Source organism: Crinia signifera, chromosome 9 (genome assembly GCF_055691185.1).
Source record: "Crinia signifera chromosome 9, ASM5569118v1, whole genome shotgun sequence".
Classification (NCBI taxonomy): Eukaryota; Metazoa; Chordata; class Amphibia; order Anura; family Myobatrachidae; genus Crinia; species Crinia signifera.
Genome location: NC_139225.1, coordinates 151,136,543 through 151,208,631, shown reverse-complemented (window position 1 = coordinate 151,208,631; position 72,089 = coordinate 151,136,543). Strand labels below are relative to the sequence as shown.

The 72,089-nt window shown below is 46.6% G+C and overlaps 2 protein-coding genes and 4 non-coding genes across 6 annotated transcripts; 3 read left to right on the top strand and 3 right to left on the bottom strand.

The window, feature by feature from the left end:
- Positions 1–1,559: 1,559 nt before the first annotated feature.
- TRNAA-AGC (transfer RNA alanine (anticodon AGC)) lies at positions 1,560–1,632 on the bottom strand. The gene has a single exon. It is a non-coding gene; the product is annotated as a tRNA-Ala (tRNA).
- Positions 1,633–5,725: 4,093 nt separating this feature from the next.
- TRNAH-GUG (transfer RNA histidin (anticodon GUG)) lies at positions 5,726–5,797 on the top strand. Its single transcript has one exon. It is a non-coding gene; the product is annotated as a tRNA-His (tRNA).
- Positions 5,798–8,265: 2,468 nt separating this feature from the next.
- Positions 8,266–8,339, top strand: TRNAN-GUU (transfer RNA asparagine (anticodon GUU)). Its single transcript has one exon. It is a non-coding gene; the product is annotated as a tRNA-Asn (tRNA).
- A 531-nt stretch (positions 8,340–8,870) lies between these two features.
- On the bottom strand, positions 8,871–8,943 carry TRNAA-AGC (transfer RNA alanine (anticodon AGC)). Its single transcript has one exon. It is a non-coding gene; the product is annotated as a tRNA-Ala (tRNA).
- A 21,706-nt stretch (positions 8,944–30,649) lies between these two features.
- LOC146036769 (peptidoglycan recognition protein 1-like) lies at positions 30,650–33,984 on the top strand. Its single transcript, XM_083160663.1, has 3 exons — positions 30,650–30,891; positions 33,315–33,433; positions 33,626–33,984. Exons 1-3 carry the CDS (start codon positions 30,650–30,652, stop codon positions 33,802–33,804), a joined length of 540 nt encoding a protein of 179 aa, XP_083016789.1. The 3' UTR covers positions 33,805–33,984.
- An 18,108-nt stretch (positions 33,985–52,092) lies between these two features.
- Positions 52,093–71,636, bottom strand: LOC146036337 (uncharacterized). The gene is made up of 5 exons (XM_083160290.1): positions 71,368–71,636; positions 67,644–67,767; positions 66,528–66,641; positions 63,551–65,794; positions 52,093–53,108 (listed from the first exon to the last, which is right to left on the bottom strand). Exons 1-5 carry the CDS (start codon positions 71,476–71,478, stop codon positions 52,399–52,401), a joined length of 3,303 nt encoding a protein of 1,100 aa, XP_083016416.1. The 5' UTR covers positions 71,479–71,636; the 3' UTR covers positions 52,093–52,398.
- Between the last annotated feature and the right edge of the window lie 453 nt (positions 71,637–72,089).

Genomic DNA, 72,089 nt, shown 5'->3' with positions numbered 1-72,089 from the left:
GTGTGGGGTTGGGAGGTGGTCAGGGGTGCCATGGATGGGGGGATGTGAGGAGAAAGTGAGCAGGAGAGGGGTATATGTGTGGGGTGGGGAGGTGGTCAGGGGTGCCATGGATGGGGGGATGTGAGGAGAGTGAGCAGAAGAGGGATACGTGTGAGGAGGGGGGTCAGGGATGCTGTGGATGGGGGAGGGGGATGTGAGCAAGAGAGGGCTGTCTGTAAGCATGGTGATCAACACACTACTTGGGGCGGGGTGACACACTGCTTGGGGTGGGGTGACACACTGCTTGGAGTGGGGTGACACACTGCTTGGGGTGGGGTGACACACTGCTTGGGGTGGGGTGACACACTGCTTGGGGCGAGGCCACGTGCTGTGTTCTTCCCACAGGACTACCAGCCATCCTTTCAAGCCTCATCCCTGTTTGTTCTAAACTTGAGCGTGCGCAATCACATTGTAAGAGGGGGCATCTTTGGGGAATACTGGTGCTGTGCTTTAAGTTGCAAGGCAGCGGGGGGGGACTTTGGCTAAAAGCAGGAGGGAAGGCAAGTCTGCCCCACATATTACACAACACCATAGTACATTATTATACACAGCACACACACAGCACACAACAGTAAATTATACAACCCTCCCATATTGCACTGAGTACATTCACACACACACACACACACACACACACACACCATAGTAGTTATACACAGCACCCCCCCCCCCATATTACACTCAATACACACAGCACAATAGTAAATTATACATAGACCCCCCCCCCCACATTATTACAAACAGTAAGTATACACACATTATACACAGATCCCATTCCCTCAGTACCCACAGCAGCACTCACCTGGCTGTGTTCTTCATTTCAGGCCAGGACTTGCAGGAAGTCAGCACACTGCACAGCACAGGCAGAGGAGCGAGCAGGGCTGAATCTGACACACGGAGCCTCAGTCCGGTGGGCAGGGCCAGCCTCAGTGAAGCCCCGGCAGCTGGCTCTCCTTCTCAGCTTCTCCCAATGCACAAAGTGCCGGTCTGCGCACACAGCAGCTCGGCCACCGCAGGTTTGTGCGCAGACCACTGTACTGTGACTTCCCGTACAGGCCCCGCCCACCGCCAATTCAGTATGCGCGCATGCGCAGTCCAAAATATAATGGAGTATTATAAAAAAACGGGAGGAAGGATGGGGATTGCGGGGCAGCGGGAGGCAGATGCAAAAGTCGGGAGCCTCCCGCAAAATGCGGGAGGGTAGGCAAGTATGCACTTGACTCTGTACATGGGGTCTGCAGCTAGTGTCAGCCAGAACTGAGGACCAGTAACCAGCACTGAGGGTGCAGGTAATGCTGCTGCTGATCACTGCAATGCTTTACCAGAAGGAGGAATATATAACAGGCCGGGGCTCATGGCTTCCAGCACAACAAGCACCTCAGCATTTATCTGGGGCATGTTAGGAAACATAGAACCAATACAGTAACACAGTCAGGGTTATCAGCCCCAGTGATATATTGCAGCAGGTTCCACATAAATATTTCAGTGGGTTTAAAAAATAAATGAAAAAAAAAAGTACCTGGAGAATGCGGGCATCGATCCCGCTACCTCTCGCATGCTAAGCGAGCGCTCTACCATCTGAGCTAATTCCCCTCTGCAGTGCTCTCATATGACACGATGAGGCAGGAATGAGTCCATATGGGTGAGATGGGGTGTTAAGAAGACATCAGCGTGTGATAATCAGGGGCTCACATCTGTGGACACCCACAGATGCTGGAAGATGGATCCCCAGCACTCTCTGTATGTCATGTTCTCCAGTAAATACTTCACGTCCAATTCCGACAATTTACTGCCCATTTCTGACAAAACGTGGTCGTTCTGACTCTCAACAGTCGGAACATTGAATACCGACTGTCGAGTTACAGTCTGAACAGTTCAAAAACGGCCATGACTCCAACTGGCGGGAAGGTTCCTACAGCAGGGTTGCCGACTTTATAATTCTCCTCTCCGGGAGAAGCCCGGAGAGGAGAGTTCCAGCAGCCGCTCAGGGGCGGGGCTTAAGTGTGACATCACTAAGCCCCGCCCCCATGATGACAAACTGCCAAATTCATGGATCTTCGTGGAGGGGGCGGGGCTAAAATGACGCAATTGTGTTGTTTTAGCTCCTCCCCCTCCTCTGAGACCCGAGGATTGCCGCGATCCAGGGTGCAGGGGGGTCCCCCCTGAATCTGGTAGGGTTGCCTACCTTTCCGGGGGTCCGGGAGCGGGTCCTGATTTTCGGGAGACTCACGGCCATTCCGGGAGAGTCGGCAACCCTGCCCTACAGCCGGATTCAAGATTGAATACCCCCCAAAGTGTCTATGGGTGTGTCAGTCCTTGCACATTCATACACAAGGGGGGAGGACTTTGTAGTGAAATTTGCAAAATATATATATATATATATATATATATATATATATATATATATAGATCTGTCTTTGGATTCCTGGATATAGAATCATGAGGCGGCACTCTCCGGATTTTTTGAAAAAATGTGTATTAAATCACAGCATACAAAACAATTGTGAAAAAAACTCAGGTCATGGCTGTCAACAGTTTCGGGGAACAATCCCCTTCATCAGGGTGACCAACAAGGTGAGGGGTGATAAACAACAAAATAAAACAGAAGGACAGAACTTCCGCTGGCGTTCCGGAAACAGCTGAGCCGCTGCATTGTCTGGTTGCCATGGGGGTGCCTGACAGCGTCTCCCTTAGTTGTCGGAAGCGCGGCCCGGCGTCTCCTGTCACCATGACAGCAGCTGCTGTCAGCCGCTCCGTGATGCGCCTGTGGGGTCCATCTAAACAGAGCAAGCGGGGTATGTAATACATAGTGTATAAAGCCTAGTGTAAAGTGAAAGTGCATGAAATTACATAAATATGGATGCATAAAAGATAGTAATAGAGGTACATATGTACTCAACTAGATTAAAACGCTAATGCAAATAACAATCTTAGTGTTATTAGGATATGTGGGCTGCTGCTACTTATATGTATGGGCATATTTTAAATTTATCTAAGGAGCTGGCTTTTGGCTACGACTTAAGGCCCCCATACACTATGCGATATGGGAACGATTTCACCCGATTCGGATGAATCGGGCAGTGAAATCGGCCCAAATCGCACTTGTAGACATCCCCTCCGATCCGATGCGCGGTCCCTTGCGCATCGGATCGGGGTCGGGAGGTCGGACGGGCTGCACATAAGATTTGCCCAATCTTATGTGCAGCCCAGCCAGGGAGCGTGCAGGGGGACAGCAGCGGGCGGGGGATGCCGGCTATAGAGAGCCAAGCAGGGGGAGGCTGCATATGGCGCCGGGCTGGAGGAAGCTGTGTTGCGGTGGGTTGACTGCGGGAGGCGAGCAGGGAGAACTTGATGACATGACGCTGGCTGCCGGGCAGCGCCGGGAGCCGGGAGAAACAGATAACTTAAAAAAAACGCCCATAGAGATGACTAGCAAGCCATTGATTGGCTGAGAGCTCTCAGCCAATCAATGGCTTGCTAGTCATCTCTATGGGCGTTTTTTTTCCCAAGTTATCTGTTCCTCTCGGCTCCCGCCGCTGCGGCGCTGCCCGGCAGCCAGCGTCATGTCATCAAGTTCTCAACTTCTCCCTGCTCGCCTCCCGCTGTCACCCCACCGCAACACAGCTTCCTCCTGCCCGGGTCCCTATGTAGCCTCTCCCTGCTCGGCTCTCAATTAGCCGGCATCCCGCTGCCGTCCCTTGCACGGCTCCCTCCTCCTGCAGCTCCCCGGGGACTGCATATGATAAATCCATGCGATTTATCATATGCAAACCTTGGCACATCAAGTGCCTAATCGTGCTTCCCCCTCCCGGGGAGCTGCAGGGGAAATCAGGTCCGACTTGTCCTTAGGACAAGTCGGACTAATGTATGGGGGGCCTTTATAGTACTCCACTGTGAGACCCTGCTTGTCGGGTTTAATTTATGTTATTTAAAGAGCCAATGACTCACAATTTATCTATTTCGCTATAGGGCCAATTTAGCACGATTGTAATCAGATGTCTGCTATAGCATTATTTAGCTATGTGTGGAGGGTTGGTGTAAATATCGCCGGTGGACAAAAATGAGGAACATACAAATGGGGTTGAACAAACTAATAAATAACTAAAGAAATACCTGAGAAAATAAAAACAATAAAAATAAAATATGAAGCGAATGAAAAATAAAAGATAAAAAATAAATAAATAATAATCAATAATAAATAAAAAATGAAAAATAATGAAAGAAAAAATTAAGATATGAAAAAAAAAAAATGTAAAAAACTTTTTTCATAAAAAATGCTGAATTTGGAGATGGAATCCTTGGTGATTCATAGGCAAATGTTCCATAATGTTTTTTTCATTTAGTCCTCGCGGTGATGTGGTATCAAGGGTATGAATCCAGAACAATTCTAGTTGGGCCAGAATTTTCTGACGATTTCCTCCTCTTGGTAGGGGCGGTATGTGGTCTATAATTTGAATGAAGAGAGATAATGATTGGATCTCTTGAAATGTTGTGCCACTGGCTGGCCAATATCTTTTCCTTCCAAGCAGGCTTTTATGGCAGACCTGTGTAAGGCCATCCTTTCCCGAAATTGTCTTGTTGTTTGCCCCACGTAATATTTGCCACATGGGCATATAATAATGTACACCACAAAAGTGCTGGTGCATGTGATAACATGTCTGATGCGATATCTACGGTCTGAGTGCGGATGTTTAAAATCTGAACCTGTAATTAGAAATCCACATGTGGTGCATGCAGGACATTTATAGCACCCTGGAGCCTTGATTTGGGTTCCCAAAGGAGGGTTTGGCATGATGTTTGTTTTCACCACCAAGTCTCTTATATTTCGGCCTCTGCGGTAGCTGGGCATAATTGAGGTATTCTGAAAGCATGGTAACGCTTTCTATGTCGAGACTATAGGCCATAAAGCTTTTAGGGCTCTCGGTAGTGCCACGCTGGTGGTATCAAAGGTGGTGACAAATGGTACTTCATTTGTCTGTTTGCGGATGCTGGAAGCTAGCAGTCGGAAAGTCAGCGGAAGTTCTGTCCTCCCACGCAGCGACTTAACACTCTACACAGGAATTTAACTGCTGCAATGGCTGCACACTTAATGTTTTATTTTGTTGTTTATCACCCCTCACCTTGTTAGTCGTCCTGATGAAGGGGATTGTTCCCCGAAACTGTTGATAGCCATGACCTGAGTTTTTTTCACAATTGTTTTGTATGTTGTGATTTAATACACATTTTTTAAAAAAAAATCCAGAGAGTGCCGCCTCGTGATTCTATATCCAGGAATCCAAAGCCAGATCTATTAACCCTTCAGGAAGGCACCCCAGTGGCTGTTCTCATCATCCAGAGTGCCAGACCACTCCACCTTTTTATATATATATATATATATATATATATATATATATATATATATATATATATATATATATATATATATATAATATTTAATTATGTAATATGTGACCCCTGGCAATATATTAATAACTGACAGTGTGATCAGATAGATATTACATTGTGAATAGACTGTAATATAACATTAATGAGCCCGTGTATCATTACATATTTGCTGTGTCTATGCATCCAGCCCACATGTCAGTGATGGTTTATATGCTGCCTACACCCTGTCCTAGCTCTGGTGCTTGTGACACATCAGAGGACTCATCCCATATAGACAAGTGACAATCCGGCTGTAGCATCTGCCGTGATCGTATAGTGGTTAGTACTCTGCGTTGTGGCCGCAGCAACCCCGGTTCGAATCCGGGTCACGGCAATTTTTAAAAACATTTTATTTCCTAATCAATTATTTTTATTCTTGGACAAATTTGGTTGTGTATAAAAATAATAATAATATATAAATACGTAGTACATCTAGTAATGAGAAAAGTACAATTATATGTAGATTCCATGGCGCTCCTCCGAAGGCAGCAGATACCTATAAAGACCACTTCTGGACTCAAAAAACACTGGAAAACATACATAATATTATATAATATAATAGAAGAATTGTCCCACGTTGACATGAGGTGTGTATGTTCCAATCCACACTTTTCATGGGGTTATTTTTATGGATATAAATATCTCACATGCAGATAGGTTCATGCAAAAACACCTACTGTATAATGATGTCAGATAAATACAGTAGTAGGGATATTTTATCTGTTCAGGTTACTATGTAGCTTCTATGATAATCTACATATAATAAGGGTGGGATGTATTAAAATACATCGCCGCCCTTCGCGCCCCCCCCCCCCCACCGCGATGCCGCCGCATATGTACTAACATATGCGGCTGGCATCGCGATGCGGTGACGGAGGCCCCCCGTGATACCTGGAATGTGGTGTGCGTGGGGTCTCCGTCACCTCCCAGCCGGCTCCTGCATCCCTCACGCCGGGGACAGCTAAGCAAGCTGTGCCCGGCGCCTCCTCCTACCCCCTGCAGCCGGAAGGACGTCCGGCTGCGTCACTAGGGGGAGGAGGGGTTTACCTTCCAGGGTCCAGGAGGACCCTTCAGGAAGGTAAGCGAGAGGGGGGGGTCGGCGAGGCGGCGTGTTTGCGTCGGCGGTCGGCGAAAAGAAGCCCATAGGCTTCTATAGGGTATCGCCACCCTACACTGCGGTATCATTTTTGATACATCGGAAAATGCGGTAAAGCCAGGGTTTTACCACATTTTCCATTTGATACATCTCGCCCTAAGTGCGTACATGTGCTTACATAAACACTGTGAAGTGAAGACACATAAAGGTATCTTTGTGTAATTTTAAACCACTTCCCTTACAAGAAAGGCGCTTACATGGATACTGAGGTGCAATCATCCATAAAGGTATCTTTGAAACGTGATGCTCACACTTTGTTCTTACTTGAAATAAGAAGTAAGCAGACACATAGCCGTTTCTTTGTAATTTTCATTAGCATATCATGGAGGTATATGTAACAAAACAGAAACCTCTCATGGAGTGGTCTAACTGATAGAAATGTATTTTCTAAAATAAAATTCTATCAGCTGCGTTATACTAATAGTTTCATAATTAATCAGAAAAAAGTGGTAGACTGCGCTCATTGATGACAGACTGAGGAATTAAAATTGTAATTTTTTAATTATACAAAATAGCATGCTGTAATAAACATATAAAAATACGAGGTACAAAGTACACAATATATAAAAGGGGAGGGGAAAGGGTAGAAATAATTGAAAATAGCTGCGTCCACTGTTAGAGTGATATCACCTTAGTTTGAGTCCACAGTCCAGTGGGTAACCGTTGAAATAAGGAGTAATTGGATATATCCAGAAAGCTGGCTGCGGCGGTACTCAAATACGGTTTTTCTTCCGATTGTAGTAGGGGGTAGCGATCCTCCCAACTTGGATAAGAAATAACGGTTGAGTGTCCGCTGGAAGACCCTGGGTGGGTATTAGACAGGCGGCTTGCCTTCAAGAGGTGAGTGCCTCACTCCAGGTCGAGGCCAGTGATGGTCAACAGGTGAAAATCTCCAAACGGTTTTTTAAAAAGCTGCTCTGTGCAGCGAAACGCGTTGGCCCAGGCTCCTAACTGCCCACCACAAAACGCTGCCTGCCACTGCCATCCATTTCCACTGAAAACCGTTTGGAGATTTTCACCTGTTTACCATCACTGGCCTCGACCTGGAGTGAGGCACTCACCTCTTGAAGGCAAGCCGCCTGTCTAATACCCACCCAGGGTCTTCCAGCGGACACTCAACCGTTATTTCTTATCCAAGTTGGGAGGATCGCTACCCCTACTACAATCGGAAGAAAAACCTTATTTGAGTACCGCCGCAGCCAGCTTTCTGGATATATCCAATTACTCCTTATTTCAACGGTTACCCACTGGACTGTGGACTCAAACTAAGGTGATATCACTCTAACAGTGGACGCAGCTATTTTCAATTATTTCTACCCTTTCCCCTCCCCTTTTATATATTGTGTACTTTGTACCTCGTATTTTTATATGTTTATTACAGCATGCTATTTTGTATAATTAAAAAATTACAATTTTAATTCCTCAGTCTGTCATCAATGAGCGCAGTCTACCACTTTTTTCTGTATATTTTCCATAGGGATTGACACCCCCTTTTTTTTGACAGCCGCTAGCAGAAGCCACTCATACAGGCGCCCCTACAGTTACCTAGGTAACTGACCCCCCATTTTTTCCAGTTTCATAATTAAGGCTGATTTTCCAGCCACTTTTACCCTGCTAAAGATATAAAACTAAGACCTGCCTCATGTGTCTCTGTGGCGCAATCGGTTAGCGCGTTCGGCTGTTAACCGAAAGGTTGGTGGTTCAAGCCCACCCAGGGACGGCAATATTTTCCTCATTCCTCCTTCCTCACTACATTATTGTCTTGTAATGTGTAATATTATACAGATGTACAGTATATGTGACTACATTTACCAGACAGCTGATCCATCAGTTTACTGGACGTCTGGCTCCTGACTCTGTACACGGGGTCTGCAGTAACCAGCACTGAGGGTGCAGGAAATGCTGCTGCTGATCACTGTAATGCTTTACCAGTAGGAGGAATATATAACAGGCCGGGGCTGACTGGGGTAATACAGCATGGATATATGTACAGTATATGTGACTACATTTACCAGACAGCTGATCCCTCAGTGCACAGAGTACAGTGTACAGGACGTCTGGCTCCTGTACACCGGGGCTGACTGGGGTAATACAGCATGCTGGCTCATGGCTTCCAGCACAACAAGCACCTCAGCATTTATCTGGGGCATCTGAAGGAAACATAGAAGCAATACAGTCAGGGTTATCAGCCCCAGTGATATATTGCAGCAGGTTCCAAATAAATATTTCAGTGGGTTTAAAAAAATGTACCTGGAGAATGCGGGCATCGATCCCGCTACCTCTCACATGCTAAGCGAGCGCTCTACCATCTGAGCTAATTCCCCTCTGCAGAGCTGCCCTATCACACGGTGAGGCAGGAACGAGGTCAGAGAGGCCATATGGGTGATATGGGGCGTTAAGAAGACAGCGTGAGATAATTACAGGCTCACATCTCAGGACACCACAGATGCTGGAAGCTGAGGAAGATAAGAGCCAGTCACCCAGAGCAGATGTCACTATACACCAGTACCTGTCTTACAAGGGGTGACACGATTTTACTAAATCACTCAGAAAATGCCTGAAAACACATGTAAATCGCTGTGTGTGTAGACCACACAGTGATTTAAATTCTCTGCCCGCCAGTTTGAATCCCCTGCCATAAATCATAAAAAAAAGAGTGTGTTATAAATATCTTATTTGCATTTTTTTTATATCATTTACAGTGTGAGATGCTGTGGGAAGGCTGAGAGGCTGTAGTAGGCGGGTTGTGGGCAGAAAAGAGGCTGAAAGGCAGACGAGACCAGACGTGCGGCAGGGGAGCTCCTCCAGAGGCACCCCAAAAACTGAGCTTGCGCCCGAAATTCCCTGCCCCACTCCCCACACTTGTTAAGTCTGTGATTTATATTATATCAAACAGGAAGTTCAGCATGCTTCTTTACTCATAAACTGCAGGGCAGGAACTACATACATTACAGGTATTCATACGCCAACTTACACACAAGAAAATAAGATCTGTTATATCCTTCCACGGGATACTTACACAGCAATAGGAACTATATACACCACAGCACTCACCCCTCCTCTCCTTTGCCTACCACCGCTAGAGCAGGCCGCGCTGATCTGCGGTGCGGAAGAGTCATCTCGCGGGTGCTCCCGGCCTGCGGCCTGCACGCTGGGTAAAGCTGGGGACTAGATTAGTGGACTAGTCCCGGACGGAGATCCGGGGCTGCCGCGATCGCGCCGCAGCGCTCCCCACTGGCGTGGACGGCTCCCACCTGTCCCCCCAAGTGCTCCCTGTGTCCACCTAGCACCAGGACACATACATACCTGTCTGGGAGCCAAATCCGGGGCCTGCTGGGGGCCACAGACTGAAGATCTGCAGAGGACGGCGGCCATCTTGGGACCTGCTACAGCCTACAGACAAGGCACCTGGCTGGTCCAGTGCCCCACACAACACTGCAGGTACCTGTGGCCATATGAGCCTTCCCTGGCCCCTACATACTTGCCCCCCCTCCCAGCTGTGAGGTGCTGCAGAATCTTTGAGAGGTGTGGAGAGATATACATATTGGGTCACAAGTTTCCCCTCCCTGCCGACCCACAAAAGAGACTATACTTTATAGTGGGACTCAGACTACAGTAAGGAGGCAGAGACCCCCTGGGCCAATACCACAGTCAGGTAGGCCCCCTTCCCCTACAAATCTCCTAAACATATATAGCTCATATAATATGGACTGATAAGAGAGTCACCTCCTGGGTTGGAGCTCCCCCTAGTGGATCTATTGAATACATTGGGATACAGAAACTACTTCAGCCCTATACTTTACTGCATCTCCCTGGAAGATCATACAGGAGGCTTTCTGACATCTGTTACGTGTCGGGGTGGTAGCGGCGTCCTGTGCAATCCTAGCCGAGACCCCGGCATGCCCCCAATATGAGCTTCATACAACGACACTTAAGACCCACCTAATGGCTTGCTGATGCTATTCCACTAGGGGCCAATACTTTGGCACCACCATATGGCATACCTCCCAACTTTGTAGCTGCAGAAATAGGGACACGGCTTATGTAAATGAGGGGTGCGGCTTATGCAAATGAGCCGCGTCCCCGTTTTCGGCCGGGAATAGACGCTGTGCGCATGCGCACAGCGTCTATTCTGTCAAATTGGGGGGGCTCCCGACTGCCCCACCCGCAGCGGGACACCTCCGGCCGCGGGTGGGACAGCGGGACAGGACTCGGTAATCGGGACTGTCCCACTGAAATCGTGACAGTTGGGAGGTATGATATGGCTAACAACGCAGTTCCTGGCTATTAAACTAACTGCTCCATGACCAGACCAATTTACTTGTCCTAAGCTCAGTATGGTCAAATCTGGAAGGAAAAAGGGAAACACAACACGACCAAACGAGAACACGTCCCAGAAGGGAATGAGATCATTCCTAAACCCCTCTCCTGCTAACGTCTCCGAAGACCTCTCCCCTTCAAGTCCCTCTTCTTGCCAAGCCTCATCACCTACCCCCTCTACAGTGTATAGCCAGTGTACGGATACATACCGTCATATTTCAAATTGGCTAATATGTCAAATGTTGTCCCATTAATTCTATGCGTTTCACTTTGTATCTGTATCTTCTTTCAATAAAAACAGAATTTACAAAAAAAAAAAAAAAGAGTCTGAAAAGCCCATTTAAAAACAACAGGCAAGCGGCACCTTCACATTTGCGTCAGTGCCAGGGACGTGCCTTCAGCCCACATCAAAGCACGCCCCCTGTCACTGAGACAGATGTGATAGGACAGCGGATCAGTCTCTCACACACTGACAGACAGACTGATCCACTGTGACATGTGGCTGGGGCAGAAACATGGCCTGGAGCCGAGCCGGATGCTCCAGCGTTAACCTACAGCAATGGGAGTGGACACGGGCGGCCGGGGAACTTGTGCAGGACAGGCTCCAGGAGGAACTGTATTGCCTGCAATGTTGCAGAAAGCAGGAGCGGGTACAGTTTACTCGGCATGTCAGGGTGGCCTGGCTTACCTCCACTAGGCAGCTTTAGGCAGCTGCCTAGGGCGCCGGGATCTGGGGGGCGCCACCAAGTCTGCGAATCGAAAAATCAAGGATGTCTATGAGGATCCTTGTTGTACTTAATGCAGTGGAACTTCTATGAACTCACCCCTATACTTTCCCTTGAGTCATACTTCCTACATTGCTGCCCCCTCTTCCTTGTACTCTATTGTGGGTGGCTAAGGGGAGGGTGCAGAGGAAAAGCAGGGGACTTGGCCACCTTCCGGGGGGGGGGGGGGGGGGGGGGGTGTCATGGGGATTGGATGACCACATGATCTAAAAAGAAATGGGGGAGGGGAGTATTATTATTATTTTTTTTTGGGGGGGGGGGAGTAGGTTGAAGTTTTGCCTAGGGTGCTGAGAAGCCTTGCACCGGCCCTGCTTACCTCCCTCCTCCTCCCACATCCACGGCTCTGCTCATGCTGCAGTGGCAGTCACGGTTCCTGCCGGGAGGACAGGAACCCCTCCCTTCTCCAGCTGCCGCGGCCAGTTCTCCTCATGCTCATGCTGCGGCGGCTGTATCTCTGGACTCCGCCGGGAGGCCTGGCTTCCCTCCCTCCTCCTACCGCTACAGTCACTCTCCCCCATCACCCCACTATTACTCTCCCCTATCCCTTACTGTCACTCTACCCCCATCCTCCCCCACTGTCACTCTCCCCCATCCTTTACTGTCACTCTACCCCCATCCTCCCCCACTGTCACTCTCCCCCATCCCCCACTGTCACTCTCCCCACTGTCACTCTCCCCCATCCCCTGCTGTCACTCTCCCAAATGTCCCTCCTCCCATCCCTCACTGTCACTCTCCCTCATCCCCCGCTGTTACTCTCCTCGCTATCCCTCTCCCCGCTTCCCCTCCACTATCACTGTCCCAAATAACTCCTGCCTCACCTGACACTAACCTCACCGCACGTCACTGCTGTGCTGTCAGTGTTCTCCTGCTGTTATCTGTGCTCACTAGAAACCACAGTACAACGACACAGTGATTATTCCCCAGGTCTTACAGCTAAAACTACAGCTGGGGTTTACCTACAGAACTGTGTGGCAACATATGGCATGAAATGTGCGCTGACCTAACCTGCTAGGTATATATAACCTGTCTCATCTGTATAGGTCTCTGTGGCGCAATCGTTTAGTGCGTTCGGCTGTTAACCGAAAGGTTGGTGGTTCAAGCCCACCCAGGGACGTAGCTTTTTTTTTTTTCTTTTTCTGGCTACATCTCTTATATATTTGGCTACATCTGTCACTCAAAGTGTGTCTGGAGCTATAACGCTGGGTGGAGCCACTGACTCACATGACTGACTCACATGACAGAGAACCAGCCCAGTGAGCCCACAGACCGTGCCAGACACCCTCTGCCTCTCCATGTTACACAGCAAAGACACAGCTACTCACCAGACACACCAGGTGAGCGCCCCCCACCTCCATACCTCCCAACATGACCCTCTCCAGGAGGGACAGAATGCTCTGTTTGTGGACTTCCATCTTAATTTATGATTGTCATCACCTGTCATTTTAAACAGGGTAATTGATAAGGGATGCGGTCATTTGGTCGAATGTCATTACATCGAATCCATTAGGTCGAATTGCTAAAAGGTCGACATGATTCTAGGTCGACATGGGAAAAGGTCGAAATGATTCTAGGTCGAAAGGTCATTGGTTCGACAGGTCATTAGGTCGACAAGGTCATTAGTTCGACATTGTCTAGGTCGACATTCACAAAGTCGACATGGGGTTTTTCACTGTTTTTTGAGCCGACATGTGCTGACAGGCGGTATTTCATGCCCTACCATACACTAGGGCGTGGTGGGAGAATAAAATAGTGTGCCGAGCGTAGCGAGGCACCGTGCCCGACGCATAGCGAGCGCAGCGAGCGATGCGAGGGGATGCAGTGCACTTTAAACTGTGTCCATGTCGACTGTGTTGACATTCAGGTAAAAAAACAGTGAAAAACCCCATGTCGACTTTGTGAATGTCGACCTAGACAATGTCGAACTAATGACCTTGTCGACCTAATGACCTGTCGAACTAATGACCTTTCGACCTAGAATCATTTCGACCTTTTCCCATGTCGACCTAGAATCATGTCGACCTTTTAGCAATTCGACCTAATGGATTCGATGTAATGACATTCGACCATAATGCATTCGACCAAACGATCCCAACCCATTGATAAGAAAGGTGTTTAAGCACAGGTGATGGTAATCCATAAATTAAGAAGAAAGTCCAGAAACAGAGCAATGTGTCCCTCCTGTAGAGGGTCATGTTGGGTATGCACCTCCCTCCCTCCCCCCCCCCCATTCACGGCATCCCCACGATTAAATGGCACATGCAAAACACTGACATGGCTATGGTCGACAATGAAAAAGGTTGACAAGATTTATTTTTCACTTTTTCAATGTTTTCATATTCATTCTCATGTGTCGACATGGACACCAATGAAGTGCCACACTTATGTCAACATTTACATGTGTTGACCTTTCTGTGTTGATTTTTTTTTGTGGCGATTCGCGGCACCCCCCGCGACCCCCCTCCTGCGATTTGCATCACACCCCCCGCAATTTGCGGCAACCCCGGTGACTCCCGCGATTCGCGGCCCCACCCCGTGACACCCCCCCCTCCTGCAATTCGCGGCACCCCGCGAACCCCCCTCCCACGATTCGCGCCAACCCCCCGGGCCCCCCCTCCCACTGTTCACGGTGCCCCCCACGACCCCCCTACCGTGATTCCCCACCCCTGACCCCCCCTCCTGTCATTGCGGCATCCCCCCGCCCCCACGACCCACCCTCCCGCGATTCACTGCAACCCCCCGCGCCCCCCTCATCCCACGATTTGCGGCACCCACACACCTCCCCCGCGACCCCCCCTCCCGCAATTCACGGCATCAACCCACCACCCCTCCTCCCGTGATTCGCGGACACCCTTCACCTCCTCCCTCCCCCCCCACCCCCGCGCGTGATTCACGGCAACCCCAGGATTAAATGGCACATGCAAAACACTGGCACGGCTATGGTCGACAATGAAAAAGGTTGACATGAGTTTTTGAAGATTTTTTTTTTTTGAATGTTTTCATATTCATTCTCATGTGTCGACATGGACACCGATGAAGTGCCACACTTTTGTCAACATTTACATGTGTTGAACTTTGTGTTGATTTTTTCTTGTAGCAATTTTTTTTGAGTGACAACTATGAACTATGTGCACGTCAACCTACACATCATCAACCAATTCTTTGTATAATATATAACACCTGTTCTGTTTTACTGTAGGTGTTTTAAGTCAGACCTTTTACTGCTACTATTACTGTTTATGTAAATGCACTCTGAATGACAACAACATCCTACCATCCTTCTACAAGAATATATAACCAACTAGGTGATTCATCGCGCTCCGTGCCCCCCCCTCCCGCAATTCACGGACCCCCCGCGCACCCCCCCTCCCGCGATTCGCAACCCCCCCTCGCGCAAATCACGCCCCCTCCCACGCTTTGCGGACCCCCGCCCTCTCCCGCGATTCGCCGACACCTGCGCCCCCCCTCCCTTGATTCACGGCACCCCCCTCGCCCCTCCCGCAATTCACGGCACCCCTAAGCCCCTCTTTAGTCCCCCGTATACTCACACACCCCTATCACAACCCAGCTTTCTGCTCTCCTGAACCGTAACTTCCACCACTGGGGAGTCGCTGACGCTGTTTTGCCCACATGCCCCTATCATGCCTCATAGCCCAGCCTCCTGCTCTCATGCACCCGAACTCCCACCCAGTAGGAGGAGACACTGACTAAGGGCCACCAGCCTGTACTCCTGTGCTGCCACACTGGACCCACACCCACTGGCAGATGCTGCACAGTATCTCCCACCCTCCTCTTTAGTCCCCCTTATGCCCACACACCCCTATCACTACCCAGCCTCCTGTTTTCCTGTGTCGTGACCTCCGCCAGTGGGGAGCCGCTGACTCAAAAACACCCTACTATACTATTGCACACACACACCTAAACAACATGCACACACAGCCCCCCCCCCCACACCCACAAATGTCACTGTACCATCCACACTATCAATGTACATCTTACTCTGTAACCGCTTTTTAATTAAACAAAACAATACACACCCCCTTCCACATCATATGCTCTCTATTTGACACATTTCACCTATAACTCAAGTTGCAATACAGGCCATCTTTCATACATTTCTAACCATCTTTCTCATATACAAATGTTCACAAATTAAGGGGGCGCAGCCCCTTACGACGGTGTGAAGAGCGCCCGTAGGGCGCGATGAATCACCTAGTTATTGCTATGTAACATACAATATTTTACAGATTTGGCAGGTACAGTACCGTTTTTTTTTATGACCTGTACCTTTTTTGGGGGTCCCCAACTGCCCATTGTAAGTATAGGAAAGGGACTTGACCACACCCCTTTATCCGTGACCACGCCCCTTTAAAATTTGCACCGTTTTTTGCTCTTCAGATGTTGGAGGGCATGGTACAGTATATGTGACTGAGCCACACCTCCTGTCCCGATTTCTGTAATACAGCCACACCTCCTGTCCTGATTTCTGTAATACAGCCACACCTCCTGTCCCGATTTCTGTAATACAGCCACACCTCCTGTCCCGATTTCTGTAATACAGCCACACCTCCTGTCCTGATTTCTGTAATACAGTCACACCTCCTGTCCTGATTTCTGTAATACAGCCATACCTCCTGTCCGGATTTCTGTAATACAGCCACACCTCCTGTCCTGATTTCTGTAATACAGCCACAGCTCCTGTCCTGATTTCTGTAATACAGCCACACCTCCTGTCCTGATTTCTGTAATACAGTCACACCTCCTGCCCCAATTTCTGTAATACAGCCACACCTCCAGTCCCGATTTCTGTAATGCAGCCACACCTCCTGTCCCGATTTCTGTAATACAGCCACACCTCCTGTCCCGATTTCTGTAATACAGCCACACCTCCTGTCCCGATTTCTGTAATACAGTCACACCTCCTGTCCCGATTTCTGTAATACAGCTACACCTCCTGTCCAGATTTCTGTAATACAGCCACACCTCCTGTCCCAATTTCTGTAATACAGCCACACCTCCTGTCCCGATTTCTGTAATACAGCCACACCTCCTGTCCCGATTTCTGTAATACAGCCACACCTCCTGTCTCGATTTCTGTAATACAGCCACACCTCCTGTCCCGATTTCTGTAATACAGCCACACCTCCTGTCCCGATTTCTGTAATACAGCCACACCTCCTGTCCTGATTTCTGTAATACAGTCACACCTCCTGTCCCGATTTCTGTAATACAGCCACACCTCCTGTCCTGATTTCTGTAATACAGCCACACCTCCTGTCCTGATTTCTGTAATGCAGCCACACCTCCTGTCCTGATTTCTGTAATACAGTCACACCTCCTGTCCCGATTTCTGTAATACAGCCACACCTCCTGTCCAGAGAAATATCATATTTTTATAAATGTTGATAATGTACGGTGTAAGCAAAAGTGTTACTACAATATGATACAATATCAGTCTACAACATGGGACTTTCCAACCATATAAATCGTTCTGCTTTCTATATGGTTGACCTCACCTAACAGACCCGCTACTTGTGAAAAGAATGGTATTTCTTAACACAGCATTGCCTAATATGGGTTTGGAAAAAAACTTTCTAGCCTGATGCCTGTCTGGAGACATCACCATTGTCTTGTGTAACGGTGCGCACACACAGGCCCCTATTCTGGTGGATTCGCTCCCCTGCATGTATGCACAGAGCGGCGCTGTTGAGCGTCTGCGCAGGAGCATTTATGCGCATGTGCAGGCGCTCAGTGCGAGCGGGCATGGTGAGCTGCTAGTTCCACTCCCGTTCACACCTAGCAGGGTGGGGGTGGGGGTGAGGGGCCGCACAGATGGGAATGCTGGGCCTTCCCATGTAATTTCCCAATGACGTGGTGGGGGGGGGGGGTGGCAGCTGAAATCAGCTACTGCTAAACTTCCATTTGCATGCATGTGGGGGAACATGCCGTGCGAGGGGCGGTCTGCACTCGGTGGACTCTAAAAGCTGTGAAATTTGCAACTTTGCGAGTCAACCAGAATAAGGGCCACAGTGCGATCTCAGCTTCCAATTTTGCCTATATATTCAAAATTGGAAGAAAAATTGGCACAAATCGCAAAGTGTGTATACAGCTTGCAATGCGGACGCTGGGCCCTGTGGGATCGGCAATGCAAGAAGGAACACCGTGCAAGCAAAACAAGTTTGACTCTATCGTATACAGTCTAGTGTTCTAGTATAGTCAGAATCGCACGCAGCCAATATCTCACCGTGTGTATACCCCATAATGTAGTGCAGAGGCCCAGTACTGTGCGTTCCCTTCTGCACATATTTAGCCTGATTCAGACCTGATCACATAGCTGTTTATTCACACAGCAGCTCATTATCAATAGACAGTGCATGCATGAGTTCTGATACTTTATTCTTTTGTAAGGTAATTAACAGGAAGTAGGCGTGGTAACCGGCCATTAAGTGGGAGTGTTTATGAAAACTCTGGGAGTGTCCAGTCAGGGCCGGTACTAGGGTGTCCGGCGCCCTCCTGCAAACCATAAATTTTGCACCCTTTCACATTGCCATTGCAACAAGCTGCAGCCCGATTGTGGGAGCATATGCAACATGCGATCCTATGGAGGATCTCGGGTGCATGTACATGTATGCATACACCATCTCAGTGCTGTGTCCGCAAAATGTTGCAGGCACTAAAGGTGCCAATACACGCTGCGAGAATCGCATACGTTATGTGCTAGATCGCATCGCATGGCATGCATGCAATGTGTGTGCGATGCGATCCGAAAGCAGTACAAAAAGTATGTGCAGCACATACCTTTTGTACTGTGCGATGCGATGCCCGCGGGAGCGCACATCGCATAGCACGCTGCTATTGTGTGTATGGCCACCTTTAGGTACATAACCCAGCCCATTATTTAAAAAGTGTCTAAATTAATATAAAATAAATCTACAATTATTAAAAAATTTGTTATAAACATGTATAATAAAAGACTCACTGTTTTTTTGCTGTTTAACTCTTGTGCAGTCCCTCCTCTTCTATCTGCGTAGGCAGGACGCGGAGGACGCCATTACACCCCTCTCATGACTGAGGGGGAAAGGAGGGGAGAGAAGGAGGAGATAGAGGGGGCGGAGTGTTGAGGACTGGCAGTGGCACTGGCACAGCACACTGAGAAGAGGGAAGGCGGCGCTGCTGCCTGTTCGTCATTTGATTGACAGCTGACAGGCGCAGGGAGCCATGGGTAGGGGGCGGATCCGGACATGACATGTTATCCAGGCATTCACAGACAGCGCTACACGCAAGTGTCCGTGAGGAAGAGGGGGCAGGTCGCAGGAGGAGGACAGTGTGCGCGCGGTGCAGAGAGCTGCTCAGCTTCTCCATACTGCCGCCTGCTGTCAGACATGCACTGCGGGCGGCATACAGGCTGTGTGCACTTGCGGTGCAGGGAGCAAATCTTTATACTGCCGCCCCCCGCGGGCGGCGTGCAGGAGGCAGTGACAGTGAGGGCTGAGGCAGCTTTAGCAGAGGAGACAGCGCCTTTTCAGCATGGCACCTCCCTGCTTTGCAGGAGCTGCTGAGTGGGTAGCGCCGGCCCTGTGTCCAGTAAAACACAGGCGTGCCCAAGCCTCTTAGGGGTGTGTGTGGGAGGTCAGCTCCAGCTTCGATCAGGCTGATTTCATCGCAACGACCGTGTAAGTCTCTGGCTACTCTGAGCTTGCGATGACAGGTGCAAAGTGTAACATCATTCGATGATGTGCGTCTTGTGATGGGAATTAGACATATTCGCACATAATATGGGGTGCATTCAATGCTCTGCCGGTGAGCAACACGATAGCTCACCGTCAGAGTATTCACCTGCCTCCCCTTCACTCACCGCTTGCACCTCATTGGTTCCCTACAGCGACATGGAAACGGCGAGGCTCAGCGGACTCACTGCATTTGTGGCGAATTTAGCCATTTAAGGCAAAACATTGAATACTGCGAGGGGGGGTTTGGATGTCGAGGATGGCTTCTCCTCGTCGTACAAACCCCCCCTCGCGGCCGCAATGAACATCCCCCATGTATTACAAAGACTAGAGGAGACATGCTTAACTAATACAAATATATCAAGGGGTAATATAAGGATCCATCAGGCACCCTCTTTACCTTAAGGCCAGTGACCAGGACACGAGGGCATCTGCTTACACTGGACTAGAGGAGGTTTTGTGCAATGGATCATTATGGTGAGTGCAGTAAAGGTGTGGAGCTCACTGCCCACAGAGGTGGTGGTGGCAGATAGGTTTGATGGATAATAACATTCAGGGCTATAATCAACAAGCTATGGTCTAGGGAAGGGAGGAGCGGGCAGAATAATGCCAACACAACACGTTAGTAAGCCATGGAATCATAATGTATGGTACTTGTTTCCTAGCACGGCCACAATCTTTGGCATCGTGTACCTTTAAGTTAAGGTACACGATGCCCACGATGGACCTGATTTCCTTTGAAATCAGGTCCATTTTGCCGGCAAAGGAGAAATCGCGGTCCCGACGTGACTGACGCGATGCCCGCGATTTCCCCATAGGCTTCAATGTTAAAATAATTTTTAACATTGAAATCGGGAGCATCGCGTCGGTCTTGTGACATTATAATGGCACAAGATGAGATGGACTTGATTAAGTCCATCTCACATAGTAAAAAATGTGAAATGGGCCAATATGACCCATTTCACATTATATATGGCCCCGTCATCACCCCACGATTGACGCCAACCCGAAGCGTGGCGAGCGCAGGGAGCCCGCGAGGGGCGGCTCGGGCTCGGTGGCTCGCTGCGCTCACCACACTTTATATTCTCAACTCCACGCCGACGTGGATAGTAGGGGAATGAAAAGGTCGGAGGACGCGCACCGCCGCCCCTCGCGGGCTCGCTGCGCTCGCCACGCTTCGAGTTGGCGTCAATCGTGGGGTGGGGTTTACGGTGTTAAATTTGGGGGTCTAGGGAATATTTTACATTGAATCCAATGTAAAATCGGGTCCCAGGTGTCACGGCAGAAGGGCTGGATGGAGTCGTGTGGTGCACAGAAGCTGGAGACGGACCAGGGCGAGTAGGATTGAAACGTGCAGGTTTAATAACTGGTTTCATAAATAATAAGTTCACTTAAATACTTCTTTAAGTGGCAAAAGAATAAATCAATAAGTCCAGCACAATATACTGCCAGTGGTAATTCTGGAACCAGTCTTTAGGTGAGCCAGAGTACATAGAAGAAGATGCAGGAAGAGGTTGATTTGATGATGGAAGAAATGGATCCGGAAGACTGGAAGAGGATGGAATGGATGGATGATGAAGAAAGGGAATCCTGGAACAAGCAGGAGCCAGCACTAGATAGCGCTTGCAGCATTGGTGTCAGGAGAAAACCTTCCTTGGATAAGGTGCAGGGAGCAAGGCATCAGAGTCAGGAGAGAGAACCAGGATCCAGGAGTCAGCTCGGAGATGTGAACGACTCAGAAGACTCATTGCACTGACACGGATCAGCCTGGGCAGCTCCACTATCCCCAGGGAGTGGCTGCCATTGGCTGTCCGTGCAGGATGAGGAGGAACTCTCTACTCTGGCCCAATCCGCTACCTGCCCTTACTCAAGATGGCGCCGCCGGCCTCCCGGCGCCGCAATCGTCAAGGACGCTGCTACCTGATGCTCCGTCGCTGCCGCCTCTACCCAGCGCTGCCCCCACCTGCCCGCCTCAGAGTGGAGCCTGCACACGCTAGCCGGCGGCGGGCGCGGACGGGTGAGTACTGTACCCGCCGCGCTCCGTCGCGGCTGCGTGTGACAGTACCCCCCCTTTTCAGGGTGGCCCCAGGACGCCTATGGGCCTTGTGAGGATTTCGCTGCAGAAATTGCTTAATCAGCTTTGGAGCATGCAAATCAACGGAGTCCACCCAAGAGTTCTCTTCAGGACCAAAACCGACCCACTCCACCAGATACTGAGTACGAGCATTGCGGTGACGAGAGTCTATGATACGTCTTACCTCGAATTCGATCCCACTCTCGGAGTTAATCTTGGGTGGTTTGGGAACCTTCTTCTGATAAGAGTTCAATCTTAAAGGCTTAAGGAGGGACACATGAAAGGAATTCGAGATCCTTAGGGAAGGAGGAAGTTGAAGTCTATAAGCGACTGGATTAATGACTTGGGTGATGGCATATGGCCCAATGTACCGGGGAGCCAGTTTCATAGAAGGCAGACGGAGGCGTATATGACGGGTAGATAGCCATACCCGATCCCCGAGTTTTAATCTGGGCGCTGCTCTTCTTTTCCTGTCCGCCATTCTCTTGTATCGAGCAGAAGATTTAAGGAGAGCGGTGTGGACATCCGACCAAATCTTCGCAAAGCGTTGGAGGGAAGTGGTCGCTGCAGGAACTTCAGAAGAGGGTAATTCTGAGAAGTCTGGAGATCGTGGGTGTTTACCAAATACGGTAAAGAAGGGCGTGGTTCCGGAGGAAGAGTGATAGGAGTTGTTATGCATAAATTCTGCCCACGGGAGGAGATCTACCCAGTCATCTTGAGAGGACGAGATGAACAATCGAATAAAGGCCTCCAAGTCCTGATTCACCCGTTCCGTCTGGCCGTTGGTCTGGGGATGAAAGGCAGTAGAAAACTTGAGGTTAACCTTTACCGTGGCACAGAGAGCTCTCCAGAATTTCGCCACGAACTGTACTCCGCGATCAGACACAATTTCTTTGGGCAGACCATGTAATTTAAAAATGGTGGAAATGAATAGCTGAGCCAGTACTGGAGCAGAGGGAAGACCTTTTAGTGGGACGAAATGGACCATTTTTGAGAATCGGTCAACCACTACCCAGATTGCTGTATGACCTTTGGAAGGAGGCAACTCGCAAATGAAGTCCATAGATAGATGAGTCCATGGTTCTGTGGGAATGGCCAGAGGACGGAGAGGACCAACAGGAGTTGTTCTGGGCACCTTATGCTGAGCACATTTTACACAAGACGCGATGAAGTTGGTGACGTCGTGACGAATGGTTGGCCACCAATAAGAACGTGACAGGAACATCAAGGTCTTCTGTATTCCTGCGTGACCTGCGAAACGGGAGGAATGTGCCCATGATAATATTTTTTTTCGCAGTTCGAGAGGAACAAACGTCTTGCCTGGAGGAGGAATTGGCTGTACGGACACTTGAGCAAAAACCACTGGATCAAGGATTGGACGAGGAAGAATCTCTATATCAGAAGTCGTTTCAAAGGAACGGGATAGGGCGTCAGCTTTAATATTAGTGGTGCCAGGTCGAAATTTAATTTGAAAATTAAAACGTTCGAAAAACATAGCCCATCGGGCTTGACGAGCAGTGAGGCATTGAACTTGTTTGAGAAAGGACAAATTCTTGTGATCTGAATACACGGTGATCTTATGCCGCGCACCCTCCAGAAGGTATCGCCACTCCTCTAACGCCGTTTTGACAGCAAGTAACTCTTGTTCCCCAATGGGGTAATTCTTCTCTGCCGGAAGGAATTTTTTGGAGAGGAAGGCACAAGGATGTAATTCTTGATCCTCTCCTTTTTGTGACAAGATGGCCCCAATACCTTCCGAGGATGCGTCCACCTCGAGGATGAAGGGCTTGTCGAGATCTGGTTGGAGGAGAATGGGTGCCGTCATAAACGCCCTCTTTAACTGTTGGAAGGCTGAGAATGCTTCTGGCGGCCATTGACTTGGATCAACTCCTTTGTGGGTAAGAGCTGTGAGGGGAGCAGCGATGGTAGAGAAGTTCCGGATGAATCGCCGGTAATAATTTGAGAATCCTAAAAATCTCTGAATTCCCTTGAGTGTCGTGGGAGGTGCCCAGTCTTGGATCGCTCTCACCTTCTCTGGATCCATCTCGATACCAGTAACAGAGAGAATGTGGCCTAAGAATGGAATGGAGGTGACTTCAAAAACGCATTTTTCCAACTTACAGAATAGTTGATTTTGACGAAGACGTCGTAGCACCTCGGACACGGTCTGTCTGTGATGTTGAAGATTGGAGGAGAAGATGAGTATATCGTCTAGATAGACTACAATGGAATGGTACAGCAAGTCCCGGAAGATATCATTCACGAACTGTTGGAAGACGGCAGGGGCGTTGCAAAGGCCGAAGGGCATCACCAGATATTCATAGTGACCGTCTCTTGTATTAAAAGCCGTCTTCCACTCGTCACCGGAACGGATTCGTATCAAGTTGTAGGCCCCTCGTAGGTCCAATTTGGTGAAGACAGTCGCTCCTCTGATCTTATCAAACAGTTCTGTGATAAGGGGTAAGGGATAGCGATTCTTTATAGTGATGTCGTTCAGGCCTCTATAGTCGATACAAGGCCGAAGACCGCCATCTTTCTTTTTCACAAAGAAAAACCCAGCCCCGGCCGGAGAGGTAGAAGGTCGGATGAACCCCTTGTTTAAGTTCTCTTGGATGTACAAGGACATGGCCTCAGTCTCGGGTAGCGACAGAGGATAGATGCGGCCACGAGGAGGAAATTTCCCAGCCATCAATTCTATTGGGCAGTCCCAAGGCCGGTGGGGAGGTAAAGTGTCAGCACCTCCTTTACTGAAGACATCTGTAAATGGACGATACGGTACGGGTATAGACAAGGGTGGAGCTGAAGAAGATGAAGAGCAGTTATCCTCACATTGTGGATGGGTCTGGTAGACCGGAAGGATCTGAGGAATGCAAGTAGACTGGCAGACTGTTCCCCAGGCCTTGATCTCCATAGTGGTCCAATCAATTTGTGGATTATGTTTGGAGAGCCAGGGAAGACCCAGGACCATTTGATGAGAAGATTGTGGAAGAATGAAGAATTGAATGGTCTCTTGATGTAAGGCTCCGATGAGCAACTTCAGCGGAATGGTTTGATGAGTGATTTGTCCACTCCGAATTCGACTCCCATCCACAGCCGTGAGGACCAGCGAATGATCCAGAGGTTGCACAGGCAGGGCATGCTGGTTGACAAAAGAAGAAGAAAGGAAGTTCCCCGCTGCTCCAGAATCCAATAAGGCCTGAAGTCTTCTCTCGCCTTGGGGACACACAAGAGTCACTGGAATAATAGAGTCAGTAGAAGAGGGAGATGAAAACAATACTCCTAATCGGACCTCCCTCGGGGGGATTAGGAGCGGTCGTTTCCCGGCCGCAGTGGGCAGGCAGCCAATAGGTGAGCAGATGAGCCACAGTACATACACAAATTCTCTCGCCATCTTCAGAACTTCTCCTCGAGGGACAGGCGGGAACGATTGATTTGCATGGGTTCATCAGCTGGTGCAGCAGGCGAAGGAATTGCCTTGGGGCCCGGAGCAACATTGGGAGAGAAACGAGGACGAAGGCGATCAGAACGATTCCTCTCAAGTTGGCGTTCTTGGAGTCGCAGGTCGACTTTGGTACATAGGGAGATGAGTTCTGCCAGGGTGGAAGGAGGATCGCGAGTTGCTAACTCGTCTTTGATGCGCCCAGCCAGACCGTTCCAGAAGGCAGATACGAGAGCCTCTTCGTTCCATCGAAGTTCGGACGCCAGGGTTTGGAACTGTACGACATATTGTCCCACTGGGCGACTGCCTTGACGAATCCTCAGGATCTCCGTGGCTGCAGAGGACACTCTGCCGGGCTCGTCGAATATACGACGGAAGGAGGCCACAAACTCTTCATAATTATTGAGAAGAGGGTCCGCACGCTCCCAGAGGGGGGACACCCACTCCAGGGCTGGACCAGCCAGTAGGGATACGATGTAGGCCACCCGGGTTTTGGGCGAAGGGAAATTGGAAGGCTGGAGGGTAAAATGCACATCACATTGATTTAGGAATCCTCGACATCCTCTCGGAGACCCGTCATATTTACCGGGTGTCGACAGCTGTAGATGGTGAGGAACAGATGGACTCGCAGGAGCAGGAGGGGCAGAGACTCCAGCAGTGGGTGCGGCCGAAGCTGAGGGAGCCGCCTGAGGTGGTGACAAGGACTGGAGGAAGTGAGCCACTTGACGCTGGGTGGTTTCTACTTGTTCCAGGCGAGCCATGATGCCTTGAAGAACATCCGTCATGGAAGCCTGTGCTTCACCCGATTCCATCGGGTCAGTGCAAACTGTCACGGCAGAAGGGCTGGATGGAGTCGTGTGGTGCACAGAAGCTGGAGACGGACCAGGGCGAGTAGGATTGAAACGTGCAGGTTTAATAACTGGTTTCATAAATAATAAGTTCACTTAAATACTTCTTTAAGTGGCAAAAGAATAAATCAATAAGTCCAGCACAATATACTGCCAGTGGTAATTCTGGAACCAGTCTTTAGGTGAGCCAGAGTACATAGAAGAAGATGCAGGAAGAGGTTGATTTGATGATGGAAGAAATGGATCCGGAAGACTGGAAGAGGATGGAATGGATGGATGATGAAGAAAGGGAATCCTGGAACAAGCAGGAGCCAGCACTAGATAGCGCTTGCAGCATTGGTGTCAGGAGAAAACCTTCCTTGGATAAGGTGCAGGGAGCAAGGCATCAGAGTCAGGAGAGAGAACCAGGATCCAGGAGTCAGCTCGGAGATGTGAACGACTCAGAAGACTCATTGCACTGACACGGATCAGCCTGGGCAGCTCCACTATCCCCAGGGAGTGGCTGCCATTGGCTGTCCGTGCAGGATGAGGAGGAACTCTCTACTCTGGCCCAATCCGCTACCTGCCCTTACTCAAGATGGCGCCGCCGGCCTCCCGGCGCCGCAATCGTCAAGGACGCTGCTACCTGATGCTCCGTCGCTGCCGCCTCTACCCAGCGCTGCCCCCACCTGCCCGCCTCAGAGTGGAGCCTGCACACGCTAGCCGGCGGCGGGCGCGGACGGGTGAGTACTGTACCCGCCGCGCTCCGTCGCGGCTGCGTGTGACACCCAGGGACCCTATTCACATTTGATTCAATTAAAAAATCGGGTCGGTCGCATCGCATGCTACCAAATCGCATGCGATGCGACCGACGCGATTTTTCCGACACGACCACAAATCGGTGTGGCCGTGCTAGGAAACAAGTACCTAATGTATAATCCTGGGGGAGGAGATCACATCTACAATTGACTCCAAAGATTAAGGGCCTCATCCAGATCTGTTCGCTAAGCAGTGTATATTAGCTACCTAGCTAGCAGGTGAACGCTGCCCCGCCGAGCGAATCACCACTCGCATGCAGACGCGCGGGGAAACATCCCACCATCGGCCAGGGGACCGAATTCATCCTGCTATGAGCAAGTCTGAATTACCCCATAAGTTCAAACAGGTTGAACTTGATGGACGATCGTCTTTATTCAACATCCCCTTCTACGTTACTATGTGCGTTACTATGTACATTACTGTTATGTCAGTGTCTACACCTAAATGCGGAAACGGGTCTTGCATGATTTCTTGGGGAAACTCTTCGAACAATGAAGTTATCAATCACTAACTACAACAATAATGGTTTTACAAGAAATAGAAGCAAAACTGAAAGAATCCCCCCCCCCCCCATCCCCCAGGCCCTCAGAGAAGAATATAAATAGCCAGGTATAAGGAAGTTCTGTTGTCCGTGAGTCGAGTTTGTTATATACATAGATCTGCAGATCATCCACTCGTCTACGAACCTCTGCAGACTATTGCACCTGTGTCCAATACTCGCCGATCTGGAAAGCATTACTCTTACCGTAAGTAACGTACTTTTCTCTAAAATGATATTAACATTAAATGAGCTCAGAATTTAATTTTTAAGATGTGTAATGATGGATTTATTATTTAAATGTATTACTGATTTGGAATACCTACAGATATAAATTTGAATCTCTTTACAAGGTTAATTGTATTACAGAACTCTATTACACTGATACTACTGCTTATATACAATATTAGGGGTCAGTACAATTAGGTGCCAATTGGGACCTGCAAACCATACCTTTCAACTGTCCCAATTCAGTTCAAAACTGGTACCCATCGCCTCTTCAGGGGACATTTTATAGTGCTCATCCCGCTGAGCTGGGGCAATGTGGGGAAAATCTTATTGTTAGGTAAAAATATTGGGATTCTGTGCAGAAACTCTGGTACACCCCTCCCAATGAACGCTCATGCACTAAGAAGGGTTTAAATAGTATAACTTGGCCAATAAGGATGTCATGTGAATTTCTCTAAAAGGCTCAATAATGTGTTAGATGTGGGACAGGTAAGTGTGAGGTGTAAGATGTGGGACAGGTAAGTGTGAGGTGTAAGGTGTGGGACAGGTAAGTGTGAGGTGTAAGATGTGGGACAGGTAAGTGTAAGGTGTAAATGATGTGGGACAGGTAAGTGTAAGGTGTAAGATGTGGGACAGGTAAGTGTGAGGTGTAAGATGTGGGACAGGTAAGTGGAGGTATAAATGATGTGGGACAGGTACGTGGAGGTGTAAATTGTGTGGGACAGGTACATGGAGTACTTGTGATGTGAGGCAGGTATGTGGAGGTATAAATGATGTGGGACAGGTACGTGGAGTATAAATTATGTGGGACAGGTATCTGGAGGTGTAAATGATGTAGGACAGGTAGGTGTAAATGATGTGGGACAGGTACGTGGAGGTATAAATGATGTGAGACAGGTATGTGGAGGTGTAATTGATGTGGGGCAGGTACATGGAGGTATAAATGACGTGGGACAGGAACATAGAGGTGTAAATTATGTGGGACAGGTACGTAGAGGTGTAAATGATGTAGGACAGGTATGTGGAGGTGTAAATGATGTTGGACAGGTATGTAGAGGTGTAAATTATGTGGGACAGGTACGTAGAGGTGTAAAGGTGCGTACACACGGGGGGAGATATATTGCTCAGTGTCTCCTTTTCATCAGCGACCAGAGATGGTCGCTGATGAAAAGGAACCTCTGCCGTGGGAGCCGCAGAGGTGATCAGCTGGTCGCAGGAGCAAGCTGCTGCGACCAGCGATTAGAACGGGGCTGAAAAACGGGAGAACATAGAGGTGTAAATGATGTGGGACAGGTACGTAGTGGTGTAAATGATGTGGGACAGGTATGTGGAGGTGTAAATGATGTGGGACAGGTACATGGAGGTATAAATGATGTGGGACAGGAACGTAGAGGTGTAAATGATGTGTGACAGGTACGTAGAGATGTAAATGATGTGGGACAGGTATGTGGAGGTGTAAATTATGTGGGACAGGTACATGGAGGTATAAATGATGTGGGACAGGAACGTAGAGGTGTAAATGATGTGGGACAGGTATGTAGAGATGTAAATGATGTGGGACAGGTATGTGGAGGTGTAAATTATGTGGGACAGGTACATAGAGGTGTAAATGGTTTGGGACAGGTATGTGGAGGTGTAAATGATGTGGGACAGGTATGTGGAGGTGTAAATGATGTGGGACAGGTATGTGGAGGTGTAAATGATGTGCGACAGGTATGTGGAGGTGTAAATTATGTAGGACAGGTATTTAGAGGTGTAAATAATGTAGGACAGGTACATAGAGGTGTAAATGATGTGGGACAGGTGTGTAGAAGTGTAAATGATGTGGGAAAGGTACATGGAGGTGTAAATGATGTGGGACAGGTACATGGAGGTGTAAATGATGTGGGACAGGTATGTAGAGGTGTAAATATTGTAGGACAGGTATGTGGAGGTGTAAATGATGTGGGACAGGTACGTAGAGGTGTAAATGATGTAGGACAGGAACGTAGAGGTGTAAATGATGTGGGACAGGTATGTAGAGGTGTAAATGATGTGGGACAGGTATGTGGAGGTGTAAATGATGTGGAACAGGTATTTAGAGGTGTAAATTATGTGGGACAGGCATGTAGAGGTGTAAATGATGTAGGACAGGTATGTGGAGGTGTACCTGTCCCACATCATTTACACCTCTACATACCTGTCCCACATCATTTACACCTCTACGTTCCTGTCCTACATCATTTACACCTCTACGTACCTGTCCCATATCATTTACACCTCCACATACCTGTCCCACATCATTTACACCTCCATGTACCTGTCCCACATCATTTACACATCACCTGAACCCTCTTTTCCTCTTCCAGCGGATCAGTCTCAGGGTACTAGCACCATGATTCATTGTCTTGTGTTCCTGTCTGTGCTCTGCATCATAGTGAATGGTAAGTATAAAATAACCCAAATACGACTTCTTTTGTAGATACGCTTATGGCATAAACCTGCTACCAGGTTGATTCATGTAAATGTTTAATTTTTTTTTTATAAAAAGGGCTCATTTATATCTTCAATTTGTTAGGAAAGTGACAGGACCATTGTCACTATGGGACCATTATGGACCTGCACATTGTGGCCAACAAAGTTACTTGTTTTTCTTCTAACCCTGCAGATATGTTACATTTGGGGTACCGCAATGGGCACATAATAGGGGGCAATGTTGAGGGTACCATAATGGGGACATAATCGAGGGCAATGTTGAGGGTACCATAATGGGTACAAGAGAGGGGCAATGTTGAGGGTACCATAATGGGCACATGAGAGGGGGCAATGTTATCCACCATACAGTCCAGACCTGGCTCCCTGTGACTGAATTGTGTTCCCACAAATCAAGCACAAGATGTGTGGGATTTGTTTTGTGTTACTGATTGCTGCAGTGGAGACGTTCATCTGTATGACGAAGCGTCAGTCGGGTTCCGGTGGTCAGTACCCTGACATCGAAATCATGACTGTAAAATGCCTGACAGTCAGAATCCTGACTTACAGAAGGTATTCTCCCTCGTGGTTGTCCACGACGTCCATAGAGGAAAAATAGAAACTGTTGCAATCGCCCCGTCGGAGTACCAGCAGTCGGGATTCCCATGTCGGTATACTGCTTTATAAATTTGTTTGAGTGCACACAACTTTGCATAGGCTTCTCTGGCAAATACATTTTTTTTTTTTTTATTAAAAAATGTTCACTTTGTTTTTCTGCATCATGAATTTTTTTGCACAAACCTCATATATAGAAAGACATATATAATGTTTTTTTTGTTTTTTTTTGTATGTTTACTCTCCACAGGTTGTCCAACCATCATAACCCAGGCACAATGGGGTGGCAAGAATCCCATATGCAGTCGCAGACTGTCTAATCCTGTTCCGAATGTGGTCATCCACCACACGGAAGGGGCATTCTGTAACTCCAGGGCTACTTGCAGCGCACAAGTCAGAAACATACAAAGTTATCACATGCAGACTAGAGGCTGGTGTGACATTGGATACAAGTGAGCAACCAAGCAAGATTACACCAATTGTACCAAACAAATAATACAGCAAAATTACATTGAGGAAAGAACAGAAATGAAATGTAGGGAGTTATATGTAAAAGCCTGTGAGCTGCAGAACTTATTTTTAAAGCAGAGTGAATGATTGATGGGAATGTAGGCAGTTTATTGTGATGTAGCTGTTACCTAGGAGACTGTTAGTCAACAATACACTCTGTGAACCTTTTAGGTTTTTGTCGAATGCCCCCTACTTATTCCACTTATTGAAGAAAATCCACATAATGGTTGCATTTGATTAAGCATAAATCTCATAGTTCTTCAGTTACAAAGAGAGACATGAAACATGGGATAGACAGCCTGTGAGCGCTTAATTTCTAGAGAGAGAGGGTAACAAGAGACAATGGGCCTTATTCTAGTTCACTCTTTCTGACAAAATCCTTCTTAGATGGGCAAAACCAGGTGCACTGCAGGGGGGCAGATCTAAAATGTGCAGAGAGAATTAGATTTGGGTGAGTTATTTTGTTTCTGTGCAGGGTAAATACTGAATGCTTTATTTTAACACTGCAATACAGATCTCACTTTGAAGTAAAACCCCACCCAAATCTAATTCTCTCTGCACAAGTAACATCTGCCCCACCTGCAGTGCACATGGTTTTGTCCATCTAAGAAGGAATTTGTCAGAAAGAGTGAACTAGAATAAGGCCCTATAGGAGCTACAGAGACATTGTGGCATTGATTGGTCCTGGCTGTTAGAGAAAGTAAAAGCTAAGCCAGTGGTTCTCAAACTTGGTCCTCAGGACCCCACACAGTTCACATTTTCCAGGTCACCCGGCAGGTTCACTCATTACTGACATATTTTAAAAGACCCACAGGTGGAGCTAATTATTTCCCTTGATTCTGTGAGGAGACCTGCAAAACATGCGCTGTGTGGGGTCCCGAGGACCGACTTTGAGACCCTGTGAGCTAAGCAGCTGAGGTGGAAGGAAAGCCATCTCAAGTGGTGATAGGGCAGGTTGCAGTAGGTAAGGCGGGTAAGAGGTAGGGATGGCCATTGATGATTCATAATCATCAATGGTTTGTTGCCGATTTGAAATACTTTTACCGATCAATGGGGTGAACCAGAAGGTTTCCCTACATTGTTGGCACAGCAGAAACAATGTTTCTTTTTTTTCCAAGGTGCCGGGACATTGAGTATAGCTCCGCCCCCTGACAACCCTGAAGCATACCTCCCAACTTTGAAGTAGCTGGAGGCGGGACCCAGCTGATGCGCGCCACAGGCGCGGCGGAATTTCGGGGTGTGTGGCCTAATTTTGGGGGCGTGGCCTATACTAGCGGCTCTCCCATTGTGACGCTATGGGGGCATGACCCAGAGGCTCTGTGAGCCTCTAGCCATGCCCCCAGCCCCCTGGCTGCGGGAATAGATGCTGTGCGCATGCGCACAGTGTTTACTCCCCGCTGCTTAGCAGCCGACAGGGGGGACTCACAACAGCCCCCCCCTAACCGTGGGACACTGCCGGCTGCGGGTGGGACAGCGGGACAGGCCCTGATAATCGAGACTGTCCCGCTAAAACCGGGACTGTTGGGAGGTATGCTGAAGCCCCATCCCCATGTTTTGATTGGCCTATGGGCCAGTCAGTTAAAGAGAATGAATGACCATGTATAGCTAAACCTTTTGGTTGAAGAATCGCCGTTGTTTGCAGCTGCACCGATGACCATCCCTAGTAAGAGCAAGGAAGAGGGGCCAGGATAAGAGGGAGGACGGCACCATAGGCAGAGTAAAGTGACATGTAGAGTGTTCAGTGAATTGTGGGAAGAAGAACACTGCCTGGGAATACCGGTTAATAACACATTGGGCTATCCGGGAAACAATATGGGGTTTCAGGGACAGAAAATGAATAAAGATAAGTGGGTACGGGTCATAGTGTCGACATACATTAGGTTGACCATGATAGGTCGACAAAGTCGATACATGAAATAGGTTGACAGGCCTAAGGTATTACAAGTATTAGGTCTACAATGGGAAGGATGACAGTCAACATGAGTTTTACACATTTTTTGTGCCGGGTGTCGTCATGGACACCGAATCAGTGTACCATGGCTCACTACGCCTGGCACACTATTATATTCTACCTCCACGCCCTATTGGATGGTCGGGTATGAAATACCGCCTGTTTTTTAAATAAAACGGGGAAAACTCATGATGACCTTTTGAATGTCAACCTTCCCATTGTCGACCCAATGCTTGTATCGAACTTAGGCTTGTTGACCTATTTTGAGTCGACCTAAGCTCTGTCGACCTTTAGTGGTTGACCTAATGTATTTTGACCTTCATACTGTCGACCTAGTGACCATATCTCAGATAAGTAACAAAGGGGAAAGTTTTAGAAAAATTAATGATATACCTCCCATCTTTCTCCACGCAGTTTCCTAATTGGGGAGGATGGACAAGTGTATGAAGGTCGAGGTTGGACAACTCTTGGAGCTCATGCAGAAGCCTACAACCCCATCTCCAGCGGTATCTGCTTCATTGGATCCTTCACCAGTAAGTGGGAACGGAATATAACGAGGAGAAAGAGGAGATAGCTATGGACGTAGAAGTAATGGGTGTCATCCCCTTACCCTTTCTCCCGTTCCTACATCCTAATGAGCATGAACTTTATGGTCTTGTGTCCTCCACCATACTGTTCTGTGTCGCAATTCATTAACTCTCACATCTCTTTCTCCTACATCCCAGATCGTCCTCCCAACAATGCGGCTCTGAACGTGGCTCGAGATCTCATCGCTTGTGGGGTGTCCAAAAATGTAATCCAAAGTAATTACATACTGAAGGGACACCGTAATGTGATTAGCACAAGTTGCCCTGGAGACAGCCTATACAAAGTCATTCAGGGCTGGCCCCACTTTAAGGCCTGAGTGGTATTATCGGGTTCCTCCAACATCTTCTGCTTTCAACAAATCCAGCCAATCAATGTCTCTCCCCTGGATTTCTCCGAGCTTTGCTGAAGAAAAGGAAGCCACGTAGATGCACAGAATCTCCGCCTGTCCTTATGTGTTCTATGCAATCATAGCTTTGTAAAGCATTAAGATTTAGGTATTAGCAGGGCTATTTTTCAGCAGGCTCTGGCAGGAACTGAGGTCATTATTCTAGTTCACTCTTTCTTACAAAATATTTCTTAGATGGACAAAACCATGTGCACTGCAGGTGAGGCAGATGTTACTTGTGCAGAGATAATTAGATTTGGGTGGGGTTTTACATCTGCCTCACCTGCAGTGCACATGGTTTTGTCCATCTAAGAAATATTTTGTCAGAAAGAGTGAACTAGAATAAGGGCCTCAGTTCCTGCTGAAGCCTGCTGAAAAATAGCCCTGGGTATTAGTCTGGGGAAACCGGACACGCAGATATCTGCTTTGTTATAGAGATTTCACAAGAAGAAATTATATCACAATCACCAATTTGTCTTTTAGTTTATTTGTTTTTGAGGATTTTTTTTTTATTAAATGACCAGGTTTGACAGCAGACATCTTCCATCCACATTTTCCTAACAGGTATAGGTCATAGGGCCGAATGTGTGAAGGTCTACACATAAAATAGATCGTCAAGCCTAAGGTCTACAGGGTGGGAAGGTTGACTCCAGCATTGGGTCAACAATGGGAAGTTCGGCAGTCATCATCATGATTTTTTCGTGCCAAATGTCGACACCAGTCGGAATGGACACCGTATCAGTTTACCGCATCCCCTCACTGCGCTCGCCATGTCTCGGGCGGAGTGCCTCTCTGCGCTCAGCACACTATTGTATTCTCCCTCCACGCCCCAGTGGATGGTAGGGTATGAAATACCGCCTGTCGGCACTAGTTGGCTGGAAAAAAGTGAAAGCGTGTCGACCTTTCGAACGTCGACCTTCCCATTGTCGACCTAGACAGGTCGACCTATTCCATGTGTCCACCTAAACCCTGTCGACCTTTAGTGATCGACCTAATATATGTCGATCCTTCATAGTGTCGACCTAGCAACCTTATCCCTTCCTAACATACCAACAATAATCCCATTAATGTTAATTAGATTATTAATATCAGACCAATCACCTAATAGTGCCGAAGATATCACAGCGCATTCCATAGAACGTTTATGGTATATAATCCGAGGAGCCTCCATGCATCAGCGTTTGCAGCATTGGGTAGGGCATACCTCCCAACTTCTGTGTTGGGGAAATAGGGGGCGGGGCATTTGCAAATGAGGGCGCGGCTTAGGCTAATTAGCCGCGACCTCATTTTCATACGAGAATAGACGCTGTGCGCATGCGCACAGCGTCTATTCTATTAGATTGGGGGGTCTCCCAACTGCCACCCCCCGCAGCGGGACAATGCCTGCCGTGGGTGGGACAGTGGGACGGTACCCGAAAATCGGGACTGTCCCGCTGTAATCGTGACAGTTGGGAGGTATGGTAGGGTCACCTAGACCGTGGAAGTAGCCACCTATGGGAGAACACATATTAACCCCTTCAGTGGTGGGTGTTTTTTTAGGGCGCGCTCCCCACTAGGCAAGTTTTTGGGGGGAGCGCTCCCTAAAAAGAAACCCGACTGTGTTTCCCGGGGCCGGGCAGCACCGCTGAGCACTCCTTCATTCGCTGCCCAGCCCCCGCCAACCCGGCTGTGTGCGGCGTGGCGTTAGCATGGTCATGTCACACACAGCCGGGGGAAGGAGGCAGGGCCGGACAATGGCTGAGCGCAGCGCTGATCTCAGTGCCGCTCCCCCGCAGGTGGGAGCGCTGGCAGTTGCAATCTCCAAAATATGGGTGGGCTTAACTGGAAACATTAGTTCTAAACATAGTAAGACATGACTTGTAGTTCCACAGATAAAAAAGAGAAGATGCAGGTGCACACTCTAATTACTAAGAACAATTATAATAATCGGGGGGGGGGGGGGGGGTTCTGAGGGTCCCCTATTTCCATGGGTACAAGAATTTTAAAAATCGGCCCTTGGGAACCGGAGATATCTGACTTCAAAGCAGTGGTCTCCATCTAAGCCTGTTAATTGCTCTTCCCAGTCGGATATTTGGATATTTGAGGTTCTGTCTGACATAGAGTTTTTCTGAGGGTATATTCCACAATCTGTGACTCTCCCCCTTTGATGGAGACCAGTAGCTGGTGCCTTATAACTATAGACATAACACTAGAAATCTGCTAAATTAAATATACCTACTCACCTTAACAGGTTGTTAGAGTGTATGTAAATATAAATGTTTTCAAATTGATGGCTTATTTTTAGCTGCTTTTTAAGATATACTGATTGTATGTTAATAAAAACAATTGCGCTTTTCTATAACAGTAGCGCTCTCTTGTATCTAGATATATCATCGGTGATGTAATAAGGACAGGGAAAGCTACGTGTCAGCAATTGCCATAAATCTAAAGGTGCGTACACATGGGGCAATATATCGATGAGTGATATATCACTCAGGGGTAGATTTATCAAACAGCGCTATGGGGCATTTGCGCTATCCCAGTGCGCTAAAGCAGGGGATAGCGCTTCCCCTCATCTATCAAACCCGCTGTGCGGGTGCTGTAACGGCGGCGCTATGGGGAAGGAGGGATAACGTTATATACGTTATCTAACTGGGCTCCTGCCTCTAAGACGTGCCTCTATCTTTCACAGATGTCGGGATCCCAATATTATGTATAGTGGAGGGAGCCGGCGCTGTATGCTCAGAGAGCGCTGGAGTCCGGGTGCCCGACAGTCAGTGTGCCGACACTGGGTGTCAGCGGGGACCGGCAGATAGAGCGTGTGCTCTGAAGGTTCCAGAGTCCAGGTGCCCAAAAGGTGAGTATGCCGACACTAAGCGTCAGCAAAAACCAGCAGGTAGAGCTGCGCTGTGTCTGTTGTTGGGGCAGATGCACGGTCAAGGTTGTTAAGTACAAAAAGCCGGCAGTATACTTAGAAATGAGCTGCCGGTCTGGCGTCAATCCTGGGGCGGGTGTAGTCTGTGTGCTGAGCCGTGGAGAATCGGCGGTGTGTTAAAAGGTGAGCTGTCAGCTCCAAAGATATCCGGAGTCAATGGGTAATGTGCTCCGTGTTCTGGCACAGTCTGTCAGTTACAGGAAGACTGTCTAGCAGGTAGATGAGGCAATAGAGGTCCCGCTTGTGCACAGCGGGAACCACACGAGACGTACGTTTCACCGTTAAGGCTTTCTCAATCGGGTGTCTGGTGTATTTGGCCACTCGTTATTTAAATGGTCTGTGTCCAATCCCCTGTGGGGACAGGTGAGAGATGGGAGGGTTTTAAGGAGAATGGGAAACTGTGGTATGGACACGCATTGGGACAAATGATAATAATAAAGATATAGATGAAGTTAAAGTACCCTGTATCCCTGGTGACCCTGTTGCATAGATTATAAAGATTTTTTTATAAAACATAATGGTTGTTGTGTTTGCTGCAGGAAGAGAGGGGGAGGAATGAAGAAAATATATATATATAATTAATATATAATTACTTGCAGGTAACAGAAGACAAAACATTGATGAATAAAATTTTAATAATGAGATATCATAAACCTAAAGGGATATATTTGATTGGTGGATGAATAATCCAGAATGCTAAATATAAGAGTGATGCTCCATTGGTGTTAGTGGAAAAAGAAATAATAACAAATAAAAATTAAATAGAAATATGTACAGTGTGTGCTATAAGTGAAATATGTTGGGTGTGGATTAATGGGTGAAAAGAAGTGATGTTGGGGATCAGAGTAGTATTTAAGATAGTGTATGTTCCCTAAAGTGGGAATAAGGGAATGGGGGATGGGTACAACGTGTAAATGGTGAAAAATAAGTGTACATTAAAAGAACTAAGTGATAAGGTGAGTTGATGGTGACTTAAAGAAGGAAGGAAAGGGGAAAGTAATGTGTGGAGAGATATCTAAGTCTCTGGATTATAGGAAGTGGAGATTGAGGGATATAATGCAGGCATAAAATTAATTAATTACGTGATTTTGGAAGAAAGTGTGTGATAATAATAATTATGCTATAGTGGAATATGGTATAAGTAGGATACAGGAATATAAGTGAGGTTAATAATTAAAGTGATGTTAATTATACAGTGAGTAACTATGTGTAAGTAGGTATGGAGTCACAGTTGACTCTAGGATTGAAGGATGAGTGGCTAGATGGGTTGGGAAATGTTACCAGTAAAGGGTTATTGTGTATGGGGTCAAGGGTACTTGGGAACTATACTGATGTTTAAATAAAAGGTATGTCGTGAACTAGTGAGCATGTATATCCTTGGAGTGGATCTATGTGTATATATAGATTGCCTGCTTCAATAAAGGGCAGAAAATGGTAAGTATATGTGATTTCCACATTTTCTTGTTGGATCTCCTCAATTTTGTTCTTGGCAAGAACTACTTTACATTCAATGACTCCTTCTTCCTCCAGATCCGAGGAACAGCGATGGGCGCGGCATGCGCGCCCACCTATGCCAACCTGTTCCTCGGATCATGGGAGAAGGAATACGTCTTCTGCGAGGCCAATGATATCTATACCGACCTTATTACAGGCTGGTATAGATACATTGACGACATTCTTATGTTGTGGCATGGGAGTCTGGAAGAACTGAAAGCATTCATCGGCATACTCAATACTAACACCTTGAACATCAAACTCACATATGAGTATAGCCAATCTGAAGCCACCTTCTTAGATCTCACCTTGTACAAGGAACAAGATGGTGCACTGAAGACTAAACTCTTTAGGAAACAGACCTCCACCAACAGCCTTCTTCATTGCCAAAGTTCCCATTTCGCCCCTACTATTAAGAATCTGCCAAAAGGGGAATTTCTGCGACTTCGCAGAAACTGCACCGACATCAAGACCTACGAGAGTAAAAGTCAGGATTTAACCAATAGATTACTTAGCAGGGGTTACAGCAAGCGGGGCATCAAAAGTGCCAAATATCACGCCCGCAACCTAGACAGACAAACTCTTATTTTCCCACAAAATAAGACCAAGGAAATCCAGCAGCCCATACGTTTTATCAGTAATTACTGTAATGAATGGCAGGAGCTCCAGAAAATTCTTTCTAAACACTGGCCCATCCTCCTTAATGATGATACACTTAAGGAAGCATTGGGTGACCGTCCCACCTATAGTTGGCGGAGAGCACCCAACTTACATGATAAACTGATACAGAGCCACCTCTCCAAACACAAGAAACCTACACCATCTAGAGCAATTGGCACCTATCCCTGTGGCCACTGTAAAGCCTGTGCCTTCATGGAAAAAAGATCATCGGTAACGGACAGATTCGATAAACAAATCAAAATCGCCCATTATTTCAACTGCGAGACGAAAAACCTGGTCTATTGCCTAGAATGTAAATGTAACCTCAGATATGTGGGCATGACCACACGCCCTTTCAAACAGAGGATCCTAGAGCATGTGGGAAACATACGAAATGCCAGCACAGATCTTAACAGGTTCAAGAAACTGACATCTGTGGCTCGCCACTTCCACAAATTTCATGGAGGATCACCGAAAGATCTTAAGGCCTTTGGACTGGAACCATTGCACCTCGGGATCCGAGGAGGCGATGTCACCAAAGAGCTCCTCAAGAAAGAAAGCACCTGGACCTTTAAATTAAATACAGTGACCCCTAGGGGCCTTAATGAATTCATAAATTATGGAGTATTCTTGGGCGACTAAATCCATACTTTAACCTATTTGGTACCCCTCCACATATACTTACCATTTTCTGCCCTTTATTGAAGCAGGCAATCTATATATACACATAGATCCACTCCAAGGATATACATGCTCACTAGTTCACGACATACCTTTTATTTAAACATCAGTATAGTTCCCAAGTACCCTTGACCCCATACACAATAACCCTTTACTGGTAACATTTCCCAACCCATCTAGCCACTCATCCTTCAATCCTAGGGTCAACTGTGACTCCATACCTACTTACACATAGTTACTCACTGTATAATTAACATCACTTTAATTATTAACCTCACTTATATTCCTGTATCCTACTTATACCATATTCCACTATAGCATAATTATTATTATCACACACTTTCTTCCAAAATCACGTAATTAATTAATTTTATGCCTGCATTATATCCCTCAATCTCCACTTCCTATAATCCAGAGACTTAGATATCTCTCCACACATTACTTTCCCCTTTCCTTCCTTCTTTAAGTCACCATCAACTCACCTTATCACTTAGTTCTTTTAATGTACACTTATTTTTCACCATTTACACGTTGTACCCATCCCCCATTCCCTTATTCCCACTTTAGGGAACATACACTATCTTAAATACTACTCTGATCCCCAACATCACTTCTTTTCACCCATTAATCCACACCCAACATATTTCACTTATAGCACACACTGTACATATTTCTATTTAATTTTTATTTGTTATTATTTCTTTTTCCACTAACACCAATGGAGCATCACTCTTATATTTAGCATTCTGGATTATTCATCCACCAATCAAATATATCCCTTTAGGTTTATGATATCTCATTATTAAAATTTTATTCATCAATGTTTTGTCTTCTGTTACCTGCAAGTAATTATATATTAATTATATATATATATTTTCTTCATTCCTCCCCCTCTCTTCCTGCAGCAAACACAACAACCATTATGTTTTATAAAAAAATCTTTATAATCTATGCAACAGGGTCACCAGGGATACAGGGTACTTTAACTTCATCTATATCTTTATTATTATCATTTGTCCCAATGCGTGTCCATACCACAGTTTCCCATTCTCCTTAAAACCCTCCCATCTCTCACCTGTCCCCACAGGGGATTGGACACAGACCATTTAAATAACGAGTGGCCAAATACACCAGACACCCGATTGAGAAAGCCTTAACGGTGAAACGTACGTCTCGTGTGGTTCCCGCTGTGCACAAGCGGGACCTCTATTGCCTCATCTACCTGCTAGACAGTCTTCCTGTAACTGACAGACTGTGCCAGAACACGGAGCACATTACCCATTGACTCCGGATATCTTTGGAGCTGACAGCTCACCTTTTAACACACCGCCGATTCTCCACGGCTCAGCACACAGACTACACCCGCCCCAGGATTGACGCCAGACCGGCAGCTCATTTCTAAGTATACTGCCGGCTTTTTGTACTTAACAACCTTGACCGTGCATCTGCCCCAACAACAGACACAGCGCAGCTCTACCTGCTGGTTTTTGCTGACGCTTAGTGTCGGCATACTCACCTTTTGGGCACCTGGACTCTGGAACCTTCAGAGCACACGCTCTATCTGCCGGTCCCCGCTGACACCCAGTGTCGGCACACTGACTGTCGGGCACCCGGACTCCAGCGCTCTCTGAGCATACAGCGCCGGCTCCCTCCACTATACATAATATTGGGATCCCGACATCTGTGAAAGATAGAGGCACGTCTCTCCTGGCTGTACCTGCGCCCTCCTTACCACAGTGCCTTTTTCCTGTCTGCATGCACCTGTCAGACTGGTCGGATTATCCATAACGCGATTACTACGGGTCCAAGTGCCGTGAGTGTATCAGCCCTTGTGGCAACCAACTGATTATCTGCGCTGATTATTAAATCTTATTGTGTACAGAACCTGGGTGTTATTTTATAGCGTAATATCCTTTATCTGCTGAATTTAGTATATGCATTTCAGCCTCTTCATACTGTGTAAATTATGCTTGCCTAATTATTTATGCTTGCTTAATTGTTACTACCTATAACATAGTGCAGGACGTTTTATTAGGAAGGATAGTGGTAATCACTTTACTACATGTTTAAATCCTAGCGCTGAAATTAACATTATATTCACTTGTGTTTCTTGCGCTGAATACAGCATTGTAACAACTTGTGTTTTTTGTTACATTTTTTTAGTGTAACTTAATTATAGCTCAATTATGACACATTGATTATTCATCCATCATTTCAGGCATCTCACACTTTGTTGAACAGATAACTACTGTGCAGCGCACTTATCTAATTACCGGTGGCATCAAATGAATTTTTACACTGAACCTATAATTGCTGTTTCCCACACCCTTTGCTAATCTTGTATTATTATTTATATAGTGCAAGGAACATTATCTACAGTTCTAAACAGCAGTTTCTATCTACTGTTGGCATCTACCGTGACTGCTAAATTTTGCTAATTAAAGTTACATTTGCTCAGGTTACTATTACCCTACATTATGTTATGTGGCATTAATTGAAAAATTTGCAGTCACCTGAAACCTCTATTGAATTTTTGACTGTTGGGCTGTGGTAATCACCTTACTGCATGTCTAAATTCTAGCGCTGAAATTTAACATTGTATTCATTTGTGTTCCTCGCGCTGATTATAGCAATGTATTAACTTATGTTTCCTGTTGCAATTTTTTAGTGTAACTAATTACAGCTTAATTATGACACATTGATTATTAAACCCACCATTGCAGGCATCTCACACTTTGGTGAACTTGATAAACAATAGTGCATTATTGGATTACTACTATATAGTGCAAGGAACTTTTCCTACAGCTCTTATCAGCAGTCCTCATCTACTGTTGGTATCTACCGTGACTACTAATTTTCGCCAATCCAGTCAATTTGCCCAAGCTACTAGTACCCCACATAACTTTATGTGGCATCAACTGAATTGTTACGAAAAATTGCAGTCTTTTGTTACGAAAAATTACGGTCACCTGTAACTTCTATTGAATCTCTGAATATTACTATCTCATGCCAGAATCACCATCTGCACCAGTTCTAGCCACTATAATCTGAATATCCATATTAGCACCAATGGTCTAGATTGCTGGACATCCTTCACTCTATAAAACTGTCGCTGATCTTATTGTGTCTTGCACAAGCAACCGTGCTACCACCCATTCACGTGCAACTTTGACTTCCTTCTACACTTCACCACCCGGGTGGTATCGCTCAACTTCTGTTCACTACAGATAACTCTGTACACAGAGGATAGCAGCAAACACCAGGGAAAGGGTGAAGGGGTACCTCATACTCCACTTCTATTCAGGGTTCTCTCATTTCTGGGGGACCCTGGATCCGACTCTGCGCTGTACTTTGTATAACAGAGCCAGACAGGTCACCCCTGGAAACAGCAGAAACTCCCTCATCTATATTCTGACACCTGTGACGCTCCCGGAGTCCGCTCAACTGCGCATTCACTGATCAACGTCACATGCGCAGGTAGCAGCGACTCCCTTAGCATACCCATACTCAGGTGTCTCTATACCTATATCATACTGCTATCAACCAGCCACTCAGATCCACCCAGTCCACACAATTTTGTCATATACAGGAAACACAAGTATAAACTGATTCTAGCTTATTTTGATATTTATTTCTAATATAAATTGGTATTTGAGGTTTTTCCTGTCTATTAGGATTCCATATGTGTATATGTGCATACCAAGATTGATTGGAGCGTTCTCTCCATTGAATCCCCAGACAGATCTACTATGAAATAATATTTCACTACTTTCTCATATATATTGTCCATAAGTGTTATCTGTTTGTCTTTGTCTTTTGTTCTTTCTTGACCCTGAATTAGGGGCATGTTTTAACTAATAAACTTTGTATTAACAGTTATCCATTTTCAATTAGAAGGCTGTGCCCCACCCGGGAGTCTTTTTTCGATATCCTCTCTTGGATATCTAACTCTTTTGACTACGATTACCCTACTCCCTGGGAGCACCTCCACAATTCTACTATATCCAATTATACATTATCACATTGATTGGAGTATGCCTTCTTACCCTCCGTCATTATAGCCCAGTGCCCTCGGCCTCTCCCCTCTTCCCTTCCCTTTTATTACCAAATACTTATATACTAGTCATATACTGTAGCTAGGGCTTTACTGCCACCATGTGGTGTATTGTGAGAAAAAAAATGGACTCCCACTATGGGCCTGATTCATGTTGATATGCTAAGCAGCGTAAATTCACTGCTTAACGAGCCATCGAACGCCTGCCCCCCACCGCATTGTGAATGGATGTTTGGCATCAAATGATTCTTCCCCCCGTTTCCAAATATAAGTCAGTCTTGACTGGCCGACAATTGCGGCGAGCAGGCTGAGGTCCATGTACGCATGCGCCCAGCAAAAACAGCGGCCCCCGATGCAAATACACCAGGGACCAGCCGAAACTGAATCGGGCCCTATATTAGGGTCCATGTGCAGGGACGCCTCACAATTTTCAGGATGTGTACCGTACCTGCCCCAGGGAGAATCAGACCGCAGGAGAAATGGGATCCTCACATGCCATGGTAACTGCATGGAAGGGGCTGTCCGATGTAACTTGATGGCTGTCATCCCCTGCTCCAAGCTTCAAATTGGCCCATGGGCCAGTCAGTGAAGGTAAAGGGATGGCCATCAATGGTCTTCTATTGAGTATTATGCAGGACATGCCATTTCCCCATACAGATGACCATCGATGGCAGGTACACCAGTGGCCATCGCTAGATTACACTGGAAAGCTCTTTACAAAGTAAGCCTAAGGGCCATATGTATCAAGCTTCAAAAAGTTATAAAGTAGAGTGATAAACAACCAGATCCTTCCTGTTATTTTTCAATCCCAGCCTGAATTATGGCAGTTTGGAGCGGATTGCCTGTTTTTTTATCACTCTTCATTTTATCAATGGAAGCTTGATACATATAAAGGGCCCCATACATCATCAATCACAATTTATGGATTTCCAGATCCAGGGATTTTTTTGGCCATAAATGGATTTTACAATCTATCTGACTTTGCCCACACATTACAGATTTATTTCAGTGATCTGCAGATTTTTCCATCTAAAGATTGCATCTTCATATCTGGAAATTGCCCAATCGATTGCTGTTCATAATGTTGATAAAATGGATTTTGATTATATTAATTGTTGCATCAATGTACAAATAATTTATTGTGGAAAACCAGCAAAGACATATCAATTGTGACTTTGAAAAGCTATTGCAAGCTACTATCACCTGTTTCTGTCAATCAAAGACCAATCAACAAGCTATTATGAGGATCACCAGTTGTTCCTGTCCATAGAAGAGATCGTGAAGTGAATGTATAGCTTAAATGTATAATTACAACATGTTTACGTCAGAGAGCCGATTAGAACTGCTGACCAATACTAAATATGTTCTTCCATATATGTAATGATTTAAATAAAGGTAGTTAGCATGATCACCATATATGAAAGCACCCCCATACTATTGTGGCCAAAAATAGATAGTAAAAAGTATAAATTGTATGATGTGACGACAGCAAAGTGGGAAGTGCTGGGGCCCTGCCCCTTACACTTCTCCTTCACACTATTCTCACACTCCACATGTTTTGGGATGCTGTGCTGTCCTGCTCTGTCTGTCTAGGAATTAAGCAATATTGTATAATATATTATTTTGGATAAATATGTAATTACGTGTCATTTATTTATCCTCGAACTTAACAGTGGATTTATTCCCAACTTATCAATGGTGACTCCGACGTTCCTGCCTAATCACATCAGGCTACCTGCTGCATTCTACGCAACTTCTACAGACACAAGGTGAGAAAAAGCCTTTTTTTACTATAATATGATTGCAAAGTTGCGTTATGAATGGCAGGTGGACTGATGTGGACGGTAGGTGACACGATATATCTTATGTGATATTGCTTATTCTTATTCTAAATTGGAAAACTTATTATTAAAACTGTAGCTATTTTCTAAATAATAAATTATAGGCTGTTAATAAGGAATAGATTAATTTAATCACAGTGTGTGACAAAAGGTCAATTGTCACTGTGGTTCACGTTAAATATTAGGGCTCTTGTGTCTTACAATATTTTAACGGTTCTATGTTTTTTTTTGGAACACTAAAATTAAGTTTAAATAGATGTAATTTAATCGCAGTGAGTGACGGGAAGTCAGCTCTAGTATGTGATAGGTACAATGACTATTGTGTCATAAAATATAAGCCTTTCATTTGTACGGGTTTTTAAAACCTACAAAACTTCGATGAGATATGTCTGGGACTATCTGCTTGAAGTTTTATTCTAGTTCATATAAGTCTTAGCAAGAGACGTCTTGCTCGGATATTGAACTGGATTGTTCTGAATATGGTAATTCAGTAATCATCTATTAACTAGATCAAAATCATAGCCTATTCTAAATTGAAGTAACATATGGTATACAGTTTTTTTAATAAAGCAAATTAAACTTCAGTAATTTAAGAAGAAGTGTTAAGATAATCATAACAGGTTAGAGATTAACTTAGCTTAAACTTAAAAAAATAATGTACACTGAGAGCAATTAAGAATAAAATGAAGTATCTTAAAGACAGACAGTATAAAAATTCATATAAAACATGCCAACTAAAGTAACTAGTTACAATGAAATTAAAGTTTTTAAAATCCTAGGAATACATAAATGTGTGCCCAGATCAAACAACATGATCTGAGAAAGTAAAAATGTCTAATACGCCTTATGTTTGAAGTCTGCAATTTGGTAAAATGGGAAAATGTATCCTGGCCAGGAAAATACATTTATATCTTTATTTAGTTTTTTTTCCCTTTACCAATAAACAGAGTCAAATGTATTGGGTTACGCTCATGAGCTCAAAAGTAACAAACTAAAATTATCTAAGAAATCTTGACATAAGTTTATGTCATGTGTCTAAAGTATTTTGTAATGTTTCATGTGAATGCCTAATTCTTACGTATGCATTTGTGCGCTCTGCATTTGGTGAATTTTACTACTTAACTGTATTTGAACATTCAGTAAATACAGTATTTACCATTTGTGCATGTTAAAGTTGAGGATTTAACCAACTGCATGTGAGAACTCAGGTCAAACAGGTCACGGTGCTGCACTATTTTAGTACCAGTGTGTGAATTAAGTGATGTCTCTCTGTGTTAAAGCATGTGACATCTGTGCACGGAAGCCGAAGCTAGCTGAACACCATCTTTAAGATCAAAAGCGCTAAATTTGAAAACTTTTTTTCTTTTAGAAATCTGATCAGTATCTAATATTGTATGTTTCATTTGTTTTTGAAACCATTATGTGACAGTAACATTTGTTTTTTTTCTGTCTCCTCAGTGAAGTAGAAATACGATCTGACTGCTATTTCTGTTCTCTTTTTAAATTCACAAGTAAAGTACAGTTACATTATGTTTGCAGATAAGATATTTCTTATATTTCATTGATTATTTCTACTAGAATTTTTCCTTAAAGCAAGAAGTATGTGATATGTACACTAACACACATTATGTGTGCATTGAATTAGAACTGACAGTACTTAAAAGGTCAGTGGTATAATTTTAGACCATCGCTAGTGTAATGACTTAGTATACAGATTGCTTAGAATGTAAAAACAAAACACGGATTACTATTGTTGTTCATATGTGACTACGTTATCCTTCATAGTCTAATATGAACACTGATACCTTACTGGAACATTTTTTTACTAGCCACAGAGTGGCTCATTCCTGTTTTGGGATTTTGTTGAATTTTTATGTTCTGTGTTTAGTTTGTATGTTCTCTCTAGATAAGTTTTCTGGGTTTTGCCTTATTCATTTGTCATTGTTCCTGTATCTGTGAGCACAGCTGCTAGGGTGTAGCTTGTGAGCTTTATAGTCTGTTTTGTATCATTTGTGGGTTAAGTCAATTTTACAATTATGACCTCATAGCCTCTACGGGTGCCTTGTATATAACGATAAATCCATGCTGCAACGGAGTTTGGGCGGACCTAATTCACCCTTCCAGCCGCGGCGGCCACAGGTGAAGACTAGTAACTCGCAGGCACCGGTGGACCACTATGGGGATATAATATAATATTATTATTTTATTAATAAGGTGCCACAAGTGTTTTACAGCACCTCAAAGGGCCCAGTCTAGGGCTTCAGACTAAGTAGAGCTGTTGAAAAATCACTACCAATCACAGCTTGACCGATAGTTGTAATACCGCTTCCTCGCAAACATTGATACTTGAAATTATGTCATAGCCTATATTGACAACTGTGGTATGCAATCTCTTGATTAATTGGTTTATAACTATGCTAGTGGATTAATCTTTTTCCATAGTATGAATAATGCCCAAGTTTCATAATTATTTTCTCCTTTATTATTATATGGTTAATTAATTATAATTAATAATGGCTAATTGTTTTAAAAAAAAATATATGTTTCTTACGTGTTTTGTTTGCTCTATGGGTGAACCATTGTGCAAACAAACAGGGGATATATGTAATAAATATATTTTTAGTTTTATAATGACATAACTGCTGCTGTGCAGTTTTCAATGTTTTATTTTGTTATACAATAACCATGCACATTCAAATAATGGTTATTTACATAACACCAACGGGAAAAATTAATGTCTAAGTATTATTTAATAAGTATATATGCCTTGATAAGATTCCTTGTATGGTCTGCGACCGCAACATACAGTATTTTAGTTTCAGATAATGTGCAAAGTTAATTTATTTTTTGTGTTTCTAGTTAGGTGATCTGACTCTTACCAGAATCCTGATTCAGTTGGAACTGTGTCACTACAAAAAACAAGGGTGGAGCTAGTCTACCCCAGAAAGGTGGCTATTAATGGCGAAGTCAAAGACCTGCGCAAGTGCCTGCTGACACAGGATATGGTAACAGAGTCAGAATTAAAGGATACTGTGGTTTTACTACCTCAGTTGCAGAAGCACAATTCAGGTTAAAGTCAACTTCTTACAGACCTGCGAGCCAGAGCAAGGGTTAATTCTGTGCTCATCCCAGATTAGCATAACATCTGCACCACTGACATCCACATTTTAGGGCTTATCATGTGTGAGACATTATTGATTATATGTTATTAAATGTTTTATAGATAAAATCCAAAATATGTAGATTATGAAGTTAAATCTACAAAATAGTCAGACAGAAAAGATTTGCCTTATGCTACCTCATAGAAACATCTAGACTGCTATTGGGGATAAGACAGTAAGTATATGCACTGTACAGAGACAATTATTAAAAGTTATTCAGTAACAATAGTATCCATTATGAAATGGAAAATGGATTATCTGCTGATATAAGGATTGCAGAAGTATTTTACATAAAAATCTATTGTGTGAAACATTATCCTATGGTCAAAAGGTAGTTGTATATGTACTAAAGAAATATTGTCTTATTTCAGAGCAACTATTGGTAAGTGTGGGGAATTGTGACCTGTTCACAGACTACACCTCAGGACAATAGTGTGTGCCGTGAAGATCACGCGTGCTCACATTAATAAGGCAGGCCAGAACCCAAATTTGGGTCTCCGTCATAACAGATGGAAGGTAGAATGGAGAACCGCACACAGTACGTGGAATACCTATCTAGGGTCTTGAAGGAGATCTGAGGTAGGAAAGCCAGTACTAAAGCACTTGGAACTCCATGCTCTAAATAAAAAATAAAAAATACATGTAGAAAAGGCTGTCCAATCCTGGAGCGTGGTTGTGAGCGATGGATATTCGGTTCAAGTTTCCTGGTATTACCAATAGCTTCTCTAGTCTGTGTTCATTGCACATAGCTAGGGTTACTGACGTAGATAATGTTACACAAAATTAGATTTACTATAGATATAGATTAAATTGCTATAGTTTGAGAATTTACATTGTCTCAATCACACTAAGTGATTATAAGTACAATGGCCTTATTGTCTCTGGAGTGCAACATACTACTGACATTAAATCAAATGAAAAACATCTTTGATTAAGAAAAGCACAATAACTATTCGATATTATAAGTGAATTCACGATTTAAGGTTCAATGAAGAGAAAAGTAATTTAAAGCTAATGACACTGGTTTAATGTGTATAATAGTCTAAGATATTAGTCGACAGTCTATTTATCATATTCGTATTGTTCCTATATACTGACAATATTACTAATATCCATTGATTGACTATATAATTGATACAATGATGAAAAGATAGGGTGATAATTAACAATTTTCTTTTCACTTACACTTAGCTGAACATATGGTATCCATAAGAAAGATGATCATTTATAGAGATAATTCTATATTTTTGAGACCGATAATTATACATTAAGGGATGAAGCTGATTCTACATAAAGAATAACGCATGGGTTTATTCTAAGAAAGATTCTTAGTAAGATTCTAATAAAATGGTTTCTGAATTAAGACAATAGGTTACACGATTATTAATGCATTGTGCATCCCTCAAGTGTTGAAATGCTTCCGTTTGTGTGGAAAGAAAATAAATGCAACAGTCACTAATGCGTTCTCTTCTAAGACTGCAGATATCCGTATGATGACAGTGACTAGTCCACCGCCTACTGAAACGTATGCAGCCTTTATTGAAAAACAAAATGGACTCAGAAATGATTTCTAAATTGCTGCAAAAAGTGGGGACTGATAAAATGGATTTTGATTATATTAATTGTTGCATCAATGTACAAATAATTTATTGTGGAAAACCAGCAAAGACATATCAATTGTGACTTTGAAAAGCTATTGCAAGCTACTATCACCTGTTTCTGTCAATCAAAGACCAATCAACAAGCTATTATGAGGATCACCAGTTGTTCCTGTCCATAGAAGAGATCGTGAAGTGAATGTATAGCTTAAATGTATAATTACAACATGTTTACGTCAGAGAGCCGATTAGAACTGCTGACCAATACTAAATATGTTCTTCCATATATGTAATGATTTAAATAAAGGTAGTTAGCATGATCACCATATATGAAAGCACCCCCATACTATTGTGGCCAAAAATAGATAGTAAAAAGTATAAATTGTATGATGTGACGACAGCAAAGTGGGAAGTGCTGGGGCCCTGCCCCTTACACTTCTCCTTCACACTATTCTCACACTCCACATGTTTTGGGATGCTGTGCTGTCCTGCTCTGTCTGTCTAGGAATTAAGCAATATTGTATAATATATTATTTTGGATAAATATGTAATTACGTGTCATTTATTTATCCTCGAACTTAACAGTGGATTTATTCCCAACTTATCAATGTAAATAGATGAAGAAGACAAATTGGGAATGCCCACACATATAACAAAGATCTGCAGATAATATCGGATTATTAAGCATGTTTAAAAACCTGATTAAGCAATCGATTGGCGATTTTGATTGGGATTGCCAAAAGGTGGAGCCCACACATCTAAAATTAATTGTGGCAATCATCTCCATATCTGAAAATTGTCACAATTAATTGCTGATGTATGGGGCCCTTAACCCTATATTACTTTTATAGTGAACATCAAATTACCAGGTGAAGTAATTCTACAGATTAATAAAATCGCTATGTGCCGGAAGAGCGTGCGCTCGCACGATACACTCACGCGCCCCATTCCAACGGAGCCCTCCATCTCCCTCTGCAGCTCCTCCGATGCGCCCCCCACCCCCTTGATCCCCGCCTGTCTCCCTGAAGTGGAGACGGGCAGGGAAAGTGTGACACGCTTGCGCATCCCTGTAAGATGGTGCAACTCTCTGCCAGCAATCACCAGCTAAGGGACTCTGGCGATTCCCAGCACTGGCTGAGAGGCGCTCCACCTGTACCCTTTAATCTGTTCAGTGTGAAAGGGGTGAACCCGGGTCAGCGACCCCGGATTTGCGACCCGAATTGACCCTTTAACACTGAAGAAATACCCATGTAATTCAGCAAATTACTAGGTTGACATATTGGGGGAAATTTACTAAAGGAAATTTATAAAAAAATAGGTGTATTTGTATCCAGAAATACACTTATTTTTTACATTTACTATCCCGAAAATACGGCAATTCGTGTTCGTATTGATGTGCTATCAATACGAATTGCCGTATTTTCGGGATAGTAAATGTCAAAAATAAGTGTATTTCTGGATACAAATACACCTATTTTTTACAAATTTCCTTTAGTAAATTTCCCCCATTTAATCAGGTAATTTGCTGCTCAGTGTGAAAAGGGGTCACACTGCACCCGGCAAAATGATCCAGTACTCAAAATGTGGGATAATTGCCGTCTGTAAGTTGTAATAATAATGTCTTTGTTTTCTATTAACTACATGAACTGCACCAAATCTAAACTTTCAGTTTTGTGTAGTTTAAGATAAAAATAACTAAACAGAAACTTCTCTTGTCCGTTATGCAAAATGAGGTCTGTAGGACACTTTCGGTGAAGATAACAATCAGAGAAAACAATAAAAAATATATTAAAAAAAGTTTTTTATTTGATGGCAAGTGCAGAGATTTGGGGCTATGGAGCAGTATAAACACAAATAAATGTTTATGGGAAGGTTACGGAACCATGATATCTCCGGCCATGATAACGATAGTCCGCTACCACCGGCAAACTCCTGGATTCATGTGTTCACACTTCTGAAGTCACCCATTGTAGGACACGGGTGGAGATGTTACCCATGCTTTGCATTCAGCCTTAAAGTAGCATTTATCAAGTGCTTGGTTGCCATGGCAACTCCTCCACTGGCTCACTTCTTCCCTCTTCTCACTGTTTCATACATCTCCCCCATAGTACCATGTCTTGGGTCACGGACTCCAGTCACCGGCTTGGTCAGCTGAGTCCGGATCCCACTTACATGTCGCGTGCTTTAAATGTACTTTCCGATGTTTGATCAGGCTTGAGTTCTGATTGAATCCCTTCCCGCACTGATTGCAGACGTACGGCCTCTCCCCGGTGTGCGTCCTCTGATGCTCGATGAGATTGGACCTCTGCGTATAACTCTTCTCGCAGACCGAGCAGGAGTAAGGCCGGAGCCCCGTGTGAGCTCTCTGGTGGGAGATGAGGTTGGAGATCTGAGTGAAACGCCTGCCGCACTCGCCGCAAGAGTACGGCCTCTCCCCTCTGTGCGCTCGCTGGTGAGTGACCAGGTGGGAGCTGCGGGCAAACTTCTTCCCGCATTCGGTGCACGCGTAAGGCCGCTCCCCGGTGTGCGCCCTCTGGTGAGTGACCAGGTTTGATATCAGAGTGAAGCTCTTCTGACAATCGTCGCAGACGTACGGCTTCACCCCGGTGTGGGCTCTCTGATGCGCAATGAGGTTTGAGCTGTCGGTGAAGGTCTTGCCACACTCGGTGCACGCGTACGGCCTCTCCCCGGTGTGGGTCCTCTGGTGTTTCACCAGATTCGAGCTATCGGTAAAGCTTTTACCGCAGTCCGGGCAGACAAACGGCCTCTCCCCGGTGTGGATTCTGTGGTGTGTGACCAGAGATGATCTCCGGGTGAAACTTTTTCCACAGTCTGTGCAGGAGAACATATTTTCCAGCCGCGCCCGGTGTGTTTCCCTTGTACCCTGATTGTGTGTATCTGCTGGATGCTTCCCCTCGCTGTGGGACTCATCCTCGCTGGACTTTAATTCCGGAGAATCTGATTTGCTCTTCACAGATTCGCGGTCGCTGTCAGAACTGCAGGTTTTATCATAATGAAGGTTATCTCCCATAGCAACCGATGACTGAGCTTCAAATCTGTGACACAAAAATATACAGTGTTTTTAAATGCCCATTATTAATTTACTGTCATTGGTTTGAAGCATATACATTGGGGATGGAAATTAGGCTTCATTTATTGTGATTTAATATTGCAGTGTTGATTATTTAACGAAAAATGATAAAGATATATTTTTGTATTTCATGGTATTTTCAATTTGATTGTTCAAACCCCATGCAGTTCATATTTCCTGCCTGGGGTGTCACTTTCTGCTGTGGTGCTTCTTGCACAGCCCGGTCTGTATCTCAGCACTGACATACAGACCAGACTGTGCTAGAAGAATCACAGTCAAGACATTTCTACACTTCTTGCAATGCACTTCCCCCTTCTATGTTTCCAATCATTTGGCCTGATCTCCTGTAGTCCCCCACCATCTCTTTCATACTGAGAATGGCTGCCGGCACTCTGGTGGGTGGCTGCTTCTATCCACCAATCAGCATGTTGCTGACAGCCATTCTGGCTGCGAGGCAGGTAGAATGCTGCCTCACTGCTGTGACCGCCACCTGCCTCTGCTCGGATGCCCCTAGAATAGCAGTGCCCTCTGCAACTGCCCAGTGTGCCTATAAGTTATGCTGGCCCAGGGTGTGCTTGTATTTCCTTCCAACAGTAGCATCGGTGGTGCACAATGGGTTGTAACACTGGCTGTACACCATGTGCTAGTCCCTGGTGCTATATGAAGTCTAATAATAATACTATAGTACTGTGATGGCTACAGCACCAAGCAGTGGAAGGGAACCGCGAGAGAGATCGCTCTACTGATCATATATGTACACTGACATGATCTGTTGGGATGGCTTGCGGTTGTAAGTAGATTGTATGTGTTTTGCATTGCTCGTTCCAGCAATCATACGATCTGCATACTATCTGCATCACAGGAATATGCTGCACTCTATAAGAAACTGTTATTAAATAAATAAATGTATGTATACAGTATGTATGTGCTTAAGGATTCCCCACCCTCCAATCCTTGGTTGGTGCTGCAGCCGCCAGGGGTCCTATAGGGTGTATTTGGGCAACTTGTGTCAGTCCAGATGCTGCTGAACTACAAGTCCCAACATATTCTGCCAGCCATGCTGGGACTTGTAGTTTTACAAAAGCCGGGAAGCCACGAGCTCCTTTTCTTAGAAACCAGCTATTGTTATGTAGGCTTGCTGGGCTCTGGGACCCGGCATTGCCCGGGCGCCGGTCACCCCCCGGCTGGGTCCTACACGCTGCCCCGTTAGCCACGGGAGCACAACCCCGCAGCCAGTCTCTCCCTTGCCCGCAAGTAACGCAGCGGCTACTCCTCTCTTACCTGGTACAGTGCAGCCCGTATATAGCCAGCCGCGAGGGGCGGAGCTGCGGGAATCAGCCCGGGGAGTTCTGGGAGTCGTAGTCTCCTGCACAGCGCACATACAGCAGACCCTTTGGCACCATGCGAGAGACTGGACTACAAGTCCCAGCCCCGCGCCGGGTGTATTGTAATACTGTACCTGATGTAGCGCATTGTATTAATTCTCATTTTGAGTGCTGGTTCCTAAATGGCTCAAAAATATGAAAAAAAAAAACAGATACACAGTATCCTTTACACCCAGTAAAGGAGATGTATACACAAAGTAAGTTTAGGTATACACAATGCTGGATTTTAGCTTAAGTATTTAAGAAAATAAAAATTATTAATAATTATAATAATAATTTGCAGCCCTATTTGTACATGTAACATCTGGATTACACTTCATTGGATTTACCCTGTTTTTTTATTAGTACTATGGCAGTATACAGTTCTGTACTAGGTGTGGGTGAGCGGTGTCCATCCCTGAGGGCAGAGATTCTATGGGTGCACCCTAGCCTGTTTCATTGCTCACGCTTCTGGCTTGCAGGGTGCGTAGTTATGTTTATGCCGGCAGGCCCCCCCACGTCGTTTTTCTTTTTACTTTACTACTAAAGCAGATTCCCGTTACTAAATAAATTAAAAAAAAATCGCCAGAAATCACAATCGACAGTGAAGATGCCCAGGCTCAAAACATCGACAGCGTCAGCCCGACTTCCATAATCCCCACACATTGTGGTAAGTACTGTGGGGCAGATGTATTAGGCCTGGTGAAGCGATAAAGTGCCAGATGGTAATGCAGCAGCCAATCGTCTCCTGTCAAGTTATTGGGGTTTGAAAAATGACAGTTAGGAGTTGATGGGCTGGTGCATTATCACCAATCACTTCCCTTAATACATGTGTCCGTTACCCGTATCCGCCCCCTGACCCACCCCTCCTGCAGCCTAACCCTAATCTCCACCCCCCTGCCCATAGCAAAACCCTAAGGGCTATTTCACACACTCCGGCTCCTGCCGGGCGGCGAAAACCCGCACGGCCAGAAAGCCGTGCTGCACACATCAGTTTAGAATGGAGGGGATGGCCACAGCCCGGCAGCCATCCCTTTCAGTGGCGGGATCCGGCTGCAACCGGACGGCCGGGCCGTGTGAATGGACACAATTGTGTCCATTCACAACAACTGTGCACGGCAGGGCTTACTGGCCGTGCGGGATTTCGCCGTCCGGCAGGAGCCGGAGTATGTGAAACCGCCCTAATGCTTCACAGCAGAATGTTTTGGGATATTGACTACAGCCCCTATTTATCACCTCAGGCCTTTTGATCACTATTTCCTCAGAGGCGCTTCCTTCCGATCATTGTCTTGCTGCATAAGCAATTTGCACTTAGGTTTCGGATCATACCGATGACTGAACTTTGCTCCCTTTGGATTTGTGGTAGAGAGAATTCATGAATAAAAAACCTAGGTTTTTAGAAAAAAAACCATCGGGCGCAAATACTGGTAGGGTCACACTTATGGGATGGAAGGATAATAGGGAAAATAATGGTTGGCTGCTCCCAATTAGCAAATTGGATACATTTGCAAACTAGATACACAGGAAAACAGGGAGTGTGTACTAGTAACTATACACAACCAGAGAGCGCCAAACGATTGGGGATGGTACAAATAATTTTTTATTTTTATATTAAAATATATAAAACAACATTAAATCAAGTTATAAACACATAACAATAGAAATATACAATTTATAAACATATTCACACTCAATGTGAAATCGTAGCAGCAGCCAATAGTCCCAATTGCGGGTATATGCTCTCCTTTGAGCCAAGGTTTCTAATAGTAAGTGTCCAGCTTAAAGATGATGGTGGATAATAGCCGATTATAAACAAATTTATGCAGTCTGCAGACCGCTCAAGCCACTCTGCCAGCTGACGTCGCCTGTTGACGAACAGCTGATTTTGTATTGTGCAGAGAGCGAGCTGTCCGCCTCGGCAACAGCTTAGATAGCACACGCTGAATTGCCGGAGACTTTGCGAAGCAGGTATGACAAGTGCACTCACCCAGACTTATGTGATTCTGCCGACGTGCGGCTAGCGTGGTTCGTGCTGTGACGGCTGGGGAGGCTTGAGTCAGCTGGTAAGCGGAGGGTAGTAAGTAAACCTTTGTAAAGGAGCTGCCGCAAGCATCAAGCCTCCCCAGCCGTCACAGCACGAACCACGCTAGCCGCACGTCGGCAGAATCACATAAGTCTGGGTGAGTGCACTTGTCATACCTGCTTCGCAAAGTCTCCGGCAATTCAGCGTGTGCTATCTAAGCTGTTGCCGAGGCGGACAGCTCGCTCTCTGCACAATACAAAATCAGCTGTTCGTCAACAGGCGACGTCAGCTGGCAGAGTGGCTTGAGCGGTCTGCAGACTGCATAAATTTGTTTATAATCGGCTATTATCCACCATCATCTTTAAGCTGGACACTTACTATTAGAAACCTTGGCTCAAAGGAGAGCATATACCCGCAATTGGGACTATTGGCTGCTGCTACGATTTCACATTGAGTGTAAATATGTTTATAAATTTTATATTTCTATTGTTATGTGTTTATAACTTGATTTAATGTTGTTTTATATATTTTAATATAAAAATAAAAAATTATTTGTACCATCCCCAATCGTTTGGCGCTCTCTGGTTGTGTATAGTTACCAGTACACACTCCCAGAATTCATGAATGTCCATCATCGTGCCGGACCTGCCGCAGAGTTTGTTGCTGGTATATCTTGCATGCCTGTCTGTGTCTAAAGGCAATCTACCTACTGCTTGTACACTGACTGCAGGGACTGATATCACAGCTGGGTGGGCAAATTTCTATGCAGTAGGGATGTGTATAAAATCAAGGGCTTGAACCTATGCAATTGATGGCTACTAATGGTTTCACCAACCGATGGTCATACCCATCCTTTCACTAATTGGCAAGTGTGCAATCAAAGAACAAGGGGGCGGGGCTTCATGGGTCGCAGGGGGCGGAGCTATGCTCAGTGTCCTTGTAGAGAGAAAAAACAAAACATCCTGTACAATGGATGGCGGGAAACCATTTAATTCTCCTCCATCTGCCATAAACCATCAATGATTTGGAAACACAGTTCCAAGGTAGAAAAGTTCCTCAGCAGGATGTACAAGGGAACGGGGAAGTAGGACACAGGCAGGAACGAGGAAGTAGGACACAGGCAGGAACGGAAAAGTAGGACACAGGCAGGAACGGGGAAGTAGGACACAGGCAGGAACGGGGGAAGTAGGACACAGGCAGGAACGGGGAAGTAGGACACAGGCAGGAACGGGGAAGTAGGACACAGGCAGGAACGGGGAAGTAGGACACAGGCAGGAACGGAAAAGTAGGACACAGGCAGGAACGGAAAAGTAGGACACAGGCAGGAACAGAAAAGTAGGACACAGGCAGGAACAGAAAAGTAGGACACAGGCAGGAACTGGGAAGTAGGACACAGGCAGGAACGGAAAAGTAGGACACAGGCAGGAACGGGGAAGTAGTACACAGGCAGGAACGGAAAAGTAGGACACAGGCAGTAACGGAAAAGTAGGACACAGGCAGGAACGGGGAAGTAGGACACAGGCAGGAACGGGGAAGTAGGACACAGGCAGGAACGGGGAAGTAGGACACAGGCAGGAACGGGGAAGTAGGACACAGGCAGGAACGGAAAAGTAGGACACAGGCAGGAACTGGGAAGTAGGACACAGGCAGGAACGGAAAAGTAGGACACAGGCAGGAACGGGGAAGTAGGACACAGGCAGGAACGGAAAAGTAGGACACAGGCAGGAACGGAAAAGTAGGACACAGGCAGGAACGGAAAAGTAGGACACAGGCAGGAACGGAAAAGTAGGACACAGGCAGGAACGGAAAAGTAGGACACAGGCAGTAACGGAAAAGTAGGACACAGGCAGTAACGGAAAAGTAGGACACAGGCAGGAACGGAAAAGTAGGACACAGGCAGGAACGGAAAAGTAGGACACAGGCAGGAACGGAAAAGTAGGACACAGGCAGGAACGGAAAAGTAGGACACAGGCAGGAACGGAAAAGTAGGACACAGGCAGGAACGGAAAAGTAGGACACAGGCAGGAACGAAAAAGTAGGACACAGGCAGGAACGAAAAAGTAGGACACAGGCAGGAACGGGGAAGTAGGACACAGGCAGGAACGGGGAAGTAGGACACAGGCAGGAACGGAAAAGTAGGACACAGGCAGGAACGGAAAAGTAGGACACAGGCAGGAACGGAAAAGTAGGACACAGGCAGGAACGGAAAAGTAGGACACAGGCAGGAACGGGGAAGTAGGACACAGGCAGGAACGGGGAAGTAGGACACAGGCAGGAACGGGGAAGTAGGACACAGGCAATAACGGGGAAGTAGGACACAGGCAGGAACGGGGAAGTAGGACACAGGCAGGAACGGAAAAGTAGGACACAGGCAGGAACGGAAAAGTAGGACACAGGCAGGAACGGGGAAATAGGACACAGGCAGGAACGGGGAAGTAGGACACAGGCAGGAACGGGGAAGTAGGACACAGGCAGGAACGGGGAAGTAGGACACAGGCAGGAACGGAAAAGTAGGACACAGGCAGGAACGGAAAAGTAGGACACAGGCAGGAACGGGGAAGTAGGACACAGGCAGGAACGAAAAAGTAGGACACAGGCAGGAACGGAAAAGTAGGACACAGGCAGGAACGGGGAAGTAGGACACAGGCAGGAACGGAAAAGTAGGACACAGGCAGGAACGGAAAAGTAGGACACAGGCAGGAACGGAAAAGTTGGACACAGGCAGGAACGGAAAAGTAGGACACAGGCAGGAACGGAAAAGTAGGACACAGGCAGGAACGGAAAAAGTAGGACACAGGCAGGAACGGGGAAGTAGGACACAGGCAGGAACTAAAAAAGTAGGACACAGGCAGGAACGGGGAAGTAGGACACAGGCAGGAACGGGGAAGTAGGACACAGGCAGGAACGGAAAAGTAGGACACAGGCAGGAACGGAAAAGTAGGACACAGGCAGGAACGGAAAAGTAGGACACAGGCAGGAACGGGGAAGTAGGACACAGGCAGGAACGGGGAAGTAGGACACAGGCAGGAACGGAAAAGTAGGACACAGGCAGGAACGGAAAAGTAGGACACAGGCAGGAACGGAAAAGTAGGACACAGGCAGGAACGGAAAAGTAGGACACAGGCAGGAACGGAAAAGTAGGACACAGGCAGGAACGGAAAAGTAGGACACAGGCAGGAACGGAAAAGTAGGACACAGGCAGGAACGGAAAAGTAGGACACAGGCAGGAACGGAAAAGTAGGACACAGGCAGGAACGGAAAAGTAGGACACAGGCAGGAACGGAAAAGTAGGACACAGGCAGGAACGGAAAAGTAGGACACAGGCAGGAACGGAAAAGTAGGACACAGGCAGGAACGGAAAAGTAGGACACAGGCAGGAACGGAAAAGTAGGACACAGGCAGGAACGAAAAAGTAGGACACAGGCAGGAACGAAAAAGTAGGACACAGGCAGGAACGGGGAAGTAGGACACAGGCAGGAACGGGGAAGTAGGACACAGGCAGGAACGGAAAAGTAGGACACAGGCAGGAACGGAAAAGTAGGACACAGGCAGGAACGGAAAAGTAGGACACAGGCAGGAACGGAAAAGTAGGACACAGGCAGGAACGGGGAAGTAGGACACAGGCAGGAACGGGGAAGTAGGACACAGGCAGGAACGGGGAAGTAGGACACAGGCAATAACGGGGAAGTAGGACACAGGCAGGAACGGGGAAGTAGGACACAGGCAGGAACGGGGAAGTAGGACACAGGCAATAACGGGGAAGTAGGACACAGGCAGGAACGGGGAAGTAGGACACAGGCAGGAACTGAAAAGTAGGACACAGGCAGGAACTGAAAAGTAGGACACAGGCAGGAACGGAAAAGTAGGACACAGGCAGGAACGGGGAAATAGGACACAGGCAGGAACGGGGAAGTAGGACACAGGCAGGAACGGGGAAGTAGGACACAGGCAGGAACGGAAAAGTAGGACACAGGCAGGAACGGAAAAGTAGGACACAGGCAGGAACGGAAAAGTAGGACACAGGCAGGAACGGGGAAGTAGGACACAGGCAGGAACGAAAAAGTAGGACACAGGCAGGAACGGAAAAGTAGGACACAGGCAGGAACGGGGAAGTAGGACACAGGCAGGAACGGGGAAGTAGGACACAGGCAGGAACGGAAAAGTAGGACACAGGCAGGAACGGAAAAGTAGGACACAGGCAGGAACGGAAAAGTAGGACACAGGCAGGAACAGAAAAAGTAGGACACAGGCAGGAACGGGGAAGTAGGACACAGGCAGGAACTAAAAAAGTAGGACACAGGCAGGAACGGGGAAGTAGGACACAGGCAGGAACGGGGAAGTAGGACACAGGCAGGAACGGAAAAGTAGGACACAGGCAGGAACGGAAAAGTAGGACACAGGCAGGAACGGGGAAGTAGGACACAGGCAGGAACGGGGAAGTAGGACACAGGCAGGAACGGGGAAGTAGGACACAGGCAGGAACGGGGAAGTAGGACACAGGCAGGAACGGAAAAGTAGGACACAGGCAGGAACGGAAAAGTAGGACACAGGCAGGAACGGAAAAGTAGGACACAGGCAGGAACGGGGAAGTAGGACACAGGCAGGAACGGGGAAGTAGGACACAGGCAGGAACGGGGAAGTAGTACACAGGCAGGAACGGAAAAGTAGGACACAGGCAGGAACGGAAAAGTAGGACACAGGCAGGAACGGGGAAGTAGGACACAGGCAGGAACGAAAAAGTAGGACACAGGCAGGAACGAAAAAGTAGGACACAGGCAGGAACGGGGAAGTAGGACACAGGCAGGAACGGGGAAGTAGGACACAGGCAGGAACGGAAAAGTAGGACACAGGCAGGAACGGAAAAGTAGGACACAGGCAGGAACGGAAAAGTAGGACACAGGCAGGAACGGGGAAGTAGGACACAGGCAGGAACAGGGAAGTAGGACACAGGCAGGAACGGAAAAGTAGGACACAGGCAGGAACGGAAAAGTAGGACACAGGCAGGAACGGGGAAGTAGGACACAGGCAGGATTGGGGAAGTAGGACACAGGCAGAAACGGGGAAGTAGGACACAGGCAGGAACGGGGAAGTAGGATACAGGCAGGAATGGAGAAGTAGGACCCAGGCAGGAACGGGGAAGTAGGACACAGGCAGGATGATACACACCTGCATGCTGTGGTACAAATCCACTCCCCGGGCCAATGGTGGGGGTCTGCACATATGTGATTATGCGCTTGTGACAGGCAGGGGGCATTCCGATGGGACCACCCAGCATTCCATGGGCATGCCCACAATAACAGTGGGCGGGCCCCATCAGAACGCAGGCGTGCCCCTGTCTGCTTGGGCGTCACATGATGTCAGCACCCGCCCCCATTTCGGCCATCTCAGGTCACATGACAAAAGTATAGGCAGGCACACCTCAGTCGGCGGTTACACTCCCATCAGTGGCAGCGGTGGGGCCGTCCCACCCACATTAGAGTTGCCGGCACCCTGCTCTGATCCTAGCAGGATCACTGTAAGGGTTACATTTACTAAGCAGTGGCCGCTTCCTACACTCATTCCAGTTTAAACATGATTAGAAGCTGTAAATGTACCCCTAATGTCAGTACCATTATAAACAGTACAGACCTAGGAATAACCCAGGTCACAGCTAGGGATGGCCATTGACCATCGATGATAAGAAATTATTGATGGTTTATAGCCGATGTTGAATAGTTTTGCCACGAATGGGGGAGAACCAGATGGTTTCCCACCATCGATGTCATTGACAGGATCGCTCATTGAGCGAATCGGCAAGTGTGTATGCACCTTTACAAACATAAATAATAGCGTCTAAACACCAATATCAGGGAGGTATTTGTATATGTACCCTGGAGGTGGTTTCCACAAAGGACCCCAACTTTAGGTCATCACTAGAAGGGTTCCCTAATAACCTAAAGTGCACTAGTGCATAAACAGGCAGAGATTTATCAAAATGTGTAGAGAGAGATAAAGTGCCAGCCAATCCCCTTCCATCATTGGTTTTAACACAGCCAGTAACATAAGAGAAGGGGATAGGTTGGTACTTTATCACTATCCAAGCATTGATAAATCTCCCCTACAGCTTACTTGCCTACCCCCCCTGGAATGGTCCAGGAGGATCCCAAAATTGGGTCCACCTCCTGGCGCCTTGGGAAGTTGGGCAAGTCCCCTACTTGCTTCCCCGCTAAATCTGATACCAAAATTCACAGGTCCGGAGAAGTGTGTGTGTGTGTGTGTGTGGGGTGTCTAAAATGATGCGAGTAGTGTCATTCAAGCCACGCCCCTACCCGCAGACCCACGAATCACGGCGTTGGTGACATCAGCTTAAGCTCCGCCCCCTTGTCGTGTTGCCTCTCCAGGCATAAAACACTATAAAAGAAGGCAAGTATACCCGATAGTTGCCTTACCATCTTATAATACCACCATGGGGGTATCCGGCTATCTCATAGGAATATTGGCAGCAGCCGCCAGAAGACAGATGCCATAGTTACACAACACAAGTGGTCGAGCAGCTTTTTATATTGGCAAACAATGGTTTTGGTTTAAGTAGGAAGGATGTGTAGAACATTATCTGAAAAGTGAGTTGTCCTTTAATAGGTTATAGTCTTATATAAACATAATTAAATACGTATTTCGATTTCTGCAACCCCCAGCTCAGTAGTCCCTACACTCAGTGCACCGTTACTCCGCCCCTTGGGTCCTATATGGCCCTTTCCACCAGTGTGAGTTCTCTGGTGTTTTACAAGAGCCGATCTCTTAGGATAGCTGGCCCCGCACTCGCTGCACGTATACGGCATGTCTCCGGTATGCACTCTCACATGTTCCACCAGTGACGACTTCCAGTTAAACCGCTTCCCACACTCTGAACAGGGAAAAGGTTTATTCCCCGTATGGACGGCCTGATGCCGCACCAGGCCGGAGCTGCTGATGAAACCCTGTCCGCATTCAAGGCAAGGGAAGGGCTTCACCCCGCTGTGCACCTTCCTGTGTTTATCCAGATGCGCTTTCTGACTGAAACATTTCAGGCACTCAGAGCAGGAAAAGGGCTTCTCGCCCGTGTGCGTCCGCCGGTGTTTTATGAGGGCCGAGCTGACGTTGAAGCACTTCCCACATTCCGGGCAGGGGTAGGGCTTTTCGCCCGTGTGGATTCGGACGTGTTTGGCCAGGTCGGCCTTCTGGGTGAAGACTTTCCCGCACTCGGAGCAGGCGAACGGGCTCTGGCCTTTATGAACCTTCATGTGCTGCGAAAGCGTGGAGTACTGCGCAAAACTTCTGCCGCACTCGGTGCAAATGAACGGCTTGCGCTCCTCGTGCGTCGCTCGGTGTCGCACAAGGTGGGCGTTGTTTATGAAACATTTCCCGCACTCGGCGCAGGGGTAGGGCTTCTCGCCGGTGTGGATTCTCTCGTGCTGTTTCAGGTTGGACTTCCGGTAGAAGCACTTGCCACACTCGGCGCAGGAAAATGGCTTCATCCCCGTGTGAACGATGAGGTGCCGAGAGAGGGAGGACTTGGTCACGAAACGTTTGTCGCAATCCAGGCAAGAGAACTGCTTGGAATGGGTGTGAACCCGCTGGTGCTTCACCACGTGCGCTTTTTGGCTGAACCGCTTGCCGCAGATGGAGCAGCTGAACGGCCGCTCTCCCGTGTGAGTCCTCAGGTGCGTGGCGAGAGCAGATTTTTCGGCGAACCACTTGTCGCATTCAGAGCACGCGTGCGACTTCACGCCCGTGTGAGTGCGCTCGTGCTTTCCAAGTACCGACATACTGCTGAAGCACTTCCCGCACACAGCACACGGATATGGCTTCTCGCCCGTGTGGCTCCTCATGTGCTTGGAGAGTTCGGACTGGTGGGTGAAGATCTTCCCGCACTCCGCGCACGGCCGCGGCTTCCTCTCGTGTGCTTTCTGATGCTGCACAAAGGCCGCTTCCCGCACAAAACACTTCCCGCACTCCGAGCAAGAAAACAACAGGTCTTCGTTGTGCAACGCCTGGTGCCGGACAAGATGCCTCTTGCGGCTGAAGCGTTTGTCGCAGCCGGAGCAGGCGAACGGCTTCTCCCCGGTGTGCGTCCTTTGATGCTGTTCCAGGTTCGAGCGCTTGTAGAAAGATTTGCCGCATTCGGTGCAGGAGAAGAGCTTGTCGCTGGAGTGAATCCTCTGGTGCTCCACCAGGGAGGACTTCCAGCGGAAACTTTTTGGACACTCCGAGCAGGAAAACGGTTTCTCCCCCGTGTGGATTCTCGAGTGTTCCAAAAGGGACGACTTCCACCGAAAGCGTTTCTCGCACTCCGAGCAGGAAAAGGGCTTATTGCTGCTGTGGATCAGCCGGTGTTTGGCCTGCTCCGCCGCGGTGGGGAAGCTCATCCCACATTCCCAGCAGAAGAAGCACTTGTCCGTGGAGTGGACGATCTGATGTTTGACCAGATGCGATTTCTGCCTGAAGCATTTACCGCAGATGGAACAAGGGAAGGGCTTCTCGCCCGTATGTATCTTGTAATGTTTAATCAGGACTGAGCGAAGGTTAAAGCATTTCCCACACACGGAGCAGGAGAAGGGCTTATGGCCGGTGTGAGTTCTCATGTGGTTGATCAGGTTATACCTCTGGGTGAAGATCTTCCCGCAATCTGAGCAGCAATAGGGTTTCTCGCCTTTGTGAATTCTGTTGTGTAATAAGAACGTGGAGTATTGTGTAAAACATTTCCCACAGTCCAGGCAAATTAACGGCTTTCTGTCAGTGTGGGTGATCTGATGGCGGACGAGGTGAGCCTTTTTGCCAAAACACTTCCCACACTCGTGGCACAAAAAGGACTTGGCTGTCGCGGGAGGGATCGGCAGTGTTCTAACCGCTAGTTTGTGAGGAAATGGTGGAATTTGTTCCGGAGAGGCAGATTTCTGTGCCGTCGTCATATCATCCCCGCTGGAGCATACAAGACTCTCTGCGCCTAGCAGGCTTGGTTTTAATGCTGGTGAAGAATCCATAGATGCAACGTCTCCATATCGCCACTGTACAGGCTCGGCCTCTGCAAAAGAAAATGTCATTGTTCAGTAAAGCAACATGCTCCAATAGTAGTTATCATTCAGCACCCTGCTCCTTTCAAAACCTGTGCAGTTCCTCTTTCCTACCTGGGGTGTCACTCTTTGATGTGGTATTATGGAGAGCTGATCACCCCTACCAGCAATGATGCAGGAGCGCGCATCAGTGCACACTGCTGGCCTATACACACTGCTGGCGCAGACACACTGGGCAGCTGAAACGGCAAAACTGAGCTGCTTTCAGCTCAAAATCGCCCAGTGTGTATGGGCATTTGGAGTAGTCAGAAAGAGAGGGATGAGTATAGCCATTGGAAATACATATATGTTTTGTTGTCAGGCGTTACAAACATGAGACGTGGACATCACCTGGAGGAAGCCTCCGAGCTGGGACAGAACTAATTACTTTCCTAGTAATTTTCCAAAACTAGATAAATGGCGGACATCAGACATGTTTGTTGTGGAAATTACTGAAGGGATATAGGGGCTCATTTGTCAACAAGTTATTGCGAATGATAACATTCGTTGTGTTTGAAAAAGGTCTCCCCAGCCAATCAGATCCTAGCTGTCACATGCTTGGTAAATGGCGGGAGCCGATTGGCTGGAGCATCACGCAACAAGTTTTAACATACACAGAGTTTTCTCACTTGTTGATAAATAGGCCCCATGAGAACATTACCACACCTCTATCATACATTTGTTGTCAAAGACCATATTAGTTACCTGAGGTGTCAGCGAGGACACGCCCCCTTACAGCAGGCCGATACCCCTCTGTTATCCAAGGCTCCTCCCCTTTCTCTATCACAGAGATTATTTCAGGCTTTACATGGATGTAACCTTGCGGGTAACAGGAGACAACAAACAGATGCATCTTTATGTTAGGATTTATGCCAGGTGTGAGTGTTACAAACAAGGATTTGAATACCCCAAACCCGCCAATGTCCCCGACCTCATCTCCGTGCACGCTGCTTCCTGCTCTCTCCATTCCTCTGACTGCCGCCTCACTTCCTGCCATGCCCACCTTCCACAGTGTCCGCTCCTCTGGAACACACCCCCTCGCCATGTCCACCTTTATCTCAGTCTCACCACTTTCCAGGTTTACATATTACATTAGGTAATACCGGTCCACTGAAGCCTATCTCCTCTCTCGTCCTCCTCCAGCCACCTTGCCTCCTTCCCACTTACTCTCCCTCCCTCTCCTTACCATCAGTTCTTGCCTCCACCCTACAGCTTGTATGACACTGTCTGCTCACCCATACGTTGAGTACAGGACCACTGGGAGCTCCCCCCCTCTCTGTATGTATGTGTGGCTGCTGAGGTGCTTGTGCTGATTACTGTATTGGGATTAAGGCCTACCTCCTGTATGGCTTTGCATGCACCTTGTGGTGGCTAACACATAATAAAACTACCTATTGGTGTTACGGGATTCTGTCATTTGGTCTACAGCATTATGGTCGACAACCATTAGGTCGACATGTGAAAAGGTCAACATGGGCCTAGGTCGACATGGGAAAAGTTCGACATGGGAAAAGGTCGAAAGGTCAATAGTTCGAGAGGTCATTAGTTCAACATTGTCTAGGTCTATAGTCAAAAGGTCCCAACCCGGTGTTACACTCCATCTTGTCCTGCAGCCAGGACTCTGAGGGATCCTGTTAGCTATTTCCCAGTGTCTGTCCCACTGGCCAGCAATAGTACATGTGTATGTGTAACACAATAACGCAGGTCACACAGGACACAATCAGATCGGTCACTTCTAGCACTGTGACTCCGTAATTCTGCTAACCAATCAGCTGGGGTGGGTGGAGCCTGAATCTGCTCAGGGGAAGGGCAGACAAATACCTAATGATTTCAGGGAGCAGAAGGTGTCCATTATCACGTCCTTGTACAGGTCTCTCTGCTCCTCCTCGAGATATCCCCACTCCTCTTCAGAGAAATAGACGGCGACATCATCGAATGTTGGCACCTTGAAAAGAGAATGCGGGCAGTGATTATCAAATAAGCTCCAGCTTTACTAATATCACACACTGCCATTACACCACACTGCCATCGCTCCACTAATATCACACACTGCCATTACACCACACTGCCATCGCTCCACTAATATCACACACTGCCATTACACCACACTGCCATCGCTCCACTAATATCACACACTGCCATCGCTTCACTAATATCACACACCACTAATATCATACACTGCCATCGCTACACTAATATCACACACTGCCATCGCTTCACTAATATCACACACCACTAATATCATACACTGCCATCGCTACACTAATATCACACACTGCCATTACACCACACTGCCATCGCTTTACTAATATCACACACCACTAATATCATACACTGCCATTGCTCCACTAATATCACACACTGCCATTACACCACACTGCCATCGCTTCACTAATATCACACACCACTAATATCATACACTGCCATCGCTCCACTAATATCATACACCACTAATATCATACACTGCCATTACACCACACTGCCATCGCTCCACTAATATCACACACCACTAATATCATACACTGCCATCGCTCCACTAATATCATACACCACTAATATCATACACTGCCATTACACCACACTGCCATTGCTCCACTAATATCACACACCACTAATATCATACACTGCCATCGCTCCACCAATATCATACACCACTAATATCATACACTGCCATTACACCACACTGCCATCGCTCCACTAATATCACACACCACTAATATCATACACTGCCATCGCTCCACTAATATCATACACCACTAATATCATACACTGCCATCGCTACACTAATATCATACACCACTAATATCATACACTGCCATTACACCACACTGCCATCGCTCCACTAATATCACACACTGCCATTACACTGCACTGCCATCGCTCCACTAATATCATACACCTAGTGTTCCCGCTAGGCTGTTTTAGCGGGGCGCTGTGCCCTGCCCAATTTTTAAACGGCAAAATACGCCCAGCCCCTCTCGCAGCGCCCCGCTAAAACAGCCTCATGGGGAAGCCCAGCGTCGTCGTAGACGGCGATGCCCAGCACTTCCCCGGCAGCATAGTGGCTTCGGAGGGGCCGGTCCCACCCCCTTTGATGATGCCGGCGGCCCGGGCACGCCCCTTTGATGACGCCGGTGGCCCGGGCACGACCCTTTGATGACGCCGGCGGCCCGGGCACGACCATTTCTTGACGCCGGCGGCCCGGGCACGCCCATTTCGTGACGCCGGCGGCTCCACTAATATCATACACTGCCGTTGCTCCACTAATATCATACACTGCTATTACACCACTAATATCATACACTGCCATTGCTCCACTAATATCATACACCGCTATTACACCACTAATATCATACACCGCTATTACACCACTAATATCATACACCGCCGTTGCTCCACTAATATCATACACTGCCGTTGCTCCACTAATATCATACACTGCCGTTGCTCCACTAATATCATACACTGCCGTTGCTCCACTAATATCATACACTGCCGTTGCTCCACTAATATCATACACTGCCGTTGCTCCACTAATATCATACACTGCCGTTGCTCCACTAATATCATACACTGCCGTTGCTCCACTAATATCATACACTGCCGTTGCTCCACTAATATCATACACTGCCGTTGCTCCACTAATATCATACACTGCCGTTGCTCCACTAATATCATACACTGCCGTTGCTCCACTAATATCATACACTGCCGTTGCTCCACTAATATCATACTCTGCTATTACACCACTAATATCATACACTGCCATTGCTCCACTAATATCATATACTGGCGTTGCTCCACTAATATCATACACTGCCGTTGCTCCACTAATATCATACACTGCCGTTGCTCCACTAATATCATACACTGCTATTACACCACTAATATCATACACTGCTATTACACCACTAATATCATACACCGCTATTACACCACTAATATCATACACCGCTATTACACAACTAATATCATACACTGCCATTACCACACACTATTGTTACACCACAAATATCAAACACCGCTATTACTCCACTAATATCATACACTGCCATTACCATACACTACTATTACACCACTAATATCATACACTGCCATTACACCACACTGTCATCGCTCCACTAATATCATACACCGCCATTACACCACTAATCACACACCGCCATTACACGCACGTGAACACGTAAGTACTCTCAGCACTGCTTCCGACATCCAAAGTCACACTGCATCTTAAAGATGTGGCAGCGAACTCTGTTATTGAACCTGTTGTGTAACATAAGCACAACACACCTACCTATGATTTTTGCTATTAGGCCCCTGGAGCAGGAGAAGCTCCACCCCCTCCTTGAACTCTCCCCTTGCCCTATCAGGCTGCTTAGCAGCCAGCACATCTCCAAACGTCCCCTTACAACACACCTGCTCCATAAAACATACCAGTTGTTCTCCTCACTCTTGGCACCCATCTCCCTGCCCAGATATACCCAGTCTCCTGTTGGAAGCTCTCACCAGCAGCATCCTGCTCCACCTTGTTATGTACTTTTCTATACGGATGCAGCGGTGTTCTCATGGCAATAGTTCCCGGCATGGAGCTATGGCCACTCAGCGGATGCTGCCAACTGTCACTGTCTCAGAACCCAAGACCTCTCACTTCATTGTACCGAGTGCGATATCAGGAGCAACGGAAATGGTGGGGTAGCCGGCGTCGGCAAGCGCATACACACTTGATGTTGCCGGGAGCGACAGCAGGGGGAGCATTCTACAGCATGGCACTTGCTAGCGATATCCTCCATCGCGCTGCATGTACAGGTGGTGGAGGACATTGCTAATGACCTGTGGCAGCGCGCCCATTGTTAATGATATAATGCGTACAGCCATACACACTAGACGATATGAATGAAAATGTTGTGAATGACGGTCTTTATCGTGCACATTGTGCAGACTAGATGGGCCAAGTGGTTCTTATCTGTGGTCACATTCCATGCGCTGTGTGGAATGTAGGCTTATCATACCACACCTTACTAACCCTTTAACCTGGTGGAATTACAGATTTGAAGTCAGCCACCCACAGAACCTGTGTCATTCATGAGAAATTATATATGTACACACACACACACACACACACACACACACACACACACACACACACACACACACAGAATGGATGCGGCGGCACTCGCAGGACATGTACTGAGAAAACCAGACCACTCAGGGTTTCTTAGTTCGACATTTCACTTTATTGCATAGAAGTTCTTGATAAAAGTCTTCCCTACAGCAACGTCGAACCCCTGAGTGGTCTGATATTATCAGAACTGTCATTTAGAAGCATCAAATAAGAATTTATGAGCCACGGTTTATACACAGAGCTATAGACCGAGGCAGGATTGTTATGCAGTCAGTGTGTTGTGGTGCTCCTGCCTGGGCATTCTGGTACTTGTAGTTGCACAGTGACATCAGTAACACAGAATGGGGGAGGCAGCAGCTTCCATGGCTACCCCCAGGGGTTGAGCACACTCAGAGCCAACCAGATCCAGGGAACGTATCTAACCTGCAGCTCACACCCGAGCTCTGATCTCCTCTTCCCTCCAGCACCTGCGGCCGCCATTCCTGCTACAGTACTCTGTGGCGGGGCGTGCCCCGCGGCGCTCATTGGCTGCATACACAGCGCTCCCTGGGAATTGTAGTTCCTGTTCTGTTCACTCTTCTGTCTGTCTGACCGGCTAAAGACTACATCCCCCAGGGGTCCGTGCGCTCACTGGTACCACATGACGGAGATCACCCAATCTACAAGAGCATTCCTTGTTGCCGTTACATTAATGCATAGGAAAAAGTTTGGTACCGTGTTAGCTGCTCCTGAGTCCTACAGTAATTAATGGCATGGGGTTTAACATTTCTTTATGCCCCATTTATTAGTTTTATGACATATGGAAAGAGTGTACAAATATAAATTATAATAATTCCCTTTTAGATGTCACAAATAAAAGTAGTTTATAAGGTCACAATTTCTCTGAGGAAGTTATTAAAAATAATTATAATAATCATATACAAATAGCATGGCTGCCAAGTTTTGGTAAATCTGCTGACAGGAAAAAAAATGTAAGCAAAAAATGCCACAGAAATAAGAGAAAATGCAATCGCACACGCTAAGGTGACATTGCCCATAGCAACCAATCAGATTCTGTCTCATTTTCTAGGACGCAATACAGAAATTATTGGTTGCTATGGGCAACATCCCCACTTTTCACTTAGAAATTTAAGCAAATTTGTTCC

Excerpts from the sequence above, each read along its gene's own strand:
- LOC146036769 (XM_083160663.1), top strand. The coding sequence starts at position 30,650 with ATGTTTTTTTTGTTTTTTTTTGTATGTTTACTCTCCACAGGTTGTCCA. Across the intron at positions 30,892-33,314 it reads TGGTGTGACATTGGATACAA|TTTCCTAATTGGGGAGGATG; the intron begins GTGAGCAACCAA and ends TTCTCCACGCAG. Across the intron at positions 33,434-33,625 it reads CTTCATTGGATCCTTCACCA|ATCGTCCTCCCAACAATGCG; the intron begins GTAAGTGGGAAC and ends CCTACATCCCAG.
- LOC146036337 (XM_083160290.1), bottom strand. The coding sequence starts at position 71,478 with ATGCAGCCAATGAGCGCCGCGGGGCACGCCCCGCCACAGAGTACTGTA. Across the intron at positions 66,642-67,643 it reads CTGCTCCCTGAAATCATTAG|GTTACATCCATGTAAAGCCT; the intron begins GTATTTGTCTGC and ends GTTACCCGCAAG. Across the intron at positions 65,795-66,527 it reads TGTCCTCGCTGACACCTCAG|AGGCCGAGCCTGTACAGTGG; the intron begins GTAACTAATATG and ends TTTCTTTTGCAG.